The 72089-nt window shown below is 41.4% G+C and overlaps 1 protein-coding gene across 1 annotated transcript; it reads right to left on the reverse strand.

Moving 5' to 3' along the window:
• Positions 1 to 3157: 3157 nt before the first annotated feature.
• tnmd (tenomodulin) lies at positions 3158 to 50417 on the reverse strand. The gene is made up of 7 exons (XM_073487640.1): positions 50370 to 50417; positions 47764 to 47898; positions 22719 to 22859; positions 18484 to 18594; positions 12918 to 13077; positions 11700 to 11803; positions 3158 to 4078 (listed from the first exon to the last, which is right to left on the reverse strand). The coding sequence occupies exons 1-7, from the start codon at positions 50415 to 50417 to the stop codon at positions 3869 to 3871; spliced, it is 909 nt and encodes a 302-aa protein (XP_073343741.1). The 3' UTR covers positions 3158 to 3868.
• Positions 50418 to 72089: the final 21672 nt, after the last annotated feature.

Consider the following 72089-nt stretch of genomic DNA (forward strand, 5'->3'; position numbering starts at 1 on the left):
ACCTGTCGCTACCACCGGAGGCGATTTTAGAGTCTGTTGGGGCCAAATCAGAAATTCCCAGGGGGCCCCTCCAACCAGCGTTTAAGGAAGGAAGTTGTAACGTGAATCAAACTTCACCTCCTCAGCAATCATTTCTGCCGGAGTCATGTTGATGCTGGTTGTTAAACAATGAAGACAACAACTCCCATTATCCCACACTTATGTCTTTTGTTTTGTTTTGATTGCAACACGTCTACTGGCAGAAGGTACATCCTGTGCATTTAAAAAATAAAAACCTAGACTACTAACCAAAGATGTTTTGATTGTGAGTAGTTCGATGTTTCAGAGGAAAAACATACTTTTTCAAGTGAAATTCCACTGACTTGATCTTGTTTTTCTGTCCTGTCTACATATCTGCGGCGGCCTTTAAACGCACTCACTAAATATTACAGTAATTTACTTCACATCACATCACTGACATCATGAGACACTGTATATTTGAACAGGAAAACCATGAAACAGCTTCAAAGGCTGCTGACTAGATTCAGCTGGTTTCCTCGAGATGCTTTCAATGACCTCTGGAGATTTGCATTTCAGATACCAAGACGTGGATTCACTTTTTCGCATTTGGACCATCTCCATTTTTTTGCTCTCAAGTGCAGTATCACCACCATCATGTGTCTTTCTGGGTCTCCTCTATGAGGATTTTTAATTGTGTGAAGTTTGACTTTCATGGTTAATATTGGACTTTTTGTCCCAACAGGCATGAGGAGCTCTCAGGGAGCCAGCTGTAATATCTGTATCAGCCTCTCCAGTCAGGGTGAGCCATCCCATTCAGAACGACTCTCAGGGCTTCCATGGCAATTTACGCTTACGACTACACAAAAGAGTCCTCAGAGTCCTCCGAGACCTCGCCAGATAGACAACTAACAGCATCTTACGAAAAAATAACACTTTACACTATTTCCCAGCACCCAGCAGCAGCAACACAAGCATGCTCAATGCATCCGTTTTACTAAACACTCGACTATTTGATGTGATAAGCGGGAAATAGTGAGAAATGAATTACATATACAATGATTTTATGAACTTTTGTGAAACGCCTCGGGGGTCTTTGCGGTACACTTGTCAGTTTATTTGAAGTATGTTTGCAATTATTGCATTTGTTAACTCATGCCACTATTTTTTTACTTGACATGTTGCTTTGGGCTATTGACATTATTGATTTAAAAATAACAATACGGTTGCAGTCTGAACTGAACATTTATGAGCGTATCCATAAAACATTTACATGCAGTAATATGTTTCGCCTCTTTTCCCACAAAAAAACCCCATTTCACTGCCAAATATTATTGATATCACTGACATTATTATCACACTGAGCCAACACGAGTCAACATCAAGATTCACTAAGCAGGCGAAGCAAACAAGATACACAAGAGAGTCTCACGTTATAAAAACAGAAACAATAAAAGCATACATGTCCAGTTTCTTCTCCTGTCAAGGCACGTTTAATTTGACGCTAAATGTTGTTGCTAATGAGCGATGGGACTTAATGCAGACGTTCTGCCTGTTCTGTGGGTTGCGTGAGTCAGATTCAAACCCACACTGCATCAGCTTTCACACAAACACCCCGGGGTGTTAAAGTTTCTTTCAAGGAAATCCTATTGTTTCATATGATAGGACAACTGAGATTATTCATACAATGAGATTTTAATTGGAAAAAAAATAAGGAAAGAGATGGAAACTGAGGCTTCAAAGTGAAGTGTGACAACAAACCGTGCTCCATTTTTCCGTCTCTCTGTTTAACGTTTGAGTATCTCGCATAGCTTCGAATACTCTTGGGCATTTATGCAACTTGTTATTCCGATGACAGAACATCAATTACAAATGCCTGTCTCGCTTGCTGATCCGTTAGTTGCAGATGAGAGTCATTTCAGCTCGACAGATTGAGATGTGGTGTTACAGATTAAAAAAAAATCGCCTCGGCAAAGCGGAAACTGTTTGAACAGTAGCACTATTTAAAGCATTCTGCGCCTGGCAAACAACAGGGAAAACAATGGAGGACAACACAACAGTAGCTACATCACAAAAGGACGGCTGAGATCTGTGCATCTTTAATTATACCTCCTTAGTGTAACATGATACCAAAAACAGACAAAAGAAGTGTTATGAGACGTCTCGAGGCTTAGGCGGCTTTGTTTTTAATTCTTCTGGCATGTTAGCGTTATTAATAATATTTGGTAACACTTCAGATGAGGGAGCACAGTTTAACCATTAGCGAGTGGCTTATTAGCACACATGAGCAGCATATTGGCTCTTTATCAATTACTATAAAGTGTTTTCACCAGTAGTTTGACACACAGGTTCTACTGGTGAATGATTTGTGAGAAAGATTTGAGTTTTTCGTGTTTTGTCACATATAGAGACCAAATTTATTAAGTGCTCTTAAGTGAGCGCCTTAACTAAATGGGCTTTCATGCTCTCATATTGGTTGTTACGCTAGTTTTTATTACCTCCGTGCCCGTTTGGTTGGTTTGTGAGCAGGATTACACAAAAACTACTGAACGGATTTCCACAAAACTTGAATGGACGATGGGTCTCTGCCCAGAATAGACCCCATTAACTATTTATGTGACGCAGTACAAAGGGCTGGATGTAGCGCATTTAAATAGGTTTTCATTGAAGGTAGTCTTCTTTTAGCCACTATACTGTAACAAATAGTGATAGAAACCTGCAACTATACCAATGTACAGCTGAGACAGTGAAGTGTTACTTTGTTTCTCTTTTAATCTACGTGTTATTCCTCAGCGCAATGGACACTGGACAGGACACTAACAACGGCCTCCTGGGTGGAAGTCCTGTCCTTGTTTAACCCGACCTCCTCCCCCATTCAGACTTTTCACCCTTTGTACAACTTCACCTGATTTCCTCCTTTGCTGCCGTAATAATTACTGTGGCCACTAGAGGTCACTGCCTAACAAGAAACATATATATGGGTCATAATAAACTGCTTTCAAAGTCGACGTATGAGGTTGTTTTTTGTATGATATAATGCTTTAAGATGACTAATAAAGAGCTGATATGCTGCTAGTATGCAAGCAAATAAGCAACTAGTCAGTATGTGTTCCCCTAAAGTGTTACCACATTATTATTATCGCTTATTTCTTTTCTTTTCTGAACTTAAATATCTTGCATATAGCGTCATAATTGTGTGTGAATATTACTTTATATATCTGGTGTCTTTACATCATTTCTAACATGTACTTTGCGTGTGTGAGAATATAAGAAGTGCTGTATGACTTAAGCAAGCGACGTTATTGAGTATAGGGAAGGTTTTTATATGCTAGTTGTACAAGAAATGACAAAGAAACTAATCACAAACAACTGAGACAATATACAGTATATATACTTAGTTAAATGTGTAATGTAATAGCACCATTCTCATTCTTACGTATGTTGTTGTACTGTATGTACATTTACATACATTACAGTATGAGTAGAATCCATAAAGTAAAAAAATGAATGCATGACAAAGTGAAGGACACACAGTGCTGAAGTATTTTTCAGAGTAGATTAGTTTCTGGTGACATCTTCCAGACTAAATTGTTCCCATTAAACAGGATCAAACAGAGAGGATACTAAACGAGTGGATAAGCAGAGAAAATCAGAGAGCTGTAGACGACCACTGTCTTTTAAGAAACAATCAAACCCCTTCAAATGCCATTAAGACTGACTAAATCGCAATGGGCCAACTTTCAGATTGGTTAATAATTGTCTGCAACGGACTGTTTTGGTCTCACAAGAGGTCTGGACTATTTATCACAGGGAGAATTTTGCACCTTCGCCGACAGAAACAAGTTTTAATCCCAGACGGCACCACGCCTCCTCAGATCCTCCCCAGCATGCGGGCGATCCACCAGTTGCACGGCATGACAATCTGACAGATGACACGGCCTCCTTGGTAGTAGTACGGCCACGGGTTGAAGCCACCCAGAGGCTCGTGGTAGCGGCGGCAGTAGCGGTAACCACGGCGGCATTGCTGGCAGCAGTAGCCGCGGTCATCCAGACGGTTATCCAGCTCGATTCCGACGTCTCTCTGCCGAGGACAAACACAGGAGAGGACGGGGTTACAATCACACACATGACAAATGCCAGTCCTCCCGAAGGCAAGGGCAGGAGAGGAAGACGAGGAGGAGGAGGAGGAGGAGGAGGAGGAGGGAGGAATGGCGTGAATTGATGAGGCTGCTTTGCTTGTAGGTCAGCAGAATATATGTAAAACCCAAACAAGAGTGAAAAGATCAGAACTGATGTCTGTGGAAATGCAAAGTTGTGCCATGCTTGATGACTGTGACAAAGAGATCAAGATAGGTGTGGGAGTGAGCGAGCTTCATTTAAGCTCCTGGAGCATAAAACATGATATAATACCCTTGACCTTTCTATTATACCGGAGGTAGCACGACTGTGGGCTGCACAATCCCCTCCGTCTGTGAATCCAGCATTCACAGCCTCTCCTCCAGTGCTATCTTCAATCAAAGGGACTCTAACATTGGTAGTTACCAGCATAATTACACTATTTCTTTCATCTCTGACCTCTTAACTCCCTCGACCGGAGCCCACACTCTGCACCAAAATGGCAGCCCCTCCTCCAATAGAGCATTCAAATTAGAGCTCCCCACGTCTTGGCGCCCTCCCCCTGACCTTGACTTTAAGTGCATGGCACATTCCTAAAGCAATTAGCAGAGTAATGATCGCCTAACAAGGATTCTTTCATTTGCTCTTGCTGGCTGCCTCTGAATTTATAGAGGGGCCAAATGAAACCCAAACGAAAGGTAAATTGGGTAGAATTAATGGCCCTTGGATTTTTCCATTGTGCTGGTTGGTTCATGCCCTCGTAGACTCGTGGGGGCTGAGTGCCATGCCTTTGATCAAGAGCGACTCCAAATGGGGTTCGGAGAAGTGCCACTTAACTCACCGCGCAAGTTGAGGCAGCAACTGCCCTCAGTATGCATTTGACCACATTTCAATCTCTTTTAGTAAATGAATCCCCAGAGACAATCCGGCGCTGTCTCGTTAAACTGCTCAGATCCAGGAGTCGATGACTTCACATTCAGAACCAACTGGCATAATTCTTACAATGCGCTCACAATGACTCAGCTACATGCAACAGTGCAGAACAAAACACATCCACTGCTGGGACCAGAGAGCGTGTGGGAATTGTTTAAGGGGACAGGACCCGCAGGAGCACACGGCTGAGTCCTTCTGGTCCCTCGCCGCATTAAGTTTGGGAATTAGGGGGTTTTCTTGCATCTATAAGTCAGGGGGTAGTCAATCACGGAGGTTTTTAGTTCATTGTATTTGCTTTCTTCGCCGTGGCAGCTGGCAGACTACGATCACATAACAATAAATTCACCATAAGCATGACTCACAAAAGAGCGCACCCTGCATTTGATGCGAGCGATGATAAATTGAGTAAAATTACACCCTCGTGAGACACACTTAAAACACATAGAAAGGGCTGCGACAGATGATATCTGCCGTGGCTGGGTTTGATTTATTACTATGACAAGCGCAGGTAGGCTTTTAATGATTTATTGTTTCAGTCAAGTTTCAGGTCATCAGCTTCCAGGCAACAATCTGTTATGGAAACAACACGAAAGCTGTCAATGGACCAATGATAATCTTATCTGCTCCTCGCAGCCCCGAAACTGGGTTTGTTACGAAATGTGGCGCTCCGGCTCGGAAAATGAAGAAAGTATTTTATTCAAATGATGCCGCGTTTATCAAAACAAACAGCCAATAGGCGGCATTGTACCTTAAAGACAATTAATCAGAGCTATCCTTTTAAAACGGAGGGTACATATTAATCACTGCGGCTTTGAGTTGCCATCTCTAGTGGGATGCTGCGGTGATAAGAATGGTTCACCTTGGGAAATCTGAGGCAGTCACTCAAAAACAAGCAGCATTAATGAAGAGTAAAAGCCATTACCCCCTCGCTGCATCTGATTTCATCACACACTCAGGCTCACGTATACACATGCAAACACACGCACACACACACACACACACACATACATACACACCGAGACACCTCTGTGCATAATATGAGGCACTGGATATGAATGAGTCTGCAGAGTAGAAGACGGCGTCAGTCATTCAATAAGATGTAATGAATCAAAGCACGACTCCTCTAATCTCCACACTTGTTGGTGTTATTTCACACACGCTGATCACCGCTCTTCATGAGCTTGAAGCACATGCCTGGATGTGTTATTAAATCTCATAGCAGAGCTCGTCACATTCATTCTGGGATCAAAACAGCAGAGATAACATTTCTGTTTCATGGCCTACTTTGTATTCAAAAAGAGTGTTTTTTTTTTTTTTTATGTAGAAGCCCAGGACAGTGCAACACACGAGAATGCCTCGCCGCCTGTCCTGATCTCAGATTCTCATCTCACGGTGCTCTACAGTCAGGTGGAATGACAATGAAATTGGGTGTAATTGAATAAAGCGATAGTCCTGTATTTCAGTAAACTCTGCCGGTTTACCAGGAGTGATAAGGAGCTTTAGCTTCAGTGTAAAGATTTCTCCAGAGGCACAAACAGCTCCTGCATTCATGGATTTAAATTCCTTCCGCTTTCTGCACTTTTTCTCTCTCTTATGCATGAACAGTCGTGCAGCCTGACCCTGGATGAGGCTCCCAGAGGTTTGTAAAAGGCTGGTCCGAGCTCAACGCACAATGCAAACACTCGACGCAGGCAGAAACACACACCGAACGCGTTTACACGTGTATGTGTGTGAGGTCATTTCATATTGGAGGCCCCATCCATGCTATGTGGGTCAAGGACAGTGGTAGCGTGCCTTCAGCCTTGTCAGATGGTAGTTATTCAGTTTGAAATTTCCAGGGCCACCTCTGATACACACTGCTCGCTGAAATGGCAGCCGTGGCAAAGGTCACTTCCATATATCTGTCAGCCTCTGTCACAAGGACTCCAACAATTATTCTGCTCAGACGTGGGAAGACGCGGCGCAGAAATTCGGGTACGCAGATGAAGTGAGTGCTTGTTTTTAATGTGTCAGGCTTGGTTTGTGTGTGTGTGTGTGTGTGTGTGTGTGTGTGTGAGAGTGAGTGTGATAGATAAAAGGCTGCAGGTAGAAAGGGAAGCATAGCGAGCAGCAGACTGTGTGTGTGCTTGGTGGTTTGCTGACTGTGTGCACATTTACATGAGTTCTGAATGAAGCAGAAAGAGGTTTTGGCTAACACATGTGGCATCCCACTGGAATGAGCGAGAGAGTTCAGACTCCCAATTACAGACTGCTGCCTGCCCTCTGCTTGGCCACAAAGGCCTTTGTTATCACCGGACCCACAAACAGAGCCTGGATGTGCTGCTGGAATGGATTGCAGTGGTATGCATAACTCAGCTGATAGAGGCAGAACGTTTCAAAAGAAGAGCCGAGTTTTTCATCCCCTGGTATGTTTTAATTGCATAGCACTGCATCGCCTGCCACAGACGATGAGGGAGAAGACAGAGAAGCTGGGGGGAAATTGAGGAGATGAGCGGGAGGTGTTTCTGGGACGGGCCTGATAAATGTCAACATTACAGGACGTCTCATTTCTCCTCACCGTTTCTCACCGCTCTGAGGAGGAGATGGAACCCACCTCATTATCCTTGAATTTAGCTTTAGTGTCTATTCACCTGTAAGTGTTGAATGTGTGTGTGTGCATGTGTGTCGGATATCTTTCCACCTGCGTATGTTCCTGGGATCTTCAGGGCCCAGACGCACCAACCGAGCATCGAAAAACTAGCGGCAATGAAGGCTGACTGTCGCATGGCCTGCATCTTAGCACGAAGTGTCAGTTCTTTAGCCAAAGAAATGCACAGAACTGGTTCCAGAGGAGGCACTGGCTCTGAACCAGCACCTGAACTGCCTTAGTCGAAAAGGGGAATATGGAAGGTAAAGTGGTGGCAGTCCGTATCAGTCATTCAAAAGGGAAACTCAGATACACAAACTGCTGTTATGATTAATGATGTTATCATTTTCACACCTCTCTTTTGACTTTTTTCTCATAATTTTGACTTTTCTTCTCTAAAATTTCTCTAAAATTTTGATTTTTTTTCTCATAATTTTGACTTTTTTTCTCTAAAATTTTGACTTTTTTCTCTAAAATTTTGACTTTTTTCCTCTACAATTTTGACTTTTTTCTCATAATTTTGACTTTTTTTCTCTAAATTTTTTTACTTTTTTTCTCTAAAATTTTGACTCTAAATTTTGCCTCTTTTTTTCTCATAATTTTGCCTTTTTTTCTCTAACATTTTGCCTTTTTTTCTCATAATTTTGCCTTTTTTTCTCTAACATTTTGCCTTTTTTTCTCATAATTTTGCCTTTTTTTCTCTGAAATTTTGCCTTTTTTCTCATAATTTTGACTTTTTCTCTCATAATTTTGACTTTTTCCTCATAATTTTGACTTTTTTCTCTAAAATTTTGACTTTTTTCTCCATAATTTTGACTTTTTTATCTCATAATTTTGACTTTTTCTCTAAAAATTTGACTTTTTTCTCTCAAATTTTGACTTTTTTTCTCATAATTTTGACTTTTTTTCTCTAAAATTTTGACTTTTTTTCTCTGAAATTTTGACTTTTTCTCATAATTTTGACTTTTTTTCTCATAATTTTGACTTTTTTTCTCTAAAATTTTGACTTTTTTTCTCTGAAATTTTGACTTTTTCTCATAATTTTGACTTTTTCTCTCATAATTTTGACTTTTTCCTCATAATTTTGACTTTTTTCTCTAAAATTTTGACTTTTTTCTCCATAATTTTGACGTTTTTATCTCATTATTTTGCCTTTTTTTCTCATAATGTTGACTTTTTCTCATATTTTTGACTTTTTCTCTCATAATTTTGACTTTTTCCTCATAATTTTGACTTTTTCTCTAAAATTTTGACTTTTTTCTCTCAAATTTTGACTTTTTTTCTCATAATTTTGACTTTTTTTCTCTAAAATTTTGACTTTTTTCTCATAATTTTGACATTTTCTCTCATTATTTAGACATTTTTCTCATAATTTTGACTTTTTCTCTCTCATAATTTTGACTTTTTCTCTCATTATTTAGACTTTTTCCTCATAATTTTGACTTTTTTTCTCATAATTTTGACTTTTTTTCTCATAATTTTGACTTTTTTTCTCTGAAATTTTGACTTTTTTCTCATAATTTTGACTTTTTTCTCATAATTTTGACTTTTTCTCTCATTATTTAGACTTTTTCCTCATAATTTTGACTTTTTTTCTCATAATTTTGACTTTTTTTCTCATAATTTTGACTTTTTTTCTCTAAAATTTTGCCTTTTTTATCTCATAATTTTGCCTTTTTTATCTCATAATTTTGACTTTTTTTCTCATAATTTTGACTTTTTCCTAATATTTTGACTTTTTTCTCTAAAATTTTGCCTTTTTTTCTCATAATTTTGCCTTTTTTTCTCTAAAATTTTGCCTTTTTTCTCATAATTTTGACTTTTTTTCTCATAATTTTGACTTTTTTCTTTCATCATTTTGACTTTTTTTAATCTCATTATTTGACTTTTTATCTCATAATTATAGCCACTTCTCATCGAGAATATGTCTGATAAAAAGTTGCTGGTCAAGACTAAATGAGTGAAATCATTTATATTACAGCGACAGGCTCGAGGCCAGACTTTTTCCTCATAATTTTGACTTTTTCTCTAAAATTTTGACTTTTTTCTCTAAAATTTTGACTTTTTTATCTCATAATTTTGCCTTTTTTATCTCATAATTTTGACTTTTTTTCTCATAATTTTGACTTTTTCCTAATATTTTGACTTTTTTCTCTAAAATTTTGACTTTTTTTCTCATAATTTTGACTTTTTCCTAATATTTTGACTTTTTTCTCTAAAATTTTGACTTTTTTTCTCATAATTTTGCGATTTTTCTCTAAAATTTTGCCTTTTTTCTCATAATTTTGCCCTTTTTTCTCTAAAATTTTGCCTTTTTTTCTCATAATTTTGCCTTTTTTTCTCTAAAATTTTGACTGTTTTTTCTCATAATTTTGCCTTTTTTTCTCTAAAATTTTGACTTTTTTCTCATAATTTTGACTTTTTCTCTAAAATTTTGACTTTTTTCTCTCAAATTTTGACTTTTTTTCTCATAATTTTGACTTTTTTTCTCTAAAATTTTGACTTTTTTCTCATAATTTTGACATTTTCTCTCATTATTTAGACATTTTTCTCATAATTTTGCCTTTTTTTCTCTAAAATTTTGCCTTTTTTTTCTCATAATTTTGCCTTTTTTTCTCTGAAATTTTGACTTTTTTCTCATAATTTTGACTTTTTCTCTCATAATTTTGACTTTTTCCTCATAATTTTGACTTTTTTCTCTAAAATTTTGACTTTTTTCTCCATAATTTTGACTTTTTTATCTCATAATTTTCCCTATTTTTCTCATAATGTTGACTTTTTCTCATATTTTTGACTTTTTCTCTCATAATTTTGACTTTTTTTCTCTAAATTTTTTTACTTTTTTTCTCTAAAATTTTGACTCTAAATTTTGCCTCTTTTTTTTCTCATAATTTTGCCTTTTTTTCACATAATTTTGCCTTTTTTTCTCTGAAATTTTGACTTTTTTCTCTAAAATCTTGACTTTTTTCTCCATAATTTTGACTTTTTTATCTCATAATTTTCCCTATTTTTCTCATAATGTTGACTTTTTCTCATATTTTTGACTTTTTCTCTCATAATTTTGACTTTTTCCTCATAATTTTGACTTTTTCTCTAAAATTTTGACTTTTTTATCTCATAATTTTGACTTTTTCTCTAAAATTTTGACTTTTTTCTCATAATTTTGACTTTTTCTCTCTCATAATTTTGACTTTTTCTCTCATTATTTAGACTTTTTCCTCATAATTTTTTCAGGCAGGAAGTTAGACACAGGGACGGCATAGAGCATCCGGACACTTTTCAAAATAAATCACCCTGTGCAGACAAAGAAACCATGTGACTAAGAAGCCTACTCACCGATCAGGGAGAAATGACGAGATAAACACAATCCCAGCAAGTCAACAATATAAAGCAGGCATGACGTTCTGCTTCCTGACGGGAGCCGGAACAAAACAGCGTTGCACGTGCAAGGTCACGGGTGGAATGAAGGCGTTACTGTGCAACTGCTGTGTTATTTGTGTCAGTACGAGTGCTGTGTAATATACTTCTCTATATGAGTCTCCCTCGCAGTCAGGGATAATTAGCCATACAGCAGTGAGAGGTTTACCCGCAGAACACCAAAATATGCTACTTGGCCTCCCATTCATTTTATACGCTTTGATAATTAAAGCATTATTAATAAATGCAACTTATCTGTGCAGCAGTGAGTGACCTTGAGAGCGCTGCTTTGTACAGTGCTCTCCACCGCCTCGGAAAAAAAAGGAAGTGAAAAAAGGAACTATCGGGCGCTGTGAGGCACAAGTTGCTGCCTTTGAAAGGCTGGATATTCCTCTCAATTAATGGAGAGACATTAAGGGAGTCTTCAATGAACTGGCCTTACTTAAACAGATATATAGAGCAATTGCTGTGCCCTCTGGTGCACAAAGTCAGTTTTAACATCAATTAGCGAGCGATTTATATGCAGAAAGAGTGGAGGCAGAGCCGGAGCTGATTGAAGTGGCTTTACTGTATCTCGTGGTGTGGTCCCCGATTGACGTGGCGCACTTACGTAGTCGTTCACGGCGACGTGGTCCTGGACGTCGCGGGCGAAACGCTGACCTGCGACCTCGGCGTCGGGCGCGTCCACGTTCTCCAGATTCTCCACGTCGGCATCTGAATTCACAGAGAGGGCAGATAAAGGAGAGGAGATGTTTGTACGCTCGCCACAGTTTTCCTTCTTTTGTCTGAAGTGAAATGAGAAAGCTGCGGCTCGTGCGCTCTATTTTCTCGGTGGCTTGATGTTAATTACTAACATTCAGGAGAAAAACTTTCCAAGGTTTTTTTATGCTTCTGTCAAACTGTGCGGTTGTAATACCAACATGGTAATTTTCCACTAATCCTGATTAGTAAAGCCCACACATCCTTTTGAGACAAAACTCTTAAAAGAAAATCTCCAGATAATCAACAGCAGTAAACTAATACTAGATTAACTTCCACTGCATTTCAGACGGACATATTTTACTTTTTACTAAATGTATCTGATTGATGGAGGTACGTTCATCTCATCAAGTCACTTTGGTTTATTAATCAGTACCAGAAGTCTTAATTTTTAGATAATCTGCAATCTGTTTAATAGATTATGATTCATTATTTCTTTATTTATTGTTTCCACACCAGAATATTTACACATCATCATCGTAAAAAAATTTCTTCTGTGATCGTCATCACCGGATTTGACCACAGAACACTTCTACATAATTATTCTGTTTTGGACCAAAATAAAGTTTTTATTCAGCTAAAATCTTGGACACTTCATGAGGTTTTCTAAAGGAATAACAACCCACAAATTTAATTTTCGAATAATCCTTCAACATTAACATTTTGTGACTTCGTCCTCTTTCCATTTCCAAACATGAATTTGATTATATAAAAAAAACAAAAGAAAAACAAGTCTTTCACACCCGTTTCTAGTATTCAGAACAGGTTGACGGGCAGATTTTCTTCACCTCATTTTAAGAAAGATTTACTTCAAGGACTTTTTGCAGCACAACACATATATGATCATAATATAACAGGGTTAAAATCAGCTCCACCTCAGCGATACCTCTGAGTATCTTCCACACTGATACTTAAATAAAAGATCTGAATGCCTCTTTCACACACACAGAGAGAGAAGCCCAGGCTGGAGGGGGCTTGTTTGGGTCTCTACATATGACCTGTGGGAAGGCCCTCCAGTGAGAGTGTTAATAGCCTGCGTTTAGAGGCAGAGGTGCCCCCCTGCTCTCACCGCTCAGAGGGGAGGGATGGATCCAGTGGATGGGCAGCTCCTGGCAAATCTCCCAGATCTTGGAGTCAAAGAGGAAGGCCGAGTTAACGATGGGCTCCTCTGCAGGAACCCACACTTGGGAGTTATCCACCTTCGTATCCATGGCCTTGGTCTCATCCACCTGCTGGGAACACACACACACACACACACACACACACACACACACACACACACACACACACACACACACACACACACACATTCACATATAACATGTCAGAGCCTGTAAAAAGCGTCCAGGCCCCGACACAAAACTGTCCTGCATTTGCACTCTCGTCCCCCGAGCCGTGCATCCTCGTCGTTTTATCTATCACCTTTCCGTCCGCCGAGAGGGCGGCGACTTTCCCGACTCCAGCCGCCCCGACTCGCTCCTCTCTCCCTCTCCCTCCCTCGCCCTCTTCATCGAGCCTCCGGCATGCTCTTTTCTATTATACATCATTGAAATTCACAGACAGTGATGATTTGACTTTTAAATGACTTTAGAAGTGGTCTTCATTACTCTGAGTGTGGCTGCAGTATCGTTTAATGTGACAGACACAATAAAGCCTTGCATTCGCCTCCCCTCACCCTCACCCTCTCCTCCCTCCCTCCCTCGCTCCCCCCTCCTCCACTACAATGCTTCGCTTGGCACCCAGCACTATCAGTGGGCTTAATTTGTTGATACTGTAGTTCATGAGCTGTAAAGTAAACTATTATTGCTTAATGATAGGGACTACATGTCAGTGTTGTCTAATAGAGACATATGAAGGGGATTTGGTAATGCTCTCCCCTAACAGTGGAGATATTTATTTTCTTCATGTATATGTAAATACACACACAAACAAACCCCCTCTTCCCATTCCCTTGTTAATTAGCAGCCCAGAACAGAAAAACAGTTCACTTGACAAATGTTTTTACAAGGTGATTTTCTTCCCAGTCTAAAGCTTAATTGCACATTAGTTAAGCTTGACGTAGAATCCTGGGGCTATAGTCGGGAGCGGGAATCATTTATATCGGGTCGTGCCCCCCCCTCCCTCACGTTCACCCCCGTCACTCTCGCTTGAATTAGACTTTTGCTTTCCGTGCTGCTTCTTGTTTGTCATCGAGCGACACAGTTGTGACCTGCAGAGACGGGGCGGAGGGGGAAAAAAAAAGCTGTCACATCAAAGATTTGGGTTGCGGCGCAGGAGGTGCCTCACCCGAGCTTCTGACACACTCCCCCCCCGCCCCACACACTTTTAAGCCCCGGCCAGTAGACTTATAATGACTCGGAGGACTGGTGGTGCGGCGGGGTTGTGGTGGTCTGGGTCGACGGGGAGGTGGGGGTGGGGAGTCGCTCTGGCGTTGAGCAAAGTGCGCTCACCATTCCCGTGGCTGCAGAAATTAAAATCAAACTCGAGGAACACAAACAGCACTCTCTAATTGGACCTCTTAGCCACTGAAGCCAAGTGAGTCTTCTCTGGGAAGTAAATGGAGGTCACGACAGGGGGCTCACAACATGACTTTGACTTCACAGTTGAGAAACGACTCCAATAACTTGCAGGAGAGGGCCTGAGGGGAGGGGAGGGAAGTGGTAAAGGTCAGCATTTTAGCATGGGGCAAGGATTTCTAAATGCCAGCTGACAAGCACAAAGACAACATGATTACAGTCCACCAGTTTATACTCACTTTTCAAAAGGCTTTTCCATTTTTGGTATTGACAAATGATATATTATTAGAACACGAGCAACTTTTTTATCGCGTATCGGACCTTGGGAACGACGGTAATTTGTTTTGCCTGCTCCTGGTGTATGTATTCTTTCCGCCTACAGTGCACAACTTAATTATACACCAGTTGTACTGTAGTTAATGAATTTACCCTCTCCTGCCACTCTGTCCCGAGGGTGGAAACACTGTCTACATGACACATTGTTTAAAGGGCTGCTATGTTTGCCAGGGATCAACAAAGATTTTCTCATGATACCCTCCAGCTTTCACACGCACCTCACATAACACGGGCAGGCAGGGGAGCGGGTGTTATTATGCAGCACTACCAGGTGGTGAACTTTAGTTGACACCTATATTCAGGCATCTTACAATGAGAGCGCTGGCACTTGCTTAAGGGCACTAAAGGCCTGGTCACACCTGCATTTAAAGCGGTGAAATTTCACAACAAAAATCTAATTGTCTCTGGTGGGTTTGACCAAATCCGAGCACATTTTTTTGGGGGCTCGAGCTCAAGTTTGGTGAACTTTGACATGCAAATTAGCGCCACTGACAAATAGCAAACCGTCTTGATGGTGCTGACCTTTGAGGGGAACGAGACAGACGAGGAATCCAAAACAGAAGAAGCTGGAAGTATAAACTGCTCCGCACAAAGGAGAGATAGTTAACAGACAATTATAAAGACAGGTGGCGGCGTCACAGTTCATCGATAAAGGACCCAAACGCAGACACAGAGGCAGGCTGGACGACAAACATGATGAGCTGACATCCAACAGTCTGACGTCCAAAATCCTAAATGCAAACAACAAATGCAGGCAAAGGAAAAAAAGAAGAAAAGAAAAAAGGGAAATACTCGACTGAAGACAAACAAGAAGCTGCGGATAACAAAGCTGGAACACAGACGACACAGTTGAACCACCAAAGAGTTAAGAAAAACACAGACATAATTATTGGAAAATACTTTTTTTTCCAACCGGCAAAATTCACACGAATGCCCTCTCATCACGGAAAATCTGAGAAAATTGTGGTACATGAGTCACTGAGTAGACGTCATGGGACGCTGAAATATAGCGGACGAAGGTTTACACAATAAAAGGGGCGTGAAAACAGACAAAGACAGGAAGTGGAAAGGTAAACATGACTAAATGAGGATACATTTCAACATAAAAACAGGAAATCAACTGAACTGAAACCTCGGACCGTGACAGGCGGTTGTACAAACACATCTTTTGAAGGAACGGTGTGAACTTTCTGTCTCATTAGCGACCACGCTAGTGAGGACAGACACAGAAAGCAGCTCGGAGAGTTGTCGTGATGCCGCGCTAACATGTTCCTGACTGCAAAAACTGAAGCGTCACACATCTGTATGTTGATCAAAAACCTAGTTTGCTCTCGTTGTCAGTATTCATAGATTATCTCGTGCTTTCAAGTCCATCATGGCGGATCTGAGTTCATACCTTCATGAACAAACCGTGCGCTCGCAGGACGTCGGCGTACAGTCACATCCTCTGTCTCTCACCGTTTCTCTGTTTGCAGTTGTTGTCTGTGTGGGAGGTTTTTGGGTTGCTGGGTGAGCTTTGGTCATCCATATTAAGTGGCTGTTTAATGGAGCAAGCAGCATCCGTTGACAATGTTAAGGGGTGTGAGGGAGGCAGATGGTGGTTTCTGTGTCAGACTGGGGGAACTGGAATGAAGCTCAGGGATTACTCCTCAGACATTTTATAGAGGAGGCAAATTGAAAAGGGAGGAAAAAAATCCTGGCAAACAATTCATGTTTGTCACCTGGTTTTCCCTCGCAGGGGCTGCATTTCCTTATCAGCCGCTTGCAGTTTTTCCGCAATTTTTGCCATTGTTTTTTTTTCACCCCAGCTCTAAAGCCTGCCGCGGCTGCTCTGAGCCCTCTTTCCTTAAAAGCCTGTGGCTGGGTTAAGCTAGGAACCATTAGTGCTCGGCTTTAACCCCTGTGAGCTTCTTGTGTTTCACCACACGAAGAGAAACTTGCTGCTGATCTGCTTGAGGGTTACATGTGGGTGGATTCTCACAGAGGACAGATCACGGGCCGCCGTCTGAAGACAGACCTTGGTGAGGGCCGGATCAAGGTCACTGTTTAGCGCCTAAATGTGCCCCGCCTGATGTTCACTGAGTTCCTCTTGAGTGGTCCAGTGTTTTTGTGGTAAGAAAATGGGTACATGAGTCAAATAATTGGGGAACAGAGAGAGTTCATTCATATTCCAGGTGCAGGAACAGTCTGACAACACAAGCAAAGAGATGTCTAGATCATCTTCAGTTACTGCTTCAGTCAAACATCATTACACAACATGTTCTGCCTCGTGACTTCCTGGTGTCTCACTGTGAGTAGCCGGGCGACCATCAGAGACACCAGGAAGCTACCGCCACTTTGGGTTTTGTGCGGATTAAACGGAAAAAAATCAATATAATATATTAGTTTGTGAGCTCCAGAGGCGCTGATAGGCCGATTTTGGTACCTGCAGAGTGTGCCGGGGCAGGTCTTATGCTAGGCTAGGCTACAAAATCAGCTTGTAGCATCTAAAGCATCATTGCTAAAGTGCATTCTCCACCTGAACCACGTCCCTACGACGGGCATGCAGTGCACAAACCTGAAGAAACGCTGCCTGTGAACAGAATCCAGGCAGTAACGTACTTGTCACAACAAATAAGTAGTATGTAAATGTTGTGGCTGCCTGGTTAGCACCACTTAGCCTGACAGCCTGATTCAGGGCTGCTTGGTAGCTGCACTGTAGCAGCATGTGATTGATCAGAACAACTAAATGTGAACCACTGCTTAAAAACACCTTTTAAATTTGGATTTTATTGAACGTGGTGCAGAATCTATTCAACTCACAGCTTCCATAGCTACTGGTATGAGCCCGAGCCACTTTCCTGGCCTCAGATTAATTCACTTTGGAGCTGTGCATTGAGCCAATTAGGCTTCACAGTGCACAAAAGCAGACAGAAACGGCTCGGACATATGGTGCTGCCTGGGCAATTAGTATCTGTAAACGTGGATCAGACGTAATGAAGATGAGAGGGGGAGCGCTTGGTTTTTTTGGGGCGTAACAGCTTGTGTTCTTAAAGTTAAAACTGAGACTGTCTTTGTCTTTTTGTGCTTGGACTGACATATTCTGTTTTTTTTTTTAAATGAATCCGTGAGCGTCAGATATTTGCCAGCTACTGTAATTCTTCCCGGCTACAATGTGAAATGTAAATGAGATGCATGCAAGCAGAAGAGATATTTGAGCGAGAGGATTTTTCTCTTTGAACATACAGCCCACTCAGTGAATTGCACTGTGACACAGAAAAATTGGGATTTTTTTGATTGATTGAATCTCTCCCATTCCTTTTTGCCGAAGTTCACATGCGACTATAAGAGAAAAAAAAAAAAAAATGAATCACTCTAAACTTAGAGAGGGAGCCTTGTGAATTTTACAAAGAAAATCTTCTTTTTAAAAAATACCATTTTAATGGCTTACCTCTCACTCAGACCTCTCTCTTGCACCCTTCCCCCTTTAGGCTATTTGGGTAGAGCCTTTGGAGGAGATGATTAAAAATTAATATTGGCTCAAGATTGACAGCAAACACCATTTGATGTGAGCCACAAAGAGGCTATGGGTTTGTGGGCAGCTCTCTGACGGTTTCACAGGCGCCGCAAACCTCAGTTTATTCTTCAGTGAGAGGGGTTGGGGGAAGATAGGATGAGATGGACAGGCTGAGGATTTTTTTTTGCGTGGTAGCTCACACTACTCTGGTTATCTCCCTACAATATGCATGACAGCCTGAGAGTCTGAGGGTACAGACAGGACGAGGGGAGGAGGAGGAGGCGTACCAGTAGCTCTGCGGCGTCCTCGGCCTCCACCTCCGCCACCGTGGGTAGCTTCCTAGTTTGGGTCCTGATGTAGCACCTCTGATGTTCGGCAAACCGGATCCCAGTGATTCCCTTTGAAAAAAACAGAACAAGAAACGAAGGGATGATCAGAAATTCAGACCTATGTATCATTCATTAGCCGTCTGTGATGTGGATATCCCATAAGCACCGAGGGCGAATGGATTTAAAACGCTCGGCTTTTTGCTGATAATCAAAGCTCTTAAAAAAGTCAAAGAAGTTAAAACCTAATGAGTGAGAAGAAGAGGTGTGTTTTGATCTCTCTCTTTTCTTTTTTACAGCGCGGGAATAGCATCGATGACTGCTCGGCCCCTCGCAACACGGTCTCGCTTTCAAGCTGACTGGAAGTAAAAAGGCGAGGGCGGCTCGATCGTGCTTTTTAGCAGGATATATTGCACAGGAGGGCCAAGTGACATTGTTGAGAATGAAGTGTTTTCTACAGAGAGCGCCTCCATTGAATTAGGCAGTCATAGGTCCCTGTCACTCTCTTAATCTGCGCAGTCAAGTGTGGAGTCGCTCTCTTCAGCTCCACTGATGATCCTCCACCGTGTGGACTGTAGCTCCATTCAGTCTGACACACGGAGCCTCAATGGGCAAGAAAGATCTGTTAATTCTCTCTCTCGCTGCCGTTCTGTGTTAATCTAAGATATTCAGCCGGAATAAGTCTGAAAGACTTTTTTTTTTTCCGTAGATCAGATTGTATCCAATTTATTTCAGAGCTGCTCATTCGGCGGGCCGCGTTAGAGCCGACGTCAGGATCTACATCTGCCACGGCCGCTTTAAAAATGTATCAGCTGAAAATTGTATGAGCTGTAGCATGAAAATGGACTCGATCCAATCTAAATTTAATTACAGTAACACGGTGATTACAATGACATCTCCTTTGAATCGGTTAACTTGACCATGTGGGCGCCGTTTCCACGTTTTTTTCCCCCGCGGAGCTGTCACTCCCAGAAAACCCACAAACCAGCCGCACACGACATGATGCAAAGTGACGCCTGTCATCGTCTACCGGCCTGTAATTTCATCTGCGCGGGGGGAAAAAAAAAAAGGACGGGGGGCAATAATAGTCTCAAGCACAACAACATAATGTTGATGCCGGGGCTTTATTGTGATGAGTCTCTGTTTAATTTGGGTGTACTGAATTGGTGAGCCGCCGCCGCAGAGGAGGAGGAGGAGGAGGAGGAGGAGGAGAGGGCGATGTTGTGATGAGATACAATGATTACTGGGGTTGGTCAATCAGAAAATGAAGAAAGACACATTAACACAAGGGATGAGAAATTGGAAAAGCAATGTCATTTTAACAGACAATGTTAAGATATTCATTCGCCGTATCCATTTGCGAGATGCTCATCTAGCGTCCATTCAAGAGAATAGAGGAACATGAAACCGCATGCATCATTCAGCCCCTGTGAATAAAGAGCTAAAGTGATGTCGGTGGGTATTAGTTCGGTCGATGCCTCGAAATGATCAACACGAGTTTATGCAGAGGGACGTCTCTCACTCGTTAAATATCTAATTTACAATCAGAATCTTTGTGCTTTAAAACCCTCGGCATAAAAATGGTTTAATGAGTGAAAATCACAGTAAATTTAACATACATATATTCAGCATTTACGCAATATCGCACTGGATCACCGACGTCCAAGCAGGATGTCGGCTAAACCTCAACAACGCCAGTCGTTTTCCATCGTCGTTCCATATCGTTTGCTCTGAGAAATGGATGCGGCTCAGTGTGCAGCTGGAGAAAGAAAAGTTTTTTTGTGTTTTCGTTTAATTCCCCTCTGATTGTAACAACCTTATTGCTTAAGGCAATCTGAAAGGGAGACAGCACCGACTACAAGAAACACCAAACAGTACAACCAAAGTCCTTGTAGGCAAGTCTTACCATCTTGGCGACGCCTGTGGGCATTTATTTCTGGCTAATAAGACCTCTTCTTATAATATTATGTCTCAGGTATAACCTCCACAGAAACGTAGGTCTATTTATAACAGTGAACGCTTTTGTGACCGTCAGAGAAGCACATTTATACAATTAACTAACATTTTTTATGTTGTTTAGCTAGTTGGATCTATAAGTTTGCTAGCTAAACTCTATGACTTTGTTAGCTTGCCACATTTTTCTAGTGTGAAATGGTTGTTAGGTCACTTTTGTTTTGTTAGCTTATTTGCTTTTGTTAACTTGCTAGTTCATTGTTGGTTTGCCAGTTTCTTGTCAGCTTGCTCTATTTCTTTTGTTTGCTAGCTGGCGCTTCGTGAGCTTGCTAGCTTCTAGTTAGCCTGCTAGCATCTAGTTAGTTTGATAGTGTTTCTTTAGTCTATTTGAGCAAGTGTTTCCTTTAGTTTGCTATTTTTTGTCAGCAAGCTTTTTCTTGTTTGCTAGCTAATGTTTTGTTAGCTTGTTAATTGGCTAGCTTGCTTGTGTTTCTTTAGACTAGTTTGTAAATGTTTTTTTTAGTTTGCTAGATCTTGTTAGCTTGCTGTACAAACATAAAAAAACACTAACTAACCAAGTGGGTTTTGTGCCTAAACCTAACTGGAGCATGGAGACTAAGATTTCTTTGTTTGTCTGACGATGGCTTCGCCTCATTGAAGCGTGCGGCTGAAATGTGTTTGTGCTGTGACGCTTTGTCATTTTATTGAGCATCAACAACTTTCAGGGCCAATTTTCTCTAAATGTGCTTTTGTTCACTTGTCAGGAATATTTATTATCAGTTCAGATCAACATAGAAATGACCCTGGTGGTTCTTCTCTCAGGATTTTTTCCGTCCTCCGGTGTTTTTCTTCTCTCTCCAGCTAAAACGAGTGGAACATTGGTCCTGAAACAATAGTGAATGGATCTGCCTGTGGTCCGCGGTCCTGGTGGCATAATCCCCTCGTTTTTCCATTCCTCACACAGCCCTCGGGCCTGATGGAGGCTGTGTAATAACACGCAACATCCCCCCCTTTTTTTTTGTGTATTAGAAAAATCTATTCCGACGTCAGCGCACAAGGTACCACTTAGTGTAAACTATTGTGCGTTTTGTGTGGTTTCTCCTTTTACCTTTTTCTCGCTCACAATGAGGTCTGAATTACTCTGCTCACTCGCTTGTTTCTTAGTCTTCAACGGCGGAGCGCTGAATCAAACAAAATCTCCTCGGGGGATGTGCTTCACTGACAGGAAGTGGAACAAGCAACAGGCGCGTGTGTTTATGCATGTGTGTGTATGTGGGACACACACCCTTACCACCCACACACACAGAGGTTAAAGCCTTGGTTTCCATCATATAGCCATTTTCGATTCACAGACACAAAAACAACTCAATGCAGGTGTTTTGTGTGTGTGTTTCTGGGATGAGGTGCATCCGGTGACGCTGCAACACTTCACGGTAAATAACGGCGTGAGAATAAGATCATTCATTACCCGGTCAAAGCAGCACGCTCCCTTCCTCGGAGGTGTAACCGCCTGCACACTCGAGGAGGATTTAGGAATGAAAAGGTGTATAACGAGTTCAGCCGGAGACCGAAATTGTAGTTGAAAAAAAGGTGCGAGAAACAAATGAATGCAGACAGACGGGCTTCTTGATGGTGTTTGTCTCGGTAGGGCGAAGAAGTTACTGTACAGAATCAGCTGCTCTGTGTGCACTAGATACCAGAGGTGGGAAGTAACGAAGCACAAAGTACAAAGTAAGTACTATCTGTACTTTGGACGGAAACAAGCAGAGATGGAGACTCGGATGGGGAGAAAAGGCGTGTTAGTGTCTCGGATCTGCAGCTTTCTGTCCGTGTTTTCTCAGTTTCTCATTTTCTTGCTGTGCTCGGGACACTTTACTAACCCAAAAGTTTACATACAGCTCGGACAAATCCTTCTCATTCTACCTTTAAGTTTAATAGTCTTTGAATTATATCAATATGACGTGAGGTTCACTTAGCATCGCACAGAAACGTCGAAACGAAACACTTTTATACTGCGTTTTCAGAGCCTTTCCTTTCCTGCTTTGACTCGAGTAAAGAATCATGTTCTGGTCCATGTGCTCGCCTCACTAAGCAGAAAGTCTTTTCTCGGATGTCTCGAAGGTTCGTCACGTGTTGTTCGTTGAGAGCGACAAAAGAGGAGAAGACATCGGCGCAGAAGAAAAACACGTTATTAACTAGATAATAAAGTGAATGCGTGGCCTTGTTCAGCCTTTTTTACTCACATGCTTGAAGTCGTGCACTTCAAGAACCTCCTCGCTCCCGTTTCCCATTCTGAAGATCTCAATGCGTTGACCCGGGTCAATCTCCATCACACTCTCCGTCTCCACGCCGTCCAACACGGCTTTGTACTGATGATCATACACCTGCAACGACACGAACAACCTTACACCACCGACAGAAGTCTGACAGTCTTGTATTTATCGTTGGCTGCGTCGCCATTTTGTGCCAAAGAATAGTAAAAGGTCAGTAAAAGCAGAGAATGACAGTCACAATTGTTCATCGCTTAAGAGCCTCTGTGCTGAATATAAGAAAAAGCCTGTCGAGACTTCTGCCCACAGCTCAGAGATTTTCTTTGGATGTCATTTTCCTGCGACTGGATCCAGAAAAATACCCCCAAAAAAGTGTAAATGAGATTGATGCATCTGCAGAGGTTTGTTATAAATCCAGCTTACAGAACAGCAACCCCTTAAATCAACATATATCTCCAGTCGTCTGTTAATTGCTCCTAACAACCACTCTGACGACGACCGGACCGACGCGTCGCACGCCGAGTGAAAAATAATCAATCAAACAGAAAACAGCTGACAGGAAACAGGACGTCAGACAGAATAATGAAGTAAGTTTCATTATGAGGCTAAAAGGAGTTTTAAAAACACCTCCCAGCGTTGTAAAAAAACGTACATGTATCGGCTGCATCCTGAGGTGTGGCCTGATTATCGGTCGACAAAGTACAATATTTGCCTCCAAAATGTCGTGAAGTGGAAATACTCAAGTATAAGTGAGTCAAAATTATACTCACAACCGCAACTGGAGTAAATGTACTTATTAATATTGTGATTATATCGATCGAGGGCGCCTGAGGTCAGTAAAATAAAGACCAGTGCAGTCACAGCCTTCTCCTCACTGTTGCCTCAAAGCAGTCGCTGTTCACCACGGCTGCTTTGCTTACTGTTTCCTCGGACACGCATGGACGGCTCTTAAAAAATTCCCCCCGTCTTGAAAAATGATTCATGCCCACCAGCTGAAAAGATGCTATTAATATTTATGCGAGGGTTGTGTTATGATGAGAAATATATTGCTGAGTTCATCTTCATCTGTCTCAGTGGCAAATCAGAGCCTTTCGCCAATGAGACGCATGATTAATGAATGCGCTCGGATGGGAGTCCGTCAGGATTTATAATCCCTCGTCAGAAACATCTGAACGTCCTCTAAAGGCTCCAACACAGAATCAGCTTTCCACTTTTACGCTCTTTCACATGTTTTGTGGCTGTTTCCAGGACATTTACATCCACTGCATCACATATAACGATGACTTTTCTTCTTCTTCTTGGTTTTTTTTTCTTCTTCTCGCTGGGAGAACAGAGTGATAATGATCAAATGGGGTATAATTCTTGATAGGAGATCACTGTTAGAACGGCACCGGCCTATAAATCTCCATTAACGCGGGTCACAGTAGCCTTGGCTCGGAAAGAGAAGCGAGAACTTAAAAATCGTCAGGAGAAGCCAAATTAAGATGGGTTTGAAATTTAAGTGTCAATTGAGCAGTTATGGATAAAATTGGGGCTATTAAACAGTCTGAGAGTCTGTGTGGTGAATTAAAGTACTATCTGAGCATTTCTTTTATATTAACATAAAGGTGGAATAGGGGGAATAGATTCTGGAGGCTTATTGATTTATACTAAAACAGTGAATTACATTTTCAGCAGGCTATCACTTCTGATGAACATCCAGCGGTGAGAATCTTCCCCACCGCACCAGGTTGAAATAGATAATAATGTATTACAACAGTTTGACTTCAGCCGGCTCGATATCCAAAAGCTGCTGCTGTGCACCATAATTGGCATTCTGAAAATAGAAATGAATCGCCTCTGTACGGCCTCTCCGGGTACTTATAGACGCTACAGTACGTCGGTGAAAACTTGCAGTGTGATTTATGCTGCGACGAGGGGGGGGGGGAAGATTTTTTAGAAACACAACACAATATTTTTGCAGACGATCGTCGTAATTTGTTTTTCTGCTGACTCTCGTTATTTTTCGTCGTACGGTTATGTTTGGAAATGTGCGATGGGAGATTTAAAAGAGAGCTTGTTTCCCATAATTTGCTTATCTTGTAGCATTTCTAAACAGCAGCTCACAGAAGCTGTCACAAAACCTTTCAAGAGACAGAAAAACTATGAAAGTTAATTAGCTTCACATGCGACACTGAGCAGGCAGATAAAAAGCCTGGAGAGTGGGGAAAGGCTCCGATTTGTGTTACACTCTTTCATACATTTGAAACCACTAGATTACACCAGGCATTAACTTATTAGATCAGTCAGAGACACTTATGTCACAGATTGGCCATCAGATGGTTTGAAATGGTTTTATGTAGTTTTAAAGTTAAAGACTCTGCTCTTTGAAGGAAATGTCAGAGCACTTCTTGAAGAAAGGTTCCTCTTGTTAATGAATATAATCCAAAACCGAAGTATCAACTTGTCAGGTAATAATGGCGGCAGATAACGCAGGTGTGTAAATAACCACGCGGCTCTGATCCAGCCGGTTATTGTGACGCACGGTGGAACAAGTTGATGTCTGAACCGACACGAGGCTCCATCATCCTCCAGCTTTCCACAGCGTCCCGTCCTCTTATTAATTCCCATGACAACAGAGCAAACTCGGCCTTGACGTGCGGCGGAAAGCAACAAAAAAAGATGGTGAGTGAACTTTGAGTTCAGATTTACAACAAAGACTCAGCCCACATTTTGCTCTATTATCATCCAGTTTATCAGACGGATCAGATGTTCTGACGAGAAGGTTGTACCTGTGTTTTTTGTTTTAACATGCAACTGTGAATGTAGACTAACAACCCCATTTTCTATAAACCTTGCTTTCACCGTGCGATTTTGTGATGTAAAATCTCCAGGGATGACAGCCAAAGCGAGGTCGGCATCAGCAGCCGAGCCGGGCGGTGCTACTTCTAGCAAGAAAGTAAAAGGACGTCGCCGGGCTGGCTGTTGTCGCTACACGCCAGGTGGCTCTGTCATTGTTTATGTTGGTATTTGTTTCTGGAAAGTGGTCTGAAAAGACTGGGAACCTCTGGATTAGATCGATCAGATGCACTCACAGATGTACTGAATGTAATTTGTCTCTTATTTTATTCGGGTCACAAGAACAATGTGAATCAACAACTGGAACAACAACAGGAAATAGACAAGTGAAGTAAGTGTTGATGGCAACAACATAATGGCTATAATAATGACACCACTCTTGTCTGCTACCGGGCAGATACAGGCTGACTAACAATGAAGCCTGACACTATTTCTATCTGCCTTCTTGTCTCAGTTATAGTTTAAATTAATGGATACATCGTCCTGTGTTTTGGTGTTTTGCTTTAATTGCTTTGTTTGGCCTGTTGGGGGCAGCACAACACGCTTCAAACACGACTTTACGTCACCTTACAAAGCAAACAGTTGCCTCTTTTCGCTCTGTTTTGGTCTCCAGAGCTCTTCAGCAGCTAAACGACTCCACTACATTCGCCAGCACATAGTGTGTAACATCTCCGCTCCCAGCCCGTCTTTCTAATAAACCCCCATTTCAGATGAAACGCTCTTTGTTAAGGAATCAGGCCGTTCTTCGAGAGACTGCGCGGCGCTCTGGAATCTCATTTCATGATTTTCTGGGAGATTTGACTCTTAAAAATTCAAAAGCGTTTTTTCCTGTCATCATGTGAAGTTTCCTGCTGCGGCAGACTCTAATCTGAAGTTCGGCGTCCACTCCCTGTAGCCTCGGCGGCGTAACAACTTCTAACAGCATGTTGAAGTGCACAAACAGCTTGCAGGAATGAGAGGAGTTAGTTTATTAGACGGTGAAGAAGTGCCAACAATGTAGAGAAGTCTTCTGGATGTTCCTGTTTCTTTTTGTTTTCAAAATTGAGCAGCGGATTTGAACACTTAAAACTGTCGAGGCTGTAGATGTGGCCCAGAGTATTTCCCAGCTGTCTCTTGTGTCCTTCGCTCCCCTGTGTTTCCAGTCTCTCCCTAACTGGGTCTGGTTTTCCCTGGTTTTACCTTTCAGGTACTAACACAGATGTGTCCGTTTCAAATGATATAACCATCACCGCCCACATACTTTCACGTGTCCTGGATGTTGCCATGGATGTTAAGCAATATCACATCAGACTATTAGCTACACTGCCCCCTACGACTACTAGAGGTACTGCTCTGTTGGTCCGTATCTGGTCCGAGTACAGGCAGAAGTCTCCGTCTGTATCTGGATGTAACGCTGAGCGCCCCTGAGCCTTTACTCTTCTGGCTCCCTTCGATCACTTGTTATATATCAACCTCAGTTCTCCATCCATTTCTCGCCAGATCGTGGTCTTAGCTACTTGTCGTAGCCTCACATTCTCAAGCCCTCGTCATTTTGAGCACTTGTTGTTTCTGTGTCTTCTCATGCTGACACTCACAGTGCACTGCTTTCTCACCTGTCTAACCTGCCTGCTTGTCAAACTGCCTCTTCGCCTCTGCTTCACTCCAGCCCCTCGCCTCGCTCCGGCCTCCTCCTGAACCTCTCCCGCAACATCATTCCCACATCATCTCCGTCTCCTAACCGTGCTGCAGTCATTCCTGTTAACCGAACTCTCTTTGTCTTATGTTCTGCGTCACTCACTGATCGTAACAAAAGGTTTAACAGCACTGAGCTGAAATCCACATTGATTGCCGATGAAACATTCCTGCAAACAAAGCCTTGTTATATATTGAGAAACTTCCTTCTACTGTGTCCGACATCCGTCCAGATGAGTTGGTCTTTTCTCACATCACAAAATGCCTCAGACTGTTGTACAGTGTGAGATAAAGAATCAGATCTCCACCGCTGGGAAACCATCGGAGCTCGGGAGCGTGAGGCGATCTGTGTGGAAGCCTTCACAAACAAAGGCTTGTTTATTTCCTCTGTTCAAGGTTTCTTTCTGAAGTGGTTCTTAACAATCTCCGTTGTTTCAAACACAGACTCACGGTGAATGGAGTGAATGAGAAGCGGCAGGCACAGCCAGACCTGCGGGGTTGTTTGTGTCGAATGGGTTCTGGTGTGGCACCCGAAGGCATTAAGCAAAGGTCACGTAGATGTTGTTACAGGTGAGTGGGTCTCAGTTGGTACTGTGTGTGTGTGTGTGTGCGGAGAGAGAGAGAGCGTGTTTATATGTGCATCTATGGAGGAGGCGGCCGTGGGAATAAGAGAGATGAGTTGATGACAATATGTCCTCTTGCTTGTCCTTGAGGGTTAGGAGATAGAGGCTCCAGTCAGGCGGAACTGGATGCCTGTCACTCACGGCGGGGTGGCGATGGCGGTGGAGGCGAGGGCGGGGGGACAAGGTGGCGCGGGGGCTGCACAGTGCACCGGCCTCCTGGGAGCCATAGGCAGCCCTGTGATAGATCGAGGTGGGCAGCAGCTTAGACAGTCACACTGGCGTACATCGTGTCCTTTTGGTTTGAGTCCTTATAAAGTCCTTGCTGGTTTTTTTTTAACACATTCAGACGTGTGGCTTCAAATTCTGTTTGACAAAATGTGTCAAAACAAGCCGTATATTGTGGTTATTTATGTGATGTATTTCAGTATATTTTAAGCATTTATTCTAGACAAAGCAGCCTCATACTGAAATACTATTATATAATAATAACAATATATTTATGTAACTGTGTAATGTTCCCCAGATTATGACAACATGTTTAATTTTACTGTTCATACTGTCTGTATTTCATCTGTCTTTTCTGTAATATTTTCTACTGCAATTAAAGATCCACTCATAACAAATAGCGTTAAAACTTTTTTAATTGTTCAGCATCCACAGAACTTAGCCAAGATCACGGTCTTGGTTAAATATAGAAGAAGGTCAGCTCGACTTGAAACACATCATTAACATCAGCTGAAACCACGAACACATCACTGACACGAACCACGGGCACGAGTCAGGATACAAACTCCGCTCTCTGATGTCAAAATCGTAATGAAACTTAAAACTTAATAAAAGCAGCAATTACATTTCTGTGCAAATCATAATTGCCAAAACAAATGAGTACACAGTACAAATTTAGAGACTAAAACTACTCATGTGTTTGAGTTATTTCTAGGTAGAAACTCAAAAGGGTTAGGGAGAGATCATCTTTATTATTATAGTAGAAACAGGAAATAGGATGTGAATCACTTGTGAGCAGAGTTTTTTCATGCTCAACTATCCAACAAACCTCCTGTTGCGGTTGAACAAAGAGGACCCAAACGCAGGCAGGCGAGTAATTAGAAGGAACAGCTAGCTTTAACAACGTAAATACAAAATAGAAAAATGTAGCAACAAAGGCAGATGACAAAACGGGAGAAATCCAAGAGACAAAAGCAAAACAAAGTACAAAAGGAAACAGGAAGACACAGGAACACGAGGGAAAAACAAAACAGACAGAAAATATTTCCTCTCACAGTGTTTAGCACGTGTAACAAAAGATAACTTCCCTCATGTGAGTCGCAAAGCTGTGACAATACAGAAAACATGACTGGTCAGTCGCGATGACGGTCCTGGAGCAACGAACAACGCGGCGATATCAAGTCGTGCAAACGTACATTATGTTCTGAAGGAACGCGCCTCAGCTGCTTCACATGGAGCCGACACGGATTTACGACAACAAACTTTAATTCAGTGGCTAACGTGTGTTTTCACTGCAGACTCTGATGAAGACCCACACGGCGTTGAAACATTATGTGTTTTCAGTAAATGCCCTTTAGGTTTTCTGCAGTCGAGAGCCATTAATTGAACGTCTGCAAGAAGTTTCTCATGAAGAAAATGTAAAAATAGGTGGTTTTTGAACAACTAAAGACTAAATCTGTGATCTTTGCTTCATATAGCATTTTCCGACAAGATGAGTGCACCCACCACCTGACAGCGTGGCTAGTATTGTGCTTGTGAGTCTGTGTGTGTGTCCTCAACTGACAGTAATTAAAACTGGAGACCATCTCACAATGGGATCACATCAGCTCCCACACCCTCGGCTGTATGGGTGGGACCACGCCCACTTTTGGACTGGGCCTGAAATTTTGTGGCTGCGTCTCGCACGGTTGTGACGTTATCGCGGTGGCAAGATCCGTCCACAGACAGACGGACAGACGGTCCGTGGTAGTTCCTGCTACAGGAGGTGTGTCCAGGGTCGCATTTTCCCATGAAGACACACACACACAGGCACACACACGGTGTCTACTCAGTCTGACTCGGCACATCAGCCCAGCGCGGCAGGGATCTGCATTTCCATCACATCAGGGCTACCTGCTCGAAGGCGTGTCTTTAACTGATGATGCTTGTGTCTAGTGTGGAGGTCAGAGGAGTGGCTGTAAACTCTCTCCCTCCCCGCAGGACTATATAAAAAAACAACAACTGCGAACAAAGCTCCATTAATTTGGCAGCGACGTGTTTAATTTCCTATAAATTCTTCACAATAAAACCGCCGTTATTAAGTTATTAAAAAGCTTTTATTATGAAGCAGAACAACCAGGAACTGTTCAGTTTTACCAGCAGTAACTACAGACGACCCCTGAAACAGCTGAGAGTAAAACATGATGACGTAGTAAAATACAGCAGAAAGCTGAAAGTAAAAAACAGGCACACTAAACTAAAAATGCCTTTTCTCTCAGGTTTTCTGCCAAGACATGAGTTGGGTCTGGCAACACAGGCAGGGGGTCGTCACGGGGTGGCTCTTTGGACCTACTCCGGAGAAGGTCCACTCCTTGGTGGTAATGGGAATGCAAATGGCCGCAGCATGGTTTGGCGTGGGCCAAAAGTGCAAGTGGAAGAGCCCCGATAGACTCACAGCAGCTCGCTGTCGTGGCTGGTAATCATACGCAACCTGTGCTTGTGAATATTACCTGAATAAACCTTAATCAGCCCCTTAAAACATTCATCACTCAGCTGTATCCTGATGGTTTGCTGATGGATAGACCTGTCTGTCAGTTGTTTGGGTGAGAGCGTGTTTAAAACCTGAACTGTTCACATTTGAATCACAGATTGTGCCTTCGACTGGCTACATGTGACAGTGAGGCTTTCCTGCTTGAGAGCTGCTTAGAATAGACAGTGAATGGATCATATCCCTGTATTTGATTGGAGGACTTTTTTGTGTTTTAAGGAGATTCCTGAGTTGCACTGACAGTCATGCCGTCTGGGTGCTGAGTCATTCAGAGTTTGATGTCCCCAGATCCTCTCGATCGTAGCGTGCCAGCAGCGTCACCGCTTGTGTAACATCAAGACTAGTGAAGACTTCAGACACTTAAGCTTTCACTGTCGTTTATACCGCTTTTTATCCGTGCCTTATTGTCCTGGATTTACATCTGTGAAGTATTACTATTGGCATCTGATTTAAACTGAAAACAGCTGGGCAGATGATCACTTCAGCTTTTCTTTCCAGGTTTTATTTCCTCTTGTCTCTACTGCTGGCTCCTTGTCTTCAAGCAGCCAGCAAACCAGACTTATTTTTCAAAGCTCAAGTCTCCTCACATGGGCAGTCACATATCTAATGTCTACTAATGTCTCCCAGGTACTCTGGTCGCACTCTGGTCGGCAATGTTGTTTTTATTAGAGTTTCTCATTTTCTCCGGAGTAAAAAACCGAACCTCTCTGTCAGACACACTGGAAATTGCCACTGCAGAGGTGTAACCTTTACAAATAAAAGCGAACACCGTTACTGCCAGAATAATTAATCCTCCCCTGGAATAATGACAATTAAAGGCACACACACACACACACGCTGAAGTTTGAACAGAAACACAAGAAAAATTACAGGTAATGAAAACAAACCTGGGAGGAGAAGTCTTGGCAACATAATACATGAAGCTGAGAGCAGAGTGGGAGCAGGTTCCTATGGAGATATTACCTGAAAATGAGGATCCACAAGGGAAATAATTACAGCCAGGTATAGATTTCCCACCCAGGAACAGTAATGCAGATGGCCCCCTTGAACATGTGAGCGCTTGTGTACTCCCTGTCAGACACTGTGTGGAAGCATATTTGTGATTGTGTTTTGCCTTGCAAGGTGAATTTAATAGATTTTCTATATAAAATTTGAGAGGGAGCGAGGGAGAAACAGAGAGCGACAGAGAGAGAGAGGGAGAGATCTGATTTTGAGGTGTCTTGAGACCATGGGGGATTATGCTTGTGGACACTGATTACCAAGCCTGTCAACTCCCAAGGTCTGGAGAATTTGGATAAATGAAGTAGGAATGCTCCGCGGCTGCCAAACACATGCAGGCTGCTGTTTGGTGACACCTTGCTGAATGCAAGCAGCTGGTTCTGGACGGGCGCCAGCTCGGAAAATTCAATTTAGGAAATACTGGTCAGTTACTAATGCGCCATCAACTTAGTTGGTACAGGGTAAAATGAGCCCATTGGCAGTGCATGACATCAATCTCACTGAAGACAAACTGACAGCGAGCAGAATATAGCTCGGTGCAACATGTTGCAAACAGCGGAAATACAGCGCGAGGCTCTACGTGACCCCGTTTTATGATGACACGGCATCTGTCTTTTGGTTTTTGTTAATTTTTACGTCCTTGTCGATGAGACGCGTACATTTATTGCACGTTTGCACCACATGTTTGCATTTCCTCATAGAGATAAAAATGTCACCTGTTGAGTATGAAGGGCGACAAAGTTCATATAAGGAAGAGGTTTGGGTGGATGGGTGGGTCATTTTTGATTAATATTACCTGGGAAACTCTAATAATTGGCAATAATTGCAGGTTGTCCATCATTTTAATCCCTCGTGAATCTGCCATGCCCGTAATTTGCAAAAGTAAAAGTTCCACTGCAAACTAGCTTCTGTACCTTCGACATCTGTTTTCTTTTGTCATACAACTGAAAAGTATGAAATTTGATTGCGCCTCATATAATGTTGAACAGCAGTCAACAGCTGTGCTGAGATCGGCTTTATTGATGCTTCAAAGTGATGACAAAAGGAGGTTAGGAGCAACAAATGGTCTTCATATTCAAGTACAGCCACAGTGCATCCGTTACTTGATCTGAATGGGCTGCACGTTTGTATTCATGCTTGTAACACATGCAGAAATTGGGTAAAATGAATGCTATTTTATGAATGTAGCCGCTGAAGAACAGATGCTCCTCTTCTGAAACCCTGTAGAGTCCTGCCATCATATCCGGGGAGTAAAGTCAGTAAATATCTTAACCTGTGCGTTCAACTGAAACCAACAACGGTTACCTGAGTCACAGGAGACCTGCGCTGGAAGTTATCCACAATTTAAGACTAGAACAAGTCTTTATTTAACATTATACTCCGTCGGCTTTTATTTTTCTTACCGAAATATCCTTAACATTCAGATCAACAACCACACGAAGCTTTCTTGGAAGCGTTTCAGAGGAATCTTCCAAAACACAAAGCCAATGCACGTCGTCTCGACTTATGTCTGGAAGCTGTATGCCGGTGCCCAGTCAGTGTGTAATGAAAGGATGCAAAATCAGACCCTGGCTCTAAATATAAACATTTGTAGGCACTGAAACATTTCTGCATTGTAATTAGCAACAGTCCTTTTCTGTGGTTTTGTTATATGTGGAGGTAAATAGCTGCATGCAAGCAATTATGAAGCTGTGCCCGAGTTTGCCCTTTTTTTTTATCTCCAGGAAATTCTATCAATAGCAGCAACAAACACCAATGAATAACTTCATTTAAAAATGTGCTGAAGCCAGGATATTTACTCACCAGACTGACAAAAATAATAACTTTCTTTTGATCTTGCTGAAATGTATGATGTTGTATACTCGGGCTTGAACTCTTAGCATTTTTGTGGCATTTTAATATGCTCTTGGAAGCCATACAAAAATCACAATCTGAGTATGTGGTGTATGTAGCATTAAATGAAAAGCTAAAACTAGGTTGGCGTGAGGTTAAAGTGCTTTTGGGAATTCACCCAAGCAATTACTTTAAGCATCAATTTGATGTTAAAATGTTTTACAGCTGCCAATGCCAAAGGCCAGTTAAGGAAAACGCTAAGGTCATTAGCCTTTCGACGAAAGAGCTACAACGTGTCAAGATGCAAAAGCTTAATGGAGCCATCTTCCTGAAGCACATTAACGCTGTTAAAACAAACAGCTACTGGCGAGTTTTAACGGTGTGATTCTACTACAAGATATTTCAAGCAGAGTAGTATCACCACAGAAACATGTATAACATCCTAAAAAACGTCTACGAAGAAGGTCAGATTCTTTATTCAGTTTTACGGGAGCAAAGAGCAAAAGCTTTCTTTCTAGTCGGCCCATTTTGAAATGATGTTTTAATAATCGCACGAACCCACAGCAGAAGTAAAGGTATAAAACGACCTGAAGTCAGAAGAGGCCACGACGTAATGCGGCAGCCAGTTAAAAGAGAGTGCATTTACCAAAAAGTGAATTATGGCATTTCATCACAAAAAAAAAAACCCCACTCCTGAAGTGCATTCATCATGAAGTGAAGATACTTAACGGCTTGAGTATCTGCGGTTACATTTCTCCTTTAATGTGCAGCACACTGAAAAAACATATTATTGTAAGTCCATTCAAAATCCCATTGAAAGAAGTTGTTTATATAGACGGGGAGGTAGTGAAAATGAGCTTGAGCTTCACAAGATAATGGAGTTGAGTCTCCATTTTTTGCAGAGAGTTAAATGACGAGTTAGATCGCTCTCTCATGTCGGTACGCTAACAGCTCGTCCTCATTCCCGATGCATAAGAAGAGCAGCTCGGTCAGTTGGTCTTTTGATGCTGTAATAACGCCTTTAGCTTCTTTTCTGGGCGATCCCCTCGAGCACAGGAGTATAAATAGCAAAGAAAAGTCTGAGTAGACTTTCCCTCAGGAGTTTGTCAGATGGCTTTATTTTGAAAGTCTTACCTGACGCTGAGAGTGGTTTTTGTTCCTAACTTGACCTTGTAGCCACTAGAGTTAAGTAAGTAGATTGGCATAGTTTCATTCTTCAGGCCACCATGCTGCCATATTTGAGGAGTTGGGGGTGAGAACCTATTGGCTCTAAATATGAAGCTAGGAGGCGATTAGCTTAACTGGAAACAGTAGGAAACAGCTAGCTTTGACAAACAGCACCTCTCAGTAATTAACACGTCATACAGAAATATAAATCTAAAATCCGAGCTGTAACTAGCTCACAACGTCAACTACGCTGCTGGTAGTCCAACGGTAACATACGTAGTTTTGGGGAGTCGTTGGCAACCAAACCCATCCTGTTGCTCAGGTGCGACGACACCTTGTCCCAAACTCACTGCTCGGCCGCTGTCTGTTGTTTCAGCGTGAACCCAGATACAGGTTAAAAATGTTTTCTGTAAAGCACTTTAGTCTAAAAAAGTGGAGGAAAAAAGGAAATAACACTTTTTTGTACAAACAAAATCCAGTTAGCAAATGAAAGGGTTCCTCCAGGAGTACCTTTTTGTCAGGGATAATGGAGTGTGGAGATATCTGAGGGCTGGTGGAATAAATGGAGCATATTTGTGCAGTGTGGAATTTTGGCAGAGTTCACAGACTATCATGCTTCTCCCGTTTTATTTTCATTGCTGAAATCTATTCTTTGTGGAGCCTCTGAATCTCGAACGTAGCCTCCCTTTTCTCTTCTGTCAACCTACTCATACCTGAAAGGGGGTGTAACGACCCAGTTTCTCTTCTTGTCCCCGAGCGACTCTGCCGCTTATCACGTTTGACCACCTCGCCGTGGTCGACTACAGTCTGCAGCTGCTGTTAATTTACAGGAGCACTGTGCACCCCCCTTTTTTTTACAGCTCTGAAGCATATATGACTAATCACACCAGTCATTTTAAACAACTTGAGCTCTCTCTGGCAATAAATCACCTTGATACGTGCTACTGTGCTCATAATAGAGCCGCGTTCAGGAGGGAGGAGGGCAGGGGGAACTTTGGGGAGCTATTCAGTACTTTTGGTCAACACGCTATTGTGAAACAAACTCGGGGACTGGGACATATTGTTGTTCGATGTGTTGTTTGTTTCTATGATCTCAATAAAAATCAAAGTGAAAACAACAAAGGGTTTTACTTTCTTTGTACAGCAGCTCGGGGAATATGATGTTTCCCTGGACTTTTTGCTTAAAAAGTACATATTTTCTTTCCTTTTTCATCTTTTTTTTCTCAGGTACAACTTTTACAAAATCCATAACACACAATCTTGGCGTTGTAAACATACCATGGAGGTTTTTCCAAGACATAAAGTCGTGTGTTCAAACAAATGTGACACCGACCCTACCCAGGCTGAAAAATGAAATGTTGCTAACTTACATTTAACCAACGTTTGATCTGCTTCCAACACTTTATTTTTCAAGTTTTTAGCCAAACCCCAGATAAACTAGAAAGAGGAAACTGTGGCTTTTTTCTTAACCTCAATAACACCAAGAAAAAAGGCCTTTTCCAACATGGCCGAGAGTATACTTCTTTATCTTCACCTGCCAACTGTAAGAGAGAACAGAGGGACCTCACAAGGCCTTTAAAGATGCTGTTAAGCTGCCTTTTGGGGACGTGACAAATGATGTAACATACCCCAAATTCCACAAGCTAACACGAGATAGATATGTCTTCCTCTATCAACAGCCGGTAAAAAGTGGTAAAAATGAAATGAATTTAAAGTACACAAAGGCTCCGGCTCTGACGGTGCCATTTCTCTTCCTCTTCCTCTTCCCTGACATCGTATTGTTCCTCGTTGCATCTTCCCTTTGTGCCTCTCCCTGCCCAGTAACCAAGAAGAACAATCTGCTCCTTGTCACCGCCGCTGAATGAATCCTGTTGCTTATTGTTGAGGTGAACACGTTATTTGAATACGACCAATCTCCTGTAATAAAAGGCCCGTCGCGGTTTATGAAATATTCATCAAAGGTATCCCCTGGAGACTCGCATGCATTCAGATGCACATCTCAGAATCCGAAACAGACAAAAGATTGCGAGCAGCGACTGCGAGCTCCTGAACTATGAGGCAGACGGGCACAAGGTGGGTGACCTCTGGAGTGGATACGTCTCCTTGTCGCTCTGCTGGTTTTCAGCCATTTCATCTCCTAATAAATCAACAAGAGCACACTCTGGGCTCCAGCAGCTAAGTGGCATTTAAGAAACAGCTTGTGAGAGCTGTAAGGCTGCAATTTGGATCATTTAGACGCAAGGCAATAATTTGGCCAGATGAACGGCATTAAAAGCCACCGGAAAGTTTTTAAGCCACTAAAGCCACCGAGGAAAAAAAAAAAGAAAAGAAGTCAAAGTAGCATTTTATTAAAAGTCAATGAGGGCTGAACTTCCAGAGGTTCAGAAGGGCAAAAACGCTTTCCATTTGCTCAGGTTCATCCAGTATTGGAGATGTGACACATTTAAATTCACTGGCAATTTACCAGCAGATGACAATAGATAGTTGCCTCGCTATTTATCAGTGGTGCGCGTACTGCATTTATCTGTGTGCCAACTTATGCATAAACAAATTGTGCATAGAAAGCAATAAAAGCCGGTCTTAATTCAGCTCGCAGCAGAGACGCCTGGATACCGTTTCTGCTACAAATACCAATAGTAGCAGCTTCAACAGACAGTCAGGATGATCAAAGCTGGAATCGCTACAACGAGAGCGCGACTGCCTTTCTTCTTCTTCATCACGACACAGCTGACGTCCCCAGAACAGCGAATTCCCACCACCACTTCTTCATATAACATATATAGGACGAGCCAGCGTCGCCTGTAACAAGGTAGACTGTTAGAACAATTCTTAACAGAGCCGCTCGGAGACACACAGCCTCGTAATTGTTCAAACACTGTTTACATCATGCGACTGCCTTGAAGACACAATAAAAGAGGGAGTGATAGTCCTATGCAGAGACACTGGGCGAACACGCTGGGACTGTGGGTACTGATGAGAAGCTCTTGGTCTGTTGCCATGGCCCCTGTGTGGGTTGCATGTCAGTGCTGGTCTGCTCTTCTTTTTAATAACACTGAAAAATACTTTGAAGACCGACTGGGGAAACACAACACATTATGCTCCCAGTGGTCTGGATCTGTGAGTCTACAGCTTAACATTGTTTCATGCTATTAATAAAAAAACCCAGCTCCAGCTAGAACGTCATCATTTGACTTTTTTCAGCACAATTTATTATTAAACCTCACAGGGTCCATCGTGGTCAGCCGCTGATGAAAGACATGCAAATGTAGCACTTTGAAAGAGCAAATTAGAGAAATGCTCCTCAGCATTTTTTAAAACGGTTCAGCCCAGAAAGTGAAGAGGGATTCTTCTTCTTCTTCAGGTGAATGAGCAGGTTTTCTCTCAGAGTCACGTGAGGTAAAAAGGTATCCACCTATCCTCGACTATTAGCAAGTGTCACCGCCATCAACAACCTGTTTGTGTCCAGTTTAGATTAAGTGTTGACGCATTTTTAAAAGGGGGAAAAAGCAAAAGTTGAGTTCTGACGTAGCGAACATTCAGCTCACACGACTGATAAGCTGTTCCCTCTCCGAGACAAGAAGAGGAAGCTGTCTGGAGAAGTTGAAGACTTCATCATTTGTATTACTGTGATTATTAATGTGTCACATGAATCTCAAGAGAGTTCAGATTTCTCTGCGCAGAAAATGACATTTGCTTGTTACAGGTTTAATAATAAACCTGAAATCACAATTATCACCTTTAGCTTTGCATCCTGTCTTATAAACATGTGAATATGTTACATTTAATCAGTACAGCAACAAATATATGAATTAAAATGAGATTTTCTACATCAAAATGACTGTAAACTGGTCATACAGCATTATACCACATGACAGGCAGTGTAAAAATCTGTTTCTCAGCAGGAATGGATTTTGATATTAATATGTAGTTTATGACAGCGTTGTTGTTAATTAAACCCTGCAACATTTTACCCAGGCTATTATTTGTTCCTGCCAGACAACTAATGAGCCCCACATTATCTCAGCGAGAGACAAAAGCCCAGAGGACACGCTGTACTTTAAGTCTGGGACCCCGGGTGGAACTGCTCAGAAGAAAGCAGACTTTCTAAAATGACGGGTCTGCGCTCACACTGGGGAGACGAACAGAAAAATCAAAACAACCATCATCCTCCTCCTACATTTAACGTGAACCGAACCTTTCATTTCAGCCATTCACGTTGTAGCTGCTCACGCAGGTCAACGGGTCAGTCCCGCTGCCGCCGTGAATACGACGGAGAAGGATCTCGACAAGCTTTATCACCATCAGCTGACAAAGTGAAGTACATTTTCTGGGCAAATGAGACACAGCAGCCGAGCAGCAGCTGTCATCCATCACACTTGTGGTGATGAGTGCTGGATAACTACACATCCAGTATAAAGAAAAAAGAAAATCGCAAATATTTCAGAGCATTCAGATGCTTCAAAGAAGCATTTTAAATATTAAGTGGTTCTTTGGGCAACTAGATCACTGAAAATCATGACCGCACACTTGTCAAACACAGAGGAACAGACAAGAGTTGAGCTAACAGCATGAATGTATTGGAGGGGGCTGTCCATTGCTGCTGATTAGCATGGTACATCAGTATCACTGACCCTGTAGTGCACATAGTACTCAAACTGTTTCCGTCATGTCATTCAGAAGCAGATTTTCTGCCCCCTGATGTCGACTGAATTTTAACAATAAGGAAACTAATTGGCTCACAATAAGCTCAATATTCAATAAATGTTGAATAACATTTTTTGAGATCATGAACTTTTTTGTTTCGTGCACATTTTTCATCATTTTCTATATACATATAAAGTATATTATATTAAATTTTGCCTAAATTGCCAGCGTTCTTAGACAGAAAAGACACGAGATCCTGCTGCTATACTGACACTGAACCTGAGACCAAGAAAGGCTTCCTCGTTCTCTGGATTTGACTGACATGTTTGCTTAATGAGCTTCATCGTTTTTTTCCATTCTCTCCATGTTGCACTGTACGTGTCATTTTACTCTCTGAATAAATCTAGTGAATCTTGATATCCTCACTAGCGTCGTAGCTCTATTGTTTCTTGAATGTTGCCAATAACCCGGTTTAATAGATGTTTTGTTAATGCAAATAACATGTTATTGATTACGCCTTTGTTTGATCGGTCCACTTCACTTTGTCTCAACATTTCACCCCTCAGTTATGTGCACCTTTAAAGGAGACCTGTTACTTTCCGTTTTTTTCCCTTTCCTTCAGTGTGTTAATTGGGTTCTTGCATGTATTAAGTCTTGAATGTTAATAAGCTCAAAGTCTTCATCAACAGGAGCTTCTCTCCCACAGAAATCACTGCTCCTGAAACGCCTCATCAGTAGTCCTGCCGTCAAATTTTTTGACTTTGTGACATCAACTATGCCGCCATGTCACACATTTGCCTAATTAATGTCTATATTCACAGTAGAAGTGAAGCTAACTGGAAGTTGAAAGCACGACAGAGATGACTAGAGACACGGTGAGCGGTGCTGGCTCAGGCGTGTGTTTGCTGACCAATCAGAGCAGACTGGGTATTCAGGAGGGAGGGGGCCTTAAAGAGACAGGAGCTAAAACAGAGGGAGAGGGACAGAGCGGCAGCACTGGACAGTTTGAGAAAATGGATGTGTTTTTTGAGCATTAAAGCATGTAAACCTATTTTGTTAGTAACCCAAAATAAAATTAGGAATGAAGAAAATGAGCATAATATGTCTCCTTCAAACCAGCTGGTCCTCATCAGAAAAACAACCATATAGGTCATCAATGAAAGCATCTTTCTGTGAACCATAATTACATTTCTTCTTAGGTGGGCGACCTCTAGTGGCTTTAGTAATTAATACGTTTGCAAAGGAGGATGTCAGGAGAAGTAGTCTAAGGACGGGGCCGACGCTTGAGTTCTTCAAGCACAGGACTTAAATTAAGGAAACTGCTGTCAACAAGTAAACAGTCAGTTCCTTAAATTTACCAACACAGTTAAGTTACGCCATGTACGTAACGTAACACAAGTTACTTATGTAATGTAGGTTCCTTTGGAACTGAAGTTACAGAAGTAACGTATTGATTTTGACCTAAACTACAATGTTTTCCTGTTCCTGCGGTGCGGCAAAGGCCCAGCACACTTGTACAAAGCAATTGCAGGTATATTAAGCTAAACCGTGATTTTTTCCTAACCCTGACCAGGTGGTGTTTGCGTGTAAACCTAAACAAATTGAAACTTTCAAGCATCCAGTTTGAACATATCTGTGGTTTTGCAGAAACGTACTTAGCTAACATTTATTCTGGCGACTGGGTTGAACGTCAATATATGTTGTTTTGGGAGTTGCTGACAGTCGACCTTCAGTCATTTTGATATGAGGATGTGTTGCTTTGAACTGTATATAGTGTTTGAAATGGTGAATTACATATGAAGTTTTTGACAACTATGGTGATATGGAGCAGTATTTGTTTTGTTGCTCGTGCGAATGCTTTTTCTTTTTCAACCTGTCACATGTAAAACTGAAGTGACACCAGAGTTTAGTCACCGTAGGCCAGCTCACCACAGTAGCTGCATCATCCCGTATGTCAGCATAAAGTTTTTTTATTCTGCGACTTATGGATTCACAACATCTGGAATGAATATCTCATCATTAATGAGGTTCATTACGGCTCTGAACTCTAAGCTGTCTGGCTTACTTTGCTCATTTCCTGTGTAAACACTTGAAGTTTCACTGGATGAAAGATCTCTCAGTAAAAGTGTGTTATTTTTGCTGATTTTTCATGTTTATTTCACCAATCTTAAAAAAAAAAAAGAAAAAAGAAAAACCCAAACAAGCTTGACGGGTCTGGATACATGTCATTAAAATTAGCAAACATTCCTGCTTTTACAGTTGCTACAAGTTCTCATTTTCACACATTTAAAGAGAGGCTAATCAGCTGAGGTTATTCAAATAGAAGTGTTAGACTTTGCACCAGACAGAGACCCCCAGGGATGCATTTAGATGCTGCATTGCTCCTCACATATTGAGCAAAGTGACTAATGTGGCAAACTCACAAAAAGTCAATGCAACCTTTTAACTGCTGACAGATATATAGCTCAGCACGGTGACATGGCAAGTTTTCAGAATAGAGATTTACTAATTTCTAAAAAAAAAATCACGATCCATCAGAGAATATAGCGTTTTATCTCTGATCTAGCAAAACCTCAGATATGTTGAGAAACGACAGATGAACGGGGGGTGTCTCCAGTTTGCTGTTCACTTCTCTGCTTCGGCATCGTGGCTGTGAATGCACATCGAGGCTATAAGCGGTGCAGACTTACTGGGAGACTGAAAGTGGATGTGAAAGCTCAATCACGTTTCTAAATTGTACAACAGAGGAGAGGAGTCTACTTGGCAGTCACACTGGTGAGACGGGGGGGGAGAGAAAACAGAGTCTGAAAGAAAAAAAAAAAAGGCGAGCATTGTGTCTGTTTACCCACTGCACTGTAGCTACATACAACATGCTGCACATGGGCTGCTGGTGGATTGGCAAAATGAAGAACTGGCAATTAAGATGGTGATTTTTTGTCTTCCCCCCCCACACCCATATTATTCTAGCTCCTAAAAAGAGAATCGCAGACACACTCAAATGCTGTATGGCACAATCAATAACTCCCGGCGGGCTCTGCAGTGCTGTCACGCTCTCTGTAGCACTCACCGTCCCAGAAGAAGGCAATGTGCCACAACCGCCATGAAGCCTTCCTACCTCAGGCACTCCACTGGCAACAATTTAAAACAACTCTCTTTTGTTTTTTCCCGGCCTGCATCCCCTCCCTCCTCCTCACTGTTCCCTGAGTAGAAGGCATAATGCATCATCTTAGGAGGGAGCCCGTAGCGGCCTAATTTAACAGCCAGGGAGAAACACCAGTGGACACCGGCCTGCTAATGAATGAATGAGCCTGACGTGTAAAATCAGAAAAGATTACAGACTGAGGGGCAGGCCTCCCAAAAGGTCTCGGCAAACCAGCTGTTTAGATAAGCCCTGTTACCTCCCCAGAATAATAATTTGTCCGCATGAGACCGAGTAAACAAACAAGGAGTGTGAGGAGAAGTTAGCACCGTCTCGTTTTATTCCTGGAGACAAACTAAGAAAATAAAAGCGTCAGGAAGATAGGATCATATCACAATCAAATCTTGTGTCTCCCCTCCCCTGTTGCATGTTGACATCTGGACACTGAGGGGACTGTTGGGTATACACAGCCTCTGAGCAATAAATAAACAAAGGGGGGCCTGGCCTTGAGAAGCCGTACACCTGTGACCAGTGGAAAAGCAGCAGGCGCAGCAGTGTTCATTAAAGAAGCCGGTCCTGACAGTGAGGCATTTAAGAGGCCATCAGGAGCGACAACTCAGCAGCTACCTTGGGACCGGAGAGGGGAAGGCATCAAGGTGAGCAATGCAATTTCAGCTTGAATAATGGAGCACTTTCCTCAGGTCTGACATTCATGTATTTCTCAGGCAGTTTTGCCATACAGCCCCACCAGCACCTGTGAGCTATTCAATGCTCCTCAGGAAAAACTGGTTTACAATGTCTACAGGTCCACAATTACTCTGTGCCTGGCTGCTGGTCTGCAGATAATCTCCCTCAAAGTGCTTCATGAATTAAAAATAGCACCAAATATATCAAATCTAATGATATGAAAATTTAGATCTGGGATGTTCTGCACTACAGACATCATCTAGATTGTATTCTTCTCCCCGCCCCTCCTCCTCTCTTTGAAAATAATTTCGTCAAGGCGAATTATTCTCACTTTTCTGTTGGATTCACCAGCCAGATTCCATTTTCACAGAGTTGCTGATGTAAACTGGTAATAACAGAGGATTAATTTACAAGGAGGCAAAATCCCCCAGTGAGACTTGTGGCCCAGAACAATAATGAGCGCATAGTAAACAGAAACATGCCGTAAGCCAGAAGAGAATGCAGACGCACCTAATCTACACACGGAAACACACAATGCACACCGATGCATACACAATCGCATACATGAAAGCACGACCACACCCTCACACACACACACACACACACACACACACACACACACACACACACACACACAAACAAACACAGAGGCAGAGAAAATGATGGCAAAGTATCTTCCCCGGGCCTCTGTAACAACATATGTTTTCAGGTAATTAAAAGAAGATCCCAAGCGGTTATCATGTCATATTGAAATACAATGCCTGGAGCAAATTACCATTCTGTGGTTATTAATACAAAGCCGGGTGCGCGAGGTCACGTCGCCTTGGTGAACTGTGAGGAGAGACCAGAAGTGTTGGCTGCAGTCGCGCTGCGGTTTTGACTCCTAATTAGGATGCTAAGGTCAAAGAGCTATGTAATGTCTGGTGTATTATATGCATTGTGTGTTAGTAATTGTTTTTTAATGCATCGTAAGTTCAAGTATTGACCGAGTACAAAACAAATTTAGGCAGTAGTCAAATGCAAGTTGCATTTTAAGGACGTGCATCTTGTAATCAATGTATTTAGTAATTCGATCGAAGGCAGTATTAGTGCTTCCTCTGCATGTTATCTCCAAAGCTGTGGATTCTCAGATTTGTCAGATTTGATCCCTCACTTATCTCGCATGATGTTCAACACGCCATCTAAGTAATGTCAGGCTGCATCCTCGTGCTTCTCCAACATCTCTTTCATTTGATTAGATTTTATCTGCGGCGAAAAAAAGATGCGACTCCAACAGTTAGTTTGCACCTCTCACATATACTTATCAGTTTTCAGTCTGTCAAAACAGCTGGAGAAAAACACATCTCAAACTGAAAAGAGATCACGTCCAGAACTTTCTCTATAAACTTGTATTTCACTTGTGAATGCACTTTTCAAATCAGATGTATTTTTTTTTGTGTGCTGGAAGTACAAAACAAGAATTCAAGCTTTCATCATCTGACTAATTGAGAAACTCCTTTTGTTTGATAACTGAGAGGAGTAATAACCTTCACTGATGCAGCGTTTTTCATAACAAAGTTACAAGGTTGAGCCATGATTCATACACTCCAGGGCTGCAATAGGTTACACAAACTCATTTAATGAGCCTACAGTAGAGAAGCAACGGTAAAATAAAACATTAGCCGGATTCTTTTCCTTTTACGGCCCAAAACTGTAAACTACCTAAAAGAAAAAAAGTTATTAAACGACTTTTTTAATAGATGAAATCGACCCATCGGGGTACTTTACCCTCGCGTAACATCACCGCCCCCTTCTGGCTGAAAACAATCTTTCTGATCTGAATGGCGGTCGATACAAATTCTAACGAGTCTGCTGAATTAACAGCATAAAATAAGAAAACCGTATGTCTAGGTATTAGTTTGAAATACTGTGGCCAGTCAGGTAAGCAGTTTTATTCAGAGTCGTTACATAGAAAAAAAATAAAGAAATATCTGATGATGAGTCCTTTCAGTCTCAGTCTCCATCAAAGTGGACGAACCTGACGCACACAACTACCTTATTAAACGTCCAGGTCCTTTATAATCTGTCCAGTGTGACTTTATTGTAAACTAATCACATCGCTGTGGTGAAGCAGAGCCGCCGTCACTGCTCTGACTGCCGTTTGTGCTTAAGCACTTGACCGCTGACTCGGAGCTGAGAGGAGGTGAAACCAGGCCGGTTTAGCTCCACTTCCAGCGTTACTTTACGCTGTTTACAAGGTTCATTATTAGAAGGTAGGTCGGCTCAATTTATGTGTATTATTAACATTAAAACACCCTCTGCTCCTGGCTAAACCAAACTCCATTATAAAAGCAGGTGTTTTATGGTTGGGCCTTTTTTTTCACGGTAAAATCTGCAGTTACAACTTCAGGAAGGCGCTATTTTGATTCACTTCAGTCTACAGACACAATAGACACACAAGTCATTCACTCAGTAACATCATTAACTAACTTGTGATGAAGTCTTTGACACTTCGGACACGTATTGACTGGCCGGGTCTCCCTGTGGATGACCTGAAGCCACAGATCTCTTCTTTACCTGCCCTTCATTCTTCGGGGAGGTAAATAAAATCATAACCTTTGGGATTTTTTTCATTGTTTGACATGAAAAATGCATCAGAACGGCTTTTAGGCATGTCACTACGAGCAGTTTTCAACTTTGGCGGAAGCACTGAGAGCTTTTGGGCGTGGTCGCTCTGGAGACCGATCTCATCTATAGACTATACTCACACGGCGGCCATTTCCCTCTGACAATGTGCTCAGGATGGGAAGCTCAATTTTCTTATAAGTCCATCAATTTAATGCTTCCTGATCTATCAGCAACTTTAAAGATGATGGATGGTGAAAATCTATAGGGACATATTTTCAAGGTAAAACAAAAATATTTGATATCCTGTTAGCTTCCATTAGACAACAGCTAATCTAAGCTAACATTACCATTTATTTAAAGGTCCAATGGTTTATCGAATGCTGCGCTGGTCTCTGATGTTTGAGCACTCTGACAGAAGCACTGTACTTTAGTTACATTTAAATATGAGTCGTCACCTGCATGCTCATCTTTGTGCTCAAATAATAAACAACCACCTCTCACTGCTGTTTTCTAAAATAAATTATGTACTCTCCCTTTGGCTGCAGATACAGTGCTCTGCTGCCCACAGTCTATACACGTACGTGCCAGACGCTGCTCAGGATTAGCTGGTGAGTCAAGAAATGTCCCGCTGCGTTGCACCCAAAAACCATCCTCCAAACAAGGTCTTGGCTGCCACACTGATGCAGAAGAACTAATCCATCCGTCCATCCATCCATCAATCCGACTCTTTACCTTCAAAGTAGTCCCTGGATAGTTTTTCTGAGGATACATACCTTTCTTTATACCATCCATCTGTGTCTGAGGGAGCTTCCTCCCCATCTGACTGACAGGTGATCCTCCTTTGAAGTGGCTCCATCTCACTTGCTGATGTGGAGGCCAGAGAATGAGCCTCCCCCCCTCAAGACCCCATTAAAGCAAAAACCCAGGGTCCGCGGGTTTGATATTCATCGCCTGGGCAACCTCTGCCATCAACACATTTTGTGCCACGTGAGAATGATCACAGCTTATTAAAGTGGAAATAATGACTGCGCTACCTCCGGCATGAAATATTTAACAAGGACAAAGGAGATGGCTCAAAGGTGATTCATATCTATGTTGAAAGGAGAGAACGTGGACAATACCGTCTACGCAGGAAGAGGAAGATGAACCTTGGTTAACCTGAGCTTGGGAGAGACTGTCTGCAGTTGAAGTTTGTATCTAAATGGAGGAAGGAATAGTCGTCTGCTGAATTAATGTTTATTGTTGGTGTAACAGCAAGCACATCCTGCATGGTACATTTCCCCCCCGTTCAACTCATGGCATTTACAGTACACACAAAGCAGTCTGAAATAAATGTGCTCATTTTTAACCATCATTTCATTATAATCATATTCTCTCATTTGCAGCCGTGCTCAGAACGTATAGAGCCTCCAATCTGTGGATGTGAAATTATTGATGTATTTCTCCCTCCAGCTCGGGTAAATTAGCTTTTTTGGCCTCTTGGGAAAACCAGGGGGAAAGAGGCAGAGCGAAAATGTTCTCCATCAAGTGTGATTGAATTGGATTTTACAAGATGAATTGCCAGGACAAGAGTTTATCCCAATTACATTGGCAAGAGGTTTCGGTCCCCGCTGCAGCCACTCTGGTCAACAGCAATTAGGGTCAGCTTTGAGTTATCAGGAGCCGTCATTGTGAGAAGATGTTTACAATGTGAGCAGAAAGCAGATAAAATGCAACGGGGCAACATTTGGAGCAGTAAAAAAGAAAAAGGAGGTTTGTGGTTCAGTCCAAGAACTCATGAAATTACAGATCTGACAGCCAAAACATGAGCCGAGCAAAACACAGCTGTCTTTTCCATAACCCACACATCTTTTAATCTAGCAGAGCACAATACAGTCTGCAGAGGCTGCCTTTGGCTCTTTGTGTGGCCGTCCATTTTCCTTACTCGAGTATTTTTTTTCTTTGATGTAACCTGTATGATTTGCTGATGTGGTGACTCAGTGAGTCTTTCATCTGTCTCTACAGACAATGGCAATAAGGCTGATGATTGGCAAACAGTGAGCTGATGCTTCGTCTTACCTTCCCCAGACCGGGGCTCCACAGGTATCTCAGGCTGAAAACAGAGAGAGCCAGAATGAGGAAGATCAGCGCCAGAACCAGAGCCACTCGCTGGTAGGTGTGGTATTTGTTCTTCTTCTCTTTTCCCACCTCAACCTGCAAACATATGGTGTATATATATAGTCCAAATAACCACAGTATACCTCACAGCCAACAGTTAGCTGATAAATACTTTTTTTTGCTCTCATGTTGGTTAACATTTTGTGCTAGCTTAGCATAAAGACAGTAAACAGCTCGTCTGGCTTCGTGTAACGGAAACAAAATCTGCCTACCAGCACTCGAAATAATGAATATATCATGTTCCCTGTGTTTAACAATTTCACATAAGCCTCCGTAAAAAACCTGAAATGAGACGTTACTGTACATGTGCCTTTGGACAGAGCTAAGCTAGCTGTTCCCCTCCTGTTTACAGTGTTTATGCCAAAGTGTTTATGCTAAGCTATGCTAGCTCGATTTCATGTGGAAATTTACTGATGACAAAAAATAGGACCTCCCTATCCCGAGCGCTGTGAAGAGCGGACTGCGACGAGCGCCACAGAAAGGTTACGTTCATTAAACTTTTTTCCTCAAATGAAAACTCTGCCCGCTTTAGTCAATTCCCCGAGCTTAAGGCCACAAATTAATAAAGACGGGCTTTTGTTCCAGCGCAGCGCCAGCGGGGAGCGAGTGAAAGCTTCTCATTCACACCGGACCACTTCTGAAGGTCTCGGAGGACAACAGAAGAGCAGATATGTTAAAAAAAAAAAAACACACAGAGCCAACTTCAATTAGCGAAATTGGTGTTGCTTATCTTCCTGTCTTTAAAAATGATGATAAAGCAGCTTTTGGTTTTCTATTGTGGCTGAGGTTGTTCCAGTAGTTAAGCTGCAGCAGATTGGACAGCGGACAGACTTTAAATAATTTGGAGTAATTATTTTTGAATACCAGTGGTCGGATTTTTTGGGAACCTGTGTTCTGTTAAAATAACTATCCAAAATAGTCCTGATATATATTTTATATAGCCTTTCTTAGTATGATTTGAAAAAAATACAGTATGCAGCTGGCATGAAGTACAGGAGGAAATAAGATTTAGTAATAATGGCCTACACTTCCACTGTGCGCTTGTTGAATATAGATTGAATTTCTGATTTCTGGTAAATACATCAGCCGCACGACTTTGGGGAAGGACAGAGGACACATTATTCAAGAAAGCCCCCCAAAAACTTTACTATTAATAAAATCTAGACTGTTGCCCTTCTTTATTTGACATATTAGGGACAGTAGCCACGCAAAAAAAAACATGAGGCACATCAAAGTATTGTACATTCCTAAGGCATGATGAAAAGCAGTTGGATATAGAGCCAAACATTCCTTACAATGAGAATCTCTCCGAGTGAAGAAAGAAGAAGAAAAAAAAAAAAAGTGGCTGAAATCCTGCGTTCTCCGGTGGGAGGTTGCATAAGCAGTGGAAACTTAAATAGAGGACAAACCTCTCTGCCTGTGCCTTGAATATCGAATACTCACAGGAAGGAGGTGGGATTGAAAGACAGACAGACAGACAGACAGACAGAAATAAAAGCAGGGAGGGATGGAGACAGCGAGCAGCCTCAGAGCGAAGCACCCGCCAACTAGTGTTTAAAGGTTTAGCAGTTCAGAATCAGCCAGGCAATTCCTCTTGAGCTTTGTGAGGAAGAGTGCCCGGAGCCCCCTGCTGTTATCGTGCGAAAAAAAGAGCACTTGCTCGAGAAAACAACAGGAAAAAAGAAGGCATAGCCTACATAATCAGCAAGCAGAGGCTGGTGGTTTATCACACTGGGACACTCTCATATAAGCATTTGAATTTCTAGGAAAAAAAGTATTCAGAAATAATGTACCACAGGTGATGTTTTAATCATAATCATTATCCATCCATCACCTACAGGGTGTTCAGGGTGAAAACGCGTCTGCTGGAACAGTCTTTGATGGGCGGTGAAAGAGTTGACTTTTTCCATATATATATATAAAAGTTATATGTTGCTCTGTTGTTCACAAGTTCTGCAACAAGTGGAGTCTGAAATCCTTCTTTCTTTCTTCCTCCTCTCAGTGCCCCTTCTTCCTTAATAATAAAACTCAAATAAAGATCATTCTCAGTGCATATTTGAATGCTGCCTGCATGTGAGAAAAAGGGAAATTTTTTAGATATTAAGCAAATACAGTGGTTTCAGGTGAGGCTGAATATAAGGGACGAAATAAAGGAAGAAAGCCAAGGTGAAAAGCCAAAAGGAATTAGATGGAAAAATTACTATTCTGTGGAAACTCAGATCACTGAGAGAGATCAAGCAGCTCTCCTTTTTATGATTTAAAAAAAAAGAGGCACACTTCGGACATATTTCACTTAAAGCTTACACTCAAATATCACAGGATTTTCTCCACCCCCACTTTTAAACCACCACGACTGACACCTGTACTTAATTTATGGAGCTGTTAAAAGTTTAAGGTTGCTCCCATTTTCTTGACACTGTGTGACCTAAAATTCTTCCAAAATCCTTCATAAAGACACTAAATGTAAGAATGTATATTGTGCAATTAATAAATCAAACTGGACTCACATCTTTCCACAGGATCTGTTGACTGCTGGATTGACTGCTAGCCTCCATGATGCAAGCTCACAGGAGGAATCTTTCCGATCGTCCTAGCTGGGGAAAAAACTCTGAAGCAAAGCAAGGAGCCCCAGCTTTCATACCGTTGCTGTAATTTGGGAGTGTGCTGAAGGGGAGGGAAGTTTCAGATAGAGTGGAATTACTCAAACATTTGTGATACCCATTAAAAGCAAAGGCAGATGTGCCTCCTGCCTGCTTTCATTTCAGAAAGGTGGGGAGCCACAAATGGATTCAGACTGAAATACATGCCCTCTGTTGAATAAATTAACTACTATACTTGAACAAAAATACTGTAATGATTCATCGCTTTTTAAAAAGATTTGCTGCTTGGAGGACACAAAGTTTGCACGTGGAAAAAAAAACACATGTATCTACATAATGCGGATTCTGATCTTTTCAGTTATATTGTCTGAAGTATCAAAAAGAGTTCAAGTGCCGTCTTTCTGCTTTTGTTCCCCCGTCGCTCAGTCGGCACACTCGACTACAAACAGGTGCACTAAACAAGAGCTGAGACGACTGAATAGCAGCATAATGAAAGAGTCAACCTTATAAAATGAGAGGAATTTGCACTTGTGCGCATAAAGATGTAAAAGAGGAATGAAGTAAAGACTGTAATCGGAGGACAGAAGTTTAAAGAGCCCCTCCAGAGATGTTTTAAGACATATAAAAATACTCTCCTTGAAATCATAATTTGGTTTTTCCACATAAAAAAGTTCAATTATCTTATTAAAAATACCTAAAGTTAAGTCTTCTCCCGCTCTCTCACTTATATACCCAGAATATCTGTCCAAATATTGTTTATTTCTAAAGTTGAACTGCCTGCTTCACTGAAAACTTCACTCTCAGTGTGTGAGTACTGGAAGTCTCCAGGGTTGGGTAGTAACAGATTACATGTAATCAGGATTATATAATCAGATTACAACAAAATAAGTGAGTGATCGGACGAGATTAGATTAAAAAAAGTACTTACTTAAAGTTACATTGTCAAGGATTACTTGATTACATTATTCATTACGCCTTTAAAGGGGCAGTACAACCCAAAATACATATTTTCTCCTCTCACCTGTAGTGTTGTTTATCTATCTGGGAGGTTTCGGTGTGAGTTTCAGAACTATACTTGAACTGCTTGAGCTAGCTCGGTTAGCTAGTTAGCAACCCGACCCATGTTCAATGGTTTTTATAATGAATGTTGACTGTTTTGTAAATCCCTAATATGTATGAACTTAAATGGACTTGCATTTCGACAGTGCTTTACCGGTCTACAGATCGCTCAAAGCGCTTTACAACACTTGTCATATTCACACACACATTCACACACTGATGGCGGAGGCTGCCATGCAAGGCGCCAACTGCTCATCAGGAGCAATTTGGGGTTCAGTATCTCGCTCAACATGAACTTCGACATGCAGCTGGGGGGAGCCTGGGAGTTGAACCAACGACCTTTTGCGATTACTAGACGACCCGCTCTACCTCCTGAGTACAGCCGCCACTTAAAATCTACAAAACTGCTGATATGTGCACAGTTCAACAAATTAATAGACCCTGAGTGTATTAACATTTAATTCATATTGGAGACCATCTATGTATTTAATTTATGATTTATTTATTTTTCCATTTGATATATTTTTTCAATTATTTGACTCCATATATTCTAATTTATTTGCAGAGCTTTATTAGTTTAATTATATGGTTTTGTTTGTTTTAATTATATCTCTTTATTTTGTTTTCCTCTACTCAGCACATTTGGGTTCTTGTTATTTGTAATTATCCTGCTCAATAAAGCAAAAAAAAAGAAAAAAGAAAAAAAGTTAGCTAGCATCTCGTCCATGAGTCGATGCCGGCTCCTGCATGAAGCTGATTACAACACGGTCTGTTAGCTTTAGTAAAGCGGGTCATGATTTCTAGAAAGAGACACTACTGCAGACACGTCTGGTCCTGGAGACTCCTGTAATAACAGGAACGACCACAGAAGCAGTTTTCAACTATTATTATTATTATTATTATTCAGCACGATATCATCACAATTTTCAGTCGTGAGAAGCCTCTCAGTTCTTTTTTTAAATGCAATCAGTATTACAAGGGATGGGTTAAATAACACGTGCGGTAACTGAAGCAAACATTGCCAAACTCAAAGCTTTATACAGCTCTTGGCAAGCTTACTAATGCCATCTGATTTGGTACCCAGTTATTTCTCTCACCCATACAGTGCACCATGAGTTGTTTCTGAAAATGTCACGGTGACTTCTTGAAGGTTTGATGTCCTGACAGCAGTTACTTTTCCTGCCTGGTCAGAAATGTGGTGGAAAAATGTTTGTTTCGTTTTAGTTTGTACAACAGTCACAAATGCTTTTATGGTTTTTAGAGACCTGCCATTCTGCTACAAACAGCAGATCATGAAACACTAATCTGTTGTCTGTATTAAGATTAATCTGTAGTGGAAGTAAATAAAGTCAGATAACAACAGCTCGGAGAAAGAGATTATGATACTTGCATATAATGAACCGCCTTGTCTTCAAGATGTAGTGCTGGCATGGCTGTTTTTCTGTAAATTACCTCCTCGGGTGTTAATGCCAATAACATACACACAGCAGCAGCCAGGGTAATACTGATAAAACCACTTTTTTAATCCCAAAAGTTTAAAATACAAACTCTGCCCTCTCCCGTCATCTCTGGCTGTTTATTCCTCCAGAAGCTCCAGGCTCTGGACGCAGCTGTCACCTCCAGAGCTCGCCAGCTCCAGCAGCTGTCTGCGAGTTAAGGCTCATGTTAACAGAACAAACAGCATCTGTCCCTCCGATACAGTTAACCTCACAGCAAGCCATTTTATTTGTCTGATACATCACAAGATCGGCCAAGCTTGCAGATAACTGTTGCTCAAAGCAGCCGAGACAGTAAGTAAGGCCAACACTACGGTTTTACAGTGTTTTAACATGGCCTCTTATGGGGATTGACTCGATTTTGGAGCCAGCCTCCAGTGGCCACTCGAGATACTGCAGTTTTTTTGTACTTCGACCTTGGCTTCATTTTTTTTTTTACCTTTTACACAAGAACCATCGGCCCTTTCTCTCACGTCAGATCTCTGTGAGTTTTAAAGAGACATTGGGTCTTTCTCCCATTGTTCCTCACCTGCGTCTCATATCTACCTGTGCCGCCTCCTCGTGCTCCCTGGTTTGTTTTACGCTCGTTGATTTCTGTTTTGATGCCTGAGTTTTGGCTGCCTTTGCTTTCTCAGACTCATGTCTGCCTGCCTTTGTTGCTTGTAATTTGGATTTCGACTTTCGACTTCATTAAAGCTCGCCCCGTGTTTGGATCCTATTTTAAAAACGTGACACGTGCGTCAGTCTATAACTGTCATAGAATAACACACGATCACAGGTGATTTTGAATTCAGGACTTGTGAAGACGCATTTTTACATTGTTGTACTTCATTATTCCATCGCCATCATTATCAACCACAGCACTCTTCTAACACTGACTTCTCGCATGGCACAGCTGACAGCATCTTTCCAGCATGCCACCTGTTTTAAGACCTGATACATAACACACACAATGCACATCAGATTTTATCATAACATACTTTGTGACAGGGAGCGGAGGGTACGGTATCAGAGCACACCTGTGTTCAGCCTATTTATACAAACCACCTGTCAGGCGTTTTTTTTCCCCCCGCACATCATCTGCACAAAGCAAAAGCTTGAATGGTGCGATAAAATGTTTTGAAGAGATTCCAGTTTATCAGAAACGCGATTTCACAAGCCAAAAGTTCCACTTCACACTCGATTTGCAGAAGTGAAAAACGGCGGCTCGGTCAATACCGTCTGAGGTGGAACATTCCAGGTGAAATTGGTCAACCCGAGCGCCTTTAGTGTGGCAGCCAACATTTGAGCACATATTAAGTCTGTCAGATCTGATAGCTGTGCGACCTCGTCAGCTCTTTCCCATTGATATAAATCTTTACAATTACTGTGACATTTTGCTCGGGTAAATCAAGTGGCGGGTCTTTCAGGAATAGTGTTGTGTCAGCAGCAGAGTTGAGCATCCTGGGACCCTCATTCCCCCGATAGCATTCAGCGGCGGGCTGGAGGCTTTGACACCCGCAGAATAGAATAAACAGCAATTTAGGTTGATGGGAGCAGCCTTAGCAAACCAGGAAGAATCACAAAATAAACATTTACTCTCTCCTCTTCATGCTTCAGGCCTGATAGCTTTGATAGAATTTTTTCTCTTTTGTATTTGTCACTTGCGCAAACACAGATTGAGCACTGTGACCAACAGCGAGGCCCATTACAAACCCAACAGACCAAGCTGGATCCAGTGAGGTTTTTTTTATTTTTATTTATTACATATAAATAGACCGTTTTCCATCAGACAACAGTAGTTCTCCTCAAAATGACTTATAGTAATTCAGGCAGGCGCTGCCTCCACAAACTTGCAGAGCATATTCTGCTCTGTTTTGCTGTGGCCATCTGGAAAAAAGCTGTTCCTTGTTTTCTTTCTTTCTTTTTTTTTTCTTCTTTCCTTTTTCTACTCTTAAGCCAGCCTCCAAAGCCTCGTCGGGCTTCTGTCACTCAGACAGAAAGCTGTGGAGGGAACCCACACATTTCCCACGTGCTCATCCACATTCATTAACAGCCCCTTCCCACATGAAGGGAGACTGTCACAGCTGAAGAAAGAGACGAAGATGCAAAAAGAAATATGTGTAAGAGAGATAGGAATACGAAAAAATAGAATACATAGAGCAGGACTAAGGATTTGTTGTTTTTTCACTCCCCCTCACACATAGAAAGACAAACAACTCACACTTTCGAGTACAGAAACCGGGTCCACAGGTCAGATGTGACACGTAATCCTGTGTGATTTGATTATCCGCCTCCTGCCTCGACACAGCTACACCACCTCGGTCTTTCATTACAGGGGAACGGGAGAGGTGGGCCAGAATGGGCTCATCATGAAGAGGCAGTCACGGATCCTGACTTTGTCTAGACGAAAGATCTGATAGCCTCCATCCGTCATCTTCCAGGACCGTCCTCATGGTTCAGTGACGGTAGGAAGGAAGTGTACCTCTGCACAGGAAGTTTACACAGCGCTCTGCTTCCCAGGAGCCGCTGCAGCAGACTACGGCGACGGCCTGACATTCTGCTGATATACTGCTGCGAATTCCTCAGAGCAAAACACTGAGTGAGGCCCAGTAGAGTAGTGACATTCACACATGAGATCCTGATGCTTCATGCTCTTAATGCCTGTCAGAATATACGTCGTAGTTCAGGTTCGTTTGATGTTAATTGGCACTTTGTAACTTTGTTTTGAAAGGTGAAATATAGACAAAGTTCTTCTCACTACGGCAATTATTCCTATTAGTAGTCATGGTAACAGTAGTAGCAGAAGCACCGGTCTGTTTCATCCTTTAATATGTATTGATAACCCAAACTGACTTCAAAGTAAATGTATGGCTGATATTAAAAAAAGTCGTATTTGAAATAAAGCACCAGCTGTTCCTGGAGAACAAATACGATCCAGTGGGCTCTACAGAAATGTCTTAAAGTCTTAAAGATGGCGTCCAACCCAAGCTGCCAACCCAACGCGTCAGTATTTGCCGACCTGGGGATGAGACTGAATAATCACCCATCTTTCTCCAGGACGTTTCCTTTTGTTGCTTCAAAAGTCTCGTCCCAGCAGAGGAAACTTTGTGTCTGCATGAGACAATATGAATATTTAATGTCAAGATTATCCTGAAATAACTGAGATTCACAATATTAATTTAATCTATAAACCTCTTATTGGACATTTACTAAACTATATAACATCTATGCTGGACTGGACCACAGGATCATATCAAACTCACTCTACGACTAACCGTCTTATCCCACAGATCTATTCTGAACTTTTTGTGCAGCGAACACATGGAAATTATCTCCCAACCTTCTCAAGATTGACACTCTTATTACCCCTGGACAATTCAAGGCGATAATCTCAAAACACTTCACCTGAGTGTGCAATTGTTTTCACCGACCTGAAAAGTTTAAAGTCTAAACTGTTTATTTTTGTGCATGCCGACATCGTTGCAGATGAGGCAAACCTCAATGATATTCAAGGCTTAAATAAAGGTTCATATGAATGAATATTAAACCGATGAGCATCAAAAAATTGCGCTGAATTCACTTTTTGATTGTTGATTGTTTCAACAATCAAACAATCTTCAATAAGGTAAAGTCTCCCTGGACTACGATGGGATTCGATGGGCGAGCCAAGCCTTCAGCCGCGGTGCCAGGACTGTGGAGGGACTGGAAAGATGCCGGCTTCCTCTTGTGGCGACTCAAAACAAATCAGGAAATCAAAGCAGAACTGTATGTTATCAAGCTAGACAGCTTTTTCAGGTCACTCCTGTGAGGATATTCATGTTTATCCCGATATTGGAAATTCCCCATGATCAATATATGATGAGTGTTTTTTATCACGATCCGCGATAACATCTTCCCATCCCGAGCTGTGAGCGCCTTCTTATAGAGAGAAATGAGGAAATTTGAAGCATTTCTAACACTTCATTGATCAATAAATTCAGATGTTCATCTCAAGAGAGATATAAATATATAATAAATTGAGAAAAAGTTGGATACTTCACTGTACATATCAATTCACGATCGCTCAAACACAGGCTCCGTCCATCACTGATGTAAAAGCAGAGGTCTATAAACAGGACTTTGAGAGATAACTGTGCACCATCTCTGAGGAGTTTCCTCCTACTGAGGAACTAGATGAATAGAAATGTGGATTACCGCAGCTGCAAATCTTCCCCAAGTTTATACATTCATTTCCCAAATCTCACCTTGAGAGTAAAGCTACTTGCTGGGGGATTTTCTCAATTTCTTGCTTGATGGGACAGGTGTATTTACTTACATAATTGTATTCCTCATCCAATTTATAATGCGATTAAATATTAATACAATTCTGAGTTTGAAGAGGAGGCAGATCTGTGAAAAATATCTAGACAGCAATATTGTGAAATTGTTCTTCTTGCTTTGCAACTTTTTCAATCACCCATAAATGGAACAGAAGCAGTGAAAGAGAAAATATTCTGCGTCTTAGGGTGCATTGAAAATGGTACTTCAACAAATAAAGCGCCCCTGAGTAGAAGATAAAAAAAAAAGGTGCAGGGGTTTTTTGTTTTTTTTCTCACCGCGATGATCTTGACTCGTCTTGGCTGAGCTTTGTTTAGTTAGCAGCAGAGCTCTCTGGGGGAACATTGAGTGGTGTAGTCAAAGTGGAACTCTCCTGAATGAGCTCTGAGCTTCGAGTCCCCGGCATCCCAGCGTGTGTGCCGCAGAGTCAAACAATAGAGCCAAACGCAAGTCATAGCCAAATCGTAATTACCTCTGCACCCTGCAGAAGCAGACCAATTGACTCCTCGAGATGAATGACAACAGGTAAAGGGCAGTGATTAGCCGCAGGCCTCAGAAGCTTTGTTTGGCGCAGAGGGAGAGGAAATTCTCTATATAGGGCAGAAGATATGCTTCACTTATTACGCTCTTATTATTCTGTCGACTTATAATGGGCTCAGTTCTGCTCAGTACTGGAAACTTTGCTTGTCACGCTCGGCTGGTGGAGCACATACAGTCTGGTACATCCGCATATCAGATTGTTTGCGTTGTCACAGTTGTAGCATCGTGACCGATTACCCCCCACGATTTATTGCTGATTGAGAATACCTATAATTGATTAACATCTAATTGTTTAGCATAATTCCTATTTTCTGGGCTCAGAGTTTGTCATTAGTAATTTAGGTAGTCAGTCACAATTAACGATGGTTAGACAGCCGATGATGTAAAAGAAAAGATTGAGGATATTCCCCCTGTGAACGGTGACATGATGAACAACCAGTGAATGATATTATACTGCAAATGCAGTCCAAAACCAAGAAGGTAAAGTTCTTCACAGATAATATTAAATCATTTCAAAACTGACCTTTCAAATGTAAAAACCAAACACGCTCTTTTACTTCAGCTTGATGAACCTGTGAGAGACAGCGGCCTAATTACAAACACCTTGGTGATAAAAAACGGTCAAAAAATGATTAAATGATCTGCGTCCATGTAATGAAATGCTACCTAAACTCATTACATTTGGAAATATTGATCATACTTTCATTAATAAATCAGAAGTTAATTGTTTGCACCTCATGTGTTATCGAAATAACGAAGTAATTAATCTAAGCTGTTGTAAATGTGACCCTGTTTGCCTCGTAGAGCTCTGCTTTACACAGAAACACAAGTCGAACCCTTTAAACTTTAACTTGTTTTCAGATTTCCGTGCTTTTTTCTGCTTAACCCTGCATGACACCATTTTCTTGTAAGTCATCAAATATTAATACAATTAATTACTATCAATAGGGGCGTAATGATTCATTCATTCACGCATGCATTAATTATGAATTATGCCGATTTAACCGCATCCATCTGGTAAAATAAAGGAACAGAACGAATCCCTTCAGCAACAATCGATATGAGATTATTCCAACTGAACTATTCATGAATCTTTCTAAATGTTATTTCATATTTAGTGTGAAACACGGCACACAACGTGTCACTGAGTCTAATGATACGTGTGTGTGGTGGCATGTTGTCAAGTTAATGTGGTAAATATCGAAATGTACAAAGTTGTACGTTGAAGTAAATGTTTGTACAATGTAACAGACATAGAAGAATGAAACCATCTGCCTTTACACTGGTTCCCTATAAACCTTCGCAATCACTATACAATTCTGTCTGCCGCTGGGAAACAGAAGGTTAACTGGTGATCAATTTCTTTTACAGACTAAAAGACTGAATAAACTCACATTTTTGTTATTTGAGGAAAACAGAAACAAATCCAGTTGTCTGTGCAACAACAATAATACCACTTGGAAACGCTGAGAAAGGAGAAGTTAAATGTTTCCACTTTAAGAACAAGTTTGAGGCACTTTTCTTTCTACTTCTACTCCACATTTCAGTCGCTTTAGCAACTAGTTACTTTACAAATTAATATTTTTTTGCACACTTTTTTTGCAAAAACATGTTTCCAGCATCACTTGTGTGAGTATCTGATGCTTTTCCTTTTAATTATCTTTATATTTATCATTTATTTTTAATAATTTTGAGGATCATTCTCACTATTTTCAGTGTATAATCAGGATAAGTAAGATTGATAAAATTAATTATGAGTTTAAATTAACCCAACCTCAAACAACAACAGTAAAATACTGCTTTTACATTAATGAGAAATAATAATAATCAAATATTATATTTTTAGTCTAACTGTCACAGGGGACATTTTTCTGCGTTTTGTTTCAATACTTAAAGCAGTGTTGTAAAAAGTGCCCAGAGGTCATACTTAAGAAAAGATATAAAGGTATCAGATATGTTTAAAAATGCATTTCGGTAGCTCTCATGCAGTTTGCAAAGTAACTAGTATTTAGAGCTATCAGATAATTTTAGTGGAGTAAAAGTACAATATTTCCCTCCATTTAGTGGAGGGGAAGTATAAAGTAACAGAAAATTGAAATACTCGAGTACAAATACCTCAAAACTGTACTTGAATAATATACATAGTTACATTCCATCACTGACTTTAAGTACATTACATACTTTTACTGAAGTAACGTTTTCAGTGCAGGACTTTTACTTGTACTTGTGCTGCCAGCACACTTAGCATCTTTAAACCATATTTTTACAAAAGCATATAACACAGTAAAAAGACTGTGATGTGAAAAGGCTTCTACGGCTCCTCTCAGCTTTACAGAGCTTAATACCACCTTTCAGCTAATATTTTGATTTTGATCAGGCTGCAACTTCACTGTTGTGTTTCACGCTTTCTTACCTTCATTGTGTTGCTCATGGCCAAAGCAGACAGCTGTTGTTCAGCACATAAAAAAGCCCTAAAATACCCGCTGCACACTACCTGCTAAACACAGAATGGCTGACAGACACAGTTAGCAGGTAGAGGAAACATTTTGCGACTAAGCGCTGGATATTTTTCTCAGCAGTTGGTGCAACCAAATAACAGAGCTAAAGAGAGAGTGAATACTGACGTCCACCAGGTGGACAAACACGACGACGAATGAATGATAATGTTGCTTGCTAACCTGTCAGCTTGTTTTCTCTGCCAGCTTTAAACAACCACAAGTGCCATTGTGCAGGTGGTAGACTCCCTCCTCTGATGTTTCTGAAATGCTCTTATGTTCTTACTATAACTTCGACTGCCGGTGAGTAAAGCAAGCCGCAGCCCAGACCACATGCAGTCACTGCAACAGTTTTTATCCATTTAAATTCTGGCACGTTGTTATGCGAGATTTGGTCGGAGGGGTATTTTTGAAGCATAAACCAACGTGACACAGCTGGCCCAATGTGTGAAAGTGTACTCTGAGCTACTGACGTGGACGAGGATTAAATGATGCGTGAAAACATCTGCTGTGATATCACCATTACACCTGTTGGGCTGTGACAGCAGGCGCGCTCAGCAGCTCTCAAACTGTGATCTTATAGTAGTCAGGCAATGCAGCGATAACTGGATAATGTGATTTATCTGAGATATCTAATATGATATTACAGACAATGTAGTGACTGAGAGCAATCTGTTGACAATCTGCTATCATTCATTTTAAACAAAAGCCTCCGTGATGAGATAACACAGGCGGGGGAGTGCGCACAAACGATCTTACAACATGCTTCAATTGGATTATAACATGCATGCTATCGCTACCTGTAATCCTAATCCCCTGCAGAGGAGCCATCTGGATTCTTCAGTGATGAAAGTAAACAACCGTTAGCTAAATGGTGCAAATAACCTCCCGGAAATAAAAGTTAAAATAGTACGAGGTGAACAGCACACGGAGCATTAAACGCTCCGGGGTTAACAAAAGCATAATAACTGGAGTTAGTCAATGAGAAGAAGGAAACGGATGAGAGTATTAAGTGTCATCGAGTTCGAAATTCAATGAAACTTAATAGTTTCATTCAAATTAGTCATACTTACTGCTGATTAGCTGTGAGGAACTGCAGGGATCCTATTGAAAACTGGGCTATCCTCCTTAAAGACATCATGTCTTGTGCAAAGTGGCTGTAGTCGCTGCGGGACGTGCACCTAAAATTACTCCTTCCATTGTTCAACTTCAGCTTTCAAACCAGTAGAAAGGAAGTGGGGTGGACACTACTGCAGAAATGACGAGCCCTCTTAACGGCTTCCTCTTTAGCAAGTAAAGTAAGAGTTGAATGTTGAATCAGGTCTCTCGAGGCAGAGTGATGCAAGTGAGACAAGGCAGAACAGTAAACAACAGTGGCAGAGATGGATTAACGATGTTGGCTCTGTTGATGAAGCTGTGTCTTCTGCTACTGCAGAATTGAAGGGTAAACACACGAGGGGAACAAACAACTGCAATTAGAGGGTCTTATTTGACCTTTCATCTGGTCGGTTCACTACAACTGCTCACTGCAGGTGAGTAAAAGAGCACAGAGACAACCCAACTTTATTACACTATCTATTGATCCAGGTCATGTTTTATTGTGTTTACCTGTAAAACCTGTGAAACATCTAGGATTCAGGCTGGAAAACTCGCAAAGGCAAAGAGGAAGAGGACTGCTAATTACCAAACATGTCCCAAAAAGTTTATGGAGGGAAGCCTCAATGATTCACACAATGTGCTTTCGTGAGTCAGTGAACAGAAACTTAACTTTGTTTCTTGACAAAAGAACAACAGAAACATCCACAGGGTACTTTCCCTCAAAACTGCAAGTATAAAGTATATGTACTCAGATTAGTGTTGTGATTAGTGATTAGTTACTTTTTCAAATGAGTCATCGGTGACTGTATACAGAATTTCACCTTTGTTTAAGTTTGTTCTGAATTTCAACTTTGGATTTGTAGGTGTGGTTGTGTTGCGTCAGTGCGCTGCTGTCACTCAGCTGGCGTGATGGCAGAGAGGGCAGCCTTTACTGTAGTATACACGAGCCTGTGTTTTCGTATGTTTCGCTATCCGGGTGCAGCTGCTATCTGTCTGCTATCTGTCAGCTATTAGTCTTGATTGAAATAAAGGGGAATGTTGGGCCTTGGCGGAGGTATGCACTCTACTAAGTGTCATTAAAGTGTTCATATATGTACACCGTATTTTACTGTTGTGGTTGGTCAGAATGAAGGTACATTTACCTCGCATGCTGTATACTGAGTAGTTTTATCTGTAAGAGATATATTGTGTTATCTAAACATTATCATCAGGTGTTTTGTCCATTAAATATTACACATAGCTCCAATCCACATGTTGGAGCATTTTCCCTTTGAAAGGTAGCATGAAATGGAAATACTCAAGTGAAGTGTTGATTTTAAACTTGATAAAACATATTCCACTGCTACAACCAGATTTTTGTGTGTGTCAATGACCCAGTTTTAAACTCCTATCAAGTGGCCAAATACTGAAGAGAATGAACTTTAAAATGTGTAAAATATTTTGGTTGCTTTTCTACTTACTGCCTTCTTACGGTTTGGATTTTGTGCTGCCTACTGTGTCAGTGCTTTTGGCAGCAAACTCCGGTTTTCCTGCTACGGTTTACGAGAGCACATGAGATCCACTGCCACTGTTATTAAAAACATCTGCAGGAACATCTGATCTGTCCAGCAAAGATCCTCCACACACAAAACAGTCTTACAGGTGTCAGCTTCATCTCCACATGATCAATACAACAGGTTGTACTTCACTGGCACACTCCTCCATCGTAAATCCTTGTCTGATTTAATAAAGCAGACATAGTAATGGAAATGTAAATGCTTGACAATGTCCGGACATATTTACAGTAATTGCCACCGTAATGCTGTCAATATAGAGACATATTATAAACAAACATCCATAATGTTGTTTTGTGAATTAGTCCGATGTAGGCCATGGTTCTTTTAAAGCCTGTGGAAATAAATTGAAGGCAACGCAAGACAAATAGACGGCAGACCGTTATTATCTCTGTGCTTATGAGCAGTTGGAAAAAGCAGACCTATTCATCACATATTAATTATCATGATGTGCATCTTCAGACAAGGTATTTTGGAGGCCATGGACGATTCAAATGTGCCTTTATTTTCTGAGAACTCTAATTCAAAGAAGGGCTCTAAATTATTTTAATGCAGTCATTTGTCTCCTCCTTTCACCAGAGGAAAGCCATGGTCAGGACACAACTATATTTTAATTAGCAGGAGAGGGATAATTCAACTCATCACTTTAAATTCATCACCATAAATTAAATAATGGCTCTTCTTGTATTTATGATCGGCTACGACCCGAGGTTCGGGAGTGCACTTAAAGAGGGTGACATTAGTACAAAGAGTAGAAGAAGAAACCTCAGTGCTGGCTACAGTCAGTAAGCTGTGGTTATGCTCTGGGTAGGTTTATGCACAAAAACCACTTGGTTAGGTTTCAAACATGAACGTAAATGTCCCCGAGGTCTTGTAAAAAAACACCCGGTTTTGCACAAACACGGCTGCCGATGGCCCGACCTCCCTTCAAGAATATCATTTTTTTGTCGGCATACACAAACGCCTGCTTAATAATTTCCAGTGGTGTCACTGTAACTCCTGTAACCCGAGAGAGGAGGTAATCTACCCATAGAAAACCTATGGCACCAGTCCTGGCCCTAATATTCTTCAAAACTTAGGAATTGATTTGGCTTCAGGTTTCTTTCATTTCATACATTTTCAAGGAGATTGGCAGTAGCAGACTCTATGAAGAGCAGTAAGAGCTCCAGCCCACATAAAAGACACAAAACACTGGTTTATGGAAGAAAGAAAAAGAAGATATATAAAGATTGTCAAGAGGTTCTGTTCAGTTTTGTTTCCTTGTACACATAATCCTTAAAGCACATAACCTCGACTTGAATAGCTCTATTTAACTCAACTCCAATGTGCAAATAGGACCAATTCAGCTACAACAAAACATTGGAAAATGTTTAACTCAGGTAAATTGTCCATACAACAAAGTGAAATGGACTTCTCAGACGTTTCAGATTACAGACTTTGCCCCTTTAAAGCTCTTTAGAGTTCCTTTCATGTCATCTTAATTGTTTCCTGTTAAGTTGCTTCACATAACTTACAATAACTACAATAAGCATTTCTGACGTTAACCGTCTTCAGTGTCTTTCTTCCAACTCTCAACTCTCAATTACAAAATAACACACACTTCACATTTTACAGTGCATACATACCAGCATTAAACATTGCAAATACACAAAATAACCCAGCACTTCTAGGCCTCAATTAAGCCGACAACGTGGGCGGCCAAAGAGCTCATCGATATCAACCACAGCATACTCAGTACCTCACTTACCCACAATATCCGTACCGGTTTTGCTCTATGACTCTCAGAAAATAAAAGTAACACACTACTGAACAGTTTCATGACAAAATTTTGATGCTAGTCAGCTATCTTGTGAAGCTAACTCACCAGGATATCCACGTTAATTGGAGACAAGGCCCGTCGGAGTTTCTCTCGCTGACCCCTCTCAAACAGTAATTTAGCCACTCAGTAGTTTCCCTCTCTTGGCAACACTACCAGCTCCTCTCAGTTTCACCCCGACTTTCCGAACTTAATCATGAAGTTGTTTTGCTTCCTCCAGGTCTAACTTATCCAACACCATTCACCTATGTTTGGCGGAGTGTTGAGTGAAGCTGCTTAGAGCCGGCTATAGAGGGTCGGGATTAGAGCCAGAACCCTCTGGAGAATAAACACCTGGAGTCACATCAGATTCTGCTCTGATCCGGAGCTCAGAGATTAGTTTTACACTTTTGGGATAAAAAAAATTTGGATTTATATTCAGTCCTGTTTATCAACCTGACTGCAACAGCGATCCACGGAGGTGACCTCCATTTTTGGGTGTTTCTGTGCTGTAGTGCCGACTGGAGCTGGAGGGGAAATGTACTTTACTTCATGAACGTAACGTTACGGAGAGGAGAGAGGAAAGAGGAGAGAGAAGCTTGGTCCCTGGTGAGTAGGCTACTGAATTCATAGTGTGTGCCGTTGCTCGCTAACGTTAGCTTACAGCTACCGCACAGTGTAGTAAAGCTGCTGTTTGGGATGGACAAACACTATGTATCCAACATGAAACAACCACCACTGCCAATGATCATCTATCAGATGTGACTCAGGTACAAATGTTCACATATGGGGTAATGTTTGAAAGTTTTATTCACCTTAAATTTTGTTTCGTTTGCTGAATTTCCTCTTGCAGAAGTAGCGACAGGCGCCTGAAGGAAACACACTTTGGCCTTGAGTGAATTTGTGGATTTCTCTGAGCTGGAGCATTGTTTATGATACTGACAACAAAATATATAACAAAGGTTTATGTCAACATTACTTTTACCTTGATAGAACAAAACACATCTACAGAACATGACTGCATTTGTTCTGCTTATTACCTCACGCTTGAATCTTGTCCTGCAGCCAAAATATTGGTAATTAGCAGCCGCGTCTTTTAACATGCTGGTACAGCCCTGAAGGTATTTATCTTTCATTATCCAGTATAGTTTAATAGTAGGCCTAGTAATCAGCGTTTCCTGGTACAACACTACCTTTGATGTCCCCTTCAGCTCTTGCTTTTGTCTCCCCCCAGTTTCACAGTAAAGTGAAATATCCGTCCTCGTCTGTATTATTTGTCTACAGGTCTAAAACAACCTTGACGTTTTGAGAGGTGAACTTAAGAGACTCGCATAGTCTGTAATAGTTTTTGTCACCTGATTATTGAATGTCCATATTAGACTACCCAAGTATTACCTGAACTTTTAAAGCACGCTGGCTATAAATATTTGATCACAAATGACCTTTATAGAGCTATTACAAGAAGATAATAAAGTTCAGAAGGGTCTGTAATGGCAGCGGTGCAGTAATAGTGGACTTTAGTGATGAAACAGCAACAGAAACCTTTAAGTTTTTAAAGTATCTCATCTGATGTAACACTCAGAGGGAGGCACTAGCTCAAAAACGCTGCTCACACTGACATAAAACATCATTATCATAGAAGCAGAGCAAAAGTGTTCATTGTGCGCTGCATGTCCACTGAGGATATTTATACCACTGCATGAAATGATTCAAATAGTCTTCACGGCAGTTATAATCAGAATTTAAACACGTGCTTGTTTGATTTGAAGAAATCACACAGGCATTTAAAAAAAAAACACACTTTTTTAAAAAGATTTTACAGGTGTGATATTGCATGGTAAGCAGGTGGTAATTACCATTTAACTTATTTGAAATTTCTTTTAAATTACCTTCAGATTACCACGATAATTACCTGAAATGTACTGAAAATTACCTCAGTGTGATTTAAAAAAAATAATATTCTACTGATCACATCTGCTGATCCCGCCAGCGTAACTGTCTAACTAGTTTCTTCCCTTTGGCAGGCCACTAAATAACACTTCAGCAGACCAGTCCGACTTTGTTTTTTTTAAATAGTCAGCCACCATAAATTGCCAATTACTGAGAACAATGCGACTTCAATCAAGAATCAAGTCTGAATGCCACTATTTTTATACTTTGAGACAACAAGCAAATAAATTAATAAGTTGAAAAAAAGGTAATATTTTACAATCAATTAAGTAGCTGCAAACTGTACTGTTGTGTGTGTGACACAGAGAACAGAGAGAGCCTGATTGTTGATTGTTGAATCGGTTCAATTTGCTGACCAGCAGAAGTTCGGAAGAAAGTTGTTGGAAATTAGGCTGCAACAAATCACTTCAATTTAGTGGCCTGCTGATGGGAAGTTAGACGTGAACTAGTTAGAAGTTCAGTTGGCAAGATCAGCAGAAGTTAAGCAGAAACCATTTGGAAGTTTCCTGGAAGGCTTGTTGGAAAGTAGCTGAATTTTACTAGAAAATAATATTTTTTCCAGTGCATGTTGAGGTAAATATTGAACCGTACATAACAGCAAACTTATGAGGGAGTCAAAGGTCTTTAGTTGGACGGCTGAGGACAGGAATCCATCGTCTGGTCCTTGAGGTTGGCAGATTTTTCTTCTGTGTTGTCCTTTTTATGACGAGTTAAGAAAACCTGTACTGAATGACATGTTTTGGTGCACGGACGATGACAGAGTGGACTGGTTGTTTAACTTGAATGCTTATAAGTTGGCTACATTTCTTTCCAAAGCTTTGGCTCATGGTTTATTTGTTTAGTGGTATTCGCAGTTCACGTGTTGCTATGCTGGTTTCAGGTCTGTTTTTTTTAATGATGGTGTCTTGAAAGTTCGTTCGGGCCGGGCAAATTATTTCTGTATGACACAGGAATACAAAAAATCGATCAATCAATAAATCAATAGAACTAAACTCACTACTGAAATCACTTAAGTTAGTAAATAACATAAATATGTAATAAATTTACAAGTAATTTCGAAACCTTTTACCCTGAAACCTCTGACTACTGATATTAATCTATATATGCACCCATCTGTCTGTCCCCTTATTTTATTTTTTTCTCTTTTCATTTTTCTCTTACTTTTCTTCTTACCATTAACTAATTGCACTATTTATTGCTAGACCACATTAATTTAACACAGATAACAACAAAGTGATGCTTCTGTTTATAATTCTTGATACGCAGATCTTTGCCTGGAGGCAGGAGGTGTATCGTTAGTCACGTCCACTTCCTCCTCCTGAGTTGGTCAAGTTCCCATCTAACCTGGCCCGAGGCTGCGGCACCCTGCAGCCATGAAGCAGGAGAACAAACTAACGCTGAACTTCAGTGTGCTTGTGAGCGCCGTGCCCTACTGTATGAGCGGCTCTGATTGTTAATTTGTTTCTAGCCGCTCGCCCGCATTGTAGTAGTTGCCATGACTTCCCTGATAGCCAGCTGACTGCTCGCCAGGCCTGCGGCCGATTGTATAGACCAATAAACATAGAGGAACTCACTGAAAAGACCATTTCAGGCCAAGGCAGTTTTGCTTGCATGCAGAGAATGATAATGTATATTATATACTGCATCTAAAAAAAACCTTGAGGCGTCCTCACATGCCGCAGTAGCAGGTAGCACGCTGCTGTTAAAGCGGTTCATTTCTTACACCGTTTCAGAGACAGAGTGGGAACATGGGAAAAGCTACATGCTTCTAATTTATCAGTGAATTTAATCAAATGGAACTAAAATGATTAAACTATATTTCATGCAAAGGGACAAAGTCATTTACTTTATAACATTTCCTCATTGAATCACCTAATGTATAATTTTAATCAACTCATATGTATTCTCTCTTTTAAATGTGCTCATTTAGAAATAATAGGAGCTATAATTGCTGTGTAATTGCTTTGTGATATAATTAGAGCATGATTAGCAAGACATTGGCAATATTTATTTGAGCTCTTAGTTTTTTCTTCCACCATTGTCTCTGATATTTTTTTTTCTTTTTCACCGTGTAAGGCAAACATAGCTGTATGTCCAAAGAGTCATCACGACTGCAGCTAATTAAAGCTCAACCTGTTTCCTGTTTCCCTCCCGTTAGTCCTGTCAATACTCAACAGCTGTTAGTTGGATTGTGTGTTTTCTCAGGAGCAAAATACTTTTGTTATGTCATGCAGCATCTCATGTGAAAAGTTTTAAGGAAGGGGATGTCTTTTAAGGATGACTTGTTAATTAAGCTGTTTCCCGGCGAACGTTATCTTCATGGGTTTATTCCAACTGCCTCCATCCATTACCTTGTCAGAAACCTTGAATTGAGACTGACTTATCTGGTGACCCCCCCAATCCTTCCACTATACATCTAAAATACTCTCCCGAGACCCAATTTTCCACCTGTATCCCCGCACCTTCTCGTTTGAGTTATTTCCTCTGCGAGCACAAGTAAGCCATCACGCCGTGCAATGCTGAAGACACAAGTTCTTACAACGATGCAACACCCACACAGACACAAACTAAAGAGTCTTGAGGGTGTTTTCGATACACTTTTTTGGCATTTGTGAGCGAAGAGATGTGAACAACTTCACCGGTTTTTCTTTTTAAAATGATATGTTGGTTGGCAGAGATTTTGCAGAAAATTTGAGCAAGGTTAAGAAAAACTGAATCACGGTAAATGAGGGAAATAAAACCTTGCAGTGCTTCAACAGGCTGCAGATTTTCCTTTGCAAAATTGAATTCACAGTGCAGCTTATATCGTAACACAAGGCTACATTTTTTTGCTTGAAAGAAACATATAATTTCTGCTTGGGTCGTGTGTTAAAGCCCAGGCCAACAAAATAATGATGGAAAAGTAGACAAGTATTGACCAGTGCAAAAATACTCCTAGTAATCCTAGGGGTACCATCATTAGCCGCCATACTCTTCGCTCAGTGTTTACTCTCTGGGGTACCGCTGGAATGAATTACAGTAATTGATTGGATGCACAGAGGTGGACCGAGCATAGGGCTGTTCACATTTCTGACTGATCTCCTTGTTATAGCTCCTTCTCCCTCCTCCATCTTTCTCCGCGCGTTTACTGTCTCTCGGCTTCACAGAGGCCGTCCTAATCTATGACCATTGTCTAGAGGTCACTGTGGATGTCCGAGTCGTGTGGAGGTAGCTCGTCATGCGGAGCGCTGCATGCTTCAGGGAGTAATCACAAGCCTCCAGCTTCCCCCATCAACATTCTTCGCTGCCCTTAGGCCAACAAACCAGATTTTTCATGTCAGCTGGCATGCACCTTCAACTCATAAGTAGCTGTTTGACTTTCACAAGTCTCGCATCATCCAAGCATACACACTCCCAGGCAAGGTTGCCATATCCTTGGTCCATAATTATATGCCAGTTATAAGTGTCCACTTGCGCATGCAGATGGGCTGGGCTCTTATAAAATCCAGGTAGCAGGTCGAACCTATCTAGCAAGACTATTTATCATTCCCTGAGGGGGGAGCCCTCACATCATAATAATAATTTTATACATTCCTCATTAGTTTTGTTCTCAGCTCCCACCCACCACACCACAGAGAGCAAAACTGTCAATAAGGACAACTTTTTAATTTATTTACTTCCTGTGTTGTTGATTCTGTATTAATTAATCCTAATTTTTGTTTTCAACAGATCGTTTTTATGTTGACAACCTTACATAAACAGATTAGGACAAACTGTTATAAAAAAAAGGACAGACAATCACATTTCACTGGTTGACATTCAGCTTATGAAAGGACTCAAACAGACATTTTTATTACAACATCATTTATTTTTAAATTTTTCTCTAAAATACACATGACTTTACATAAGGAGTCGTGCTGCTGATCCGAGGAGGAGAAATCACAAAAGATTTCACACTTTCTTCACCATCTTATACAATCTAAAAAAAAAACCCCAGGCAATCATTTGAACGACAAAATAAAAAAATCAAAGCAAATGATCCTTCAATAGGCTGACTGATTGCATTCAGTTCTGATTGTAGCTCATTACTGCCCATTTCATCTGAGGCAAAAACGGTTCCCATTTGTAATGTATGACACATGATTAACCTGTACTGAGAAGTATTTATTGACAGCTCTAATGCTGGCTATAGATATATATATATATATGTATTATTGAATCAACTATTCTGTCAGCTAAAAGGAAGGCTGTACATGCTCTGAGTGAGGTTTTTGAGACAGGATGTTTAAAGTGTGTTTGTCATACCTTCTGCTTTAGCTGCTTTTTTTCATGTCCACAAGCTGCATATTGTAAGGAGCTGAGAGGGCGCCTGGTATCTGCGAGCGTCAGCCTTGAATGCTGAAAGAAGAGCAGAAAAACACATCCTCTAATAAATACGAGAATCTCTGCAAAAATAATCCTCCTACCATGGCTATTTCTTACATTTCCTGACTCGCGTTTGCTTAGTGCCACCTTCTTTTTTTCTCCTGTGTTGAGAAGATACTTTACATGCCATGAATGTATTTAGAAAGTCTAAGCAGCTACGATGATTTTCTGTGTGATAAGAACACTGGAGGACGCAGGGAGAGGGTTGTCTTTGCTCATAACAACCGCCGAGGCCCAGCTGCAGAGACAGCTGCAGCGTACGTCAACACCTGCCAGAGGAGGGACGGGATATATCACTCCATTGTCAGGCTCGATCTCAGCTCTACCTCAGCTCCGAACCAAACTTTAATGTTGATAACATACGACGATCACGGTAAATTAACATGTAAACACCTGCAAATTTCAACAGTTCAGACCAGTTTGGAGTCTGTTAATTAGAAGCTGCTGATGATGATTGTTGATTTTCTCACATTCTGCAGGAAATTGATGACTAAAGAACGCATGATTTAACACCATGAAGAACAACTGCTACACTGTGGTGAAAATCTTAATTGAAAATGGCTCTGGCGGTGTGATTGGCAGCTCTCCGTACGTGTCATGACACCAGTATTACGGCAGAGCAGACTGCAGGTCCGTGAGGCAATTTTTGTCTCTCAGCTGAGATCCAGCTGAGAGACATCTTCCAGTGGGGACGGGCCGGCATAAGACCCTTTACACTCTGAAGCCCTACAAAATAGTCATTACAGAGTTCAGCACTGTCAGCACATTTCAGCAGAACTTTGTAGCTCGGTGTTGGCAGCCAACTTGATACTCAGAGGAGGTTAACTGTTGGCTTCCCTTGCTGACATCAAAATGTGGAAAGTTGTGACCTCTGCTGTCCTGGATATAACATGCAACATCTTATATGGGGAATGACTTGCAATACAGCTTGACCCAGC

This window comes from Pagrus major, chromosome 18, assembly GCF_040436345.1.
Source record: "Pagrus major chromosome 18, Pma_NU_1.0".
Lineage (NCBI taxonomy): Eukaryota > Metazoa > Chordata > Actinopteri > Spariformes > Sparidae > Pagrus > Pagrus major.

Excerpts from the sequence above, each read along its gene's own strand:
- tnmd (XM_073487640.1), bottom strand. The coding sequence starts at position 50,417 with ATGGAGGCTAGCAGTCAATCCAGCAGTCAACAGATCCTGTGGAAAGAT. Across the intron at positions 22,860-47,763 it reads GGAGCCCCGGTCTGGGGAAG|GTGTATGATCATCAGTACAA; the intron begins GTAAGACGAAGC and ends GTGTCGTTGCAG. Across the intron at positions 11,804-12,917 it reads CCATCCCTCCCCTCTGAGCG|ATGCCGACGTGGAGAATCTG; the intron begins GTGAGAGCAGGG and ends CTGTGAATTCAG.